Source organism: Chelonus insularis, unplaced genomic scaffold, assembly GCF_013357705.1.
Source record: "Chelonus insularis isolate UGA/USDA-ARS -01 unplaced genomic scaffold, ASM1335770v1 contig_320_pilon, whole genome shotgun sequence".
NCBI classification, from domain to species: domain Eukaryota; kingdom Metazoa; phylum Arthropoda; class Insecta; order Hymenoptera; family Braconidae; genus Chelonus; species Chelonus insularis.
Genome location: NW_023276491.1, coordinates 1 through 66326, shown reverse-complemented (window position 1 = coordinate 66326; position 66326 = coordinate 1). Strand labels below are relative to the sequence as shown.

Genomic DNA, 66326 nt, shown 5'->3' with positions numbered 1-66326 from the left:
GATGAACACCAAATATTCTTTAGAATTTCTGAAACAAAAAACGAAAGCTTTGTACTATCTGCTGACTACAACGCAACTGCCATAACGTAAATCGAGGCATTTGAATTGCTACTGCTACGTCGCCGCGTGAGATCAGTGCTCTGGTAGAGTGGCTCTAAATTTGAATGATGTGTTTTGATCATGTTGATCAAACAATGTATACATCATCATTGGTAATTGGTAAATAATAAATACTACAAATCACTTTTACAATAATCGACTTTGAAAATAAGTACATCATTATCTGATAGATGTATATAAAATGCAAGAAAAAAGTTAAAATTTTTTTAAATTTCGAATTCGTCGATAATTGGTAAGAACTTAGTTGTCTATGATTAGTTGTTTTTTAATAGTTGAAATTATTGACTTATTTTCAAATAAACATTTTCACAGTTTGAGAGAGACTATGACTAATTTCATATATCTACACGCAATAAAAATTTATAACGAATTAAACTTTTCGTAACCCATAAAACGTCAATTTCTTTTTCAATCGATAATTTTAAAACTTTATTTTATCTATAAAGCTCCGAAAAATCTATAAACATTGAAGTTAACAGACATATTTTCTATTATTTATAATAAATCCATTTCGATTTGGTTTTAAATTCCAGCACAAATGTATTTATCAACTATCTTTGGAGTCATGATTTCAAAATAATATTCTAATGTTACTAATATATGAACATGAGGTAATCCACGTTTTCGAAATTGAATCACATAAATACATGCTAACACTTTACCCAAATGGTGGTCCTTTAGTATGAAATCAAGAAGTTTATTGCTTTTCAATATTGAATACTTGTGTTACAATATCTGGCTTATCCGAAGAACTTTGCCCAGATAATAAATTTTCTTTAATATTACGCCAATTCTGAGTACATGTCATCGTTATGAAAAGATCTGGCCTACCAACTTTCCGGACCATAGCCATTACATCTTGGTAACGTTGTATCATATTGCAAGATGATCCTTCAAATAGAGATGATCGAATTTTACTCGAATTTCCGTTGTTCTGTTCAACACGATTATTCAAATAATCCATGAAGCCTTGATAAAATTCAGCTCGTATCTGATGTTGATTATTTCTCAATTTTTACATATGAATCAACCATCCATTGCTGAAATAGTCCATTACTTATCAATATAACATTAAACTCTGTTGAGAATTAATTAATTCTCAATTTGAATTTGCCAGCTGACAGGAACTTCGACGGCCATCTTGGGACTGGGTCGATAACCAATCGACCAAACAATCAATAATTCTTAATTTAGTCAATCATTTGACTAATTTTCAGTGTACCTTTTGACTAATGAAGTTCCTGTCACCATTCTTTCACTGTTCTCGTTCACGTGTACACGCCATTCTTATTCATTCTTCACAAATCTTACAAGTTTAAGTCAATCATCAGTACTAGTGCTATTGAAAATCATCAGAGCCATTCAAGTTTCATTCTAAAACTAGAATCAAAAAATATTTCAAGATTTTTCAGTGTAATTCAAGACATTTCATCAAGATTCATTTTGCATTGCATTGATAGGCTAACGCCACGTGCACAATCACATTCTTGCTCAACTTGAGAAGCGTGCTGAGCTCGTGTGGGAGGTCAATAATACCGAACACACCAAGTTGAGTAGTTTTTTGGATATTCAATTCAGATTCAAGAATTAAAATTAGACATTCAGTGATTTTGAGCGACATTCAGTCTTCCTAGTTAACAACTCAAGTTTGTTAGTATACTTAGTGTACCTGTTACTGCTTAAAATAAAGATACTTTACTTTTTATAAAACCTGACTTCCGTTTGCTCTGTTCCGGCACAATCATCCCTATCCTTAAACGGTTAGGTTAATTCACAAGTTGAGATTTTCTCAACAAACTCATTGCGAAAAGTGATTTGATATTTATAATAATTATACTAGGTTATCTGTTTAGTTCGTGATAGACAACGAATATTTGGATACTGACTTACAGTTCCGAAGGGAAAAAACAATGGGTCAATCCGAAATTCTACATTTAGATTTAGCAACGATACGCATTGCAGAACACTTGTATTTTCATTTATTATTGTAACATGAGATTCAGGTATTTTACCATCAGCAGTTGTTGAAAAACGACAGCTGTTTTATTTTCTCTTTACAGATTATAACACCTTCCATCAACACCAGATTTTAATGTTAATATTAAGAATATCTCTGGTTTTATATTTTCATTGTTTTCATCCTCAATTACGTCCTTGATCATAATATAAGATTTAGCAAGTATATTGTAATGTCTAATGAAAGTATTGAGTTCATATAGAATTTTAATATCACATTCTTTATTATTTTTAGATTGAAATTGTATTGTTTGATCTCTGTTGTAAATGAATAATTGGCCAAATGCAAAACAATTACTTGAACTTGGATATAATGACGTATTGATCTGATAACAGATTTGTTTTTTGTCGTTTTCGACGGCGATTTTCATCAGCTGAATTATTATGATCGGTATACTGCGCACGCTCGGTGCGCAAATAGCTCATTTCAAGTAAATACGTGAGCTTTGTCAATTAAAGTGATAACCATATCAATTGAATAATTGTAAGCATTATTCATATTTGTAAAAATTAATTATTAAATATTTTTCAATATTAATACTAATGAATATAGTGTTTGAGGTTTTTTAGTTCTTTAGTTTATATCGAACAAATTAAATTTTTATGAAAAAAAAGAAATTATTTTTATTTATGTTAGTAACTTTTTTTCAGTAAAGAAAAAAATTGTAACAACTAAAAATAATAGCGTAGATACCGTTTTAAATTATTTTTAACGCTTTCTATTATTAGTACCAAAAAATCGTATGTCTCTATTTATGCTGAATGGTAAGTGACTTTTTTTAGTAAGCGAAAGAAATTTCCGTTAGTAGAACTCTAATTGATAAGGTAGATCCCGCATAGAATTATTCATAACAAATTCAACTGTTATAAACACAAAAAAATTTTTTTAATCTATGTAGCATTGTTAGTTACACTTTTCCGGAAAAAAGAAAAATATCCCATTGAAAGCACTTGAATACGTTGCACAAATTTCATTTTCCTTTATTTATGGAGAATTCGATAATCATAAACGAATACAAAAAAAATTGCGCGTTAGATACTTTTTTGTAGATAATTATATTTTCTACAGAAAAATCCACGAGACCACCTGTATATCTAAAACCTACTCTGAATGCGCTCGAAAATCTTATCCCGTACTAAAAGTAGAAGGCTGCTACTTTGGCGAACCTCATGCTCATCCTTACTCATAAAGAGGGGATGAATTTATGTCAGCCAGAATGGTTTCATGAGGAGTGGGGGTGGCTGCCTACCCGTTGCTAAAGCTCACCACGAGTAAAAAGGAGTAATTCGGCTTCCTTTGAGCCACAAGCGATAAAATTCAGTACCTGAAACTGCATCAACCGTTTTCAAATTACTTTCACGAACTTTAATGAACTCTGCTCTTTTCAAAGTTTTCATCGTTCACTTTATCCTTATAACCTCTACATCAGCCAGTCTATTTAAAGACATGAAAATAAAAAATTGGCATTCCAGCTCCCGATAATTATTCCAAACCTTATCACGACAGCGTTTATGACAGTATACAACATTTACATAATGTTCACAAAGAATTGTGTCTATTGTGAATTATTATTTTTTATCATAGAATCCATAAATAAGAAGCTAATCCGATTGTAAATATGGGTAATACCAATAAATTGATTGGTAAATTTTTTTCAAAATTACAACAGGTAAAATCTTAATAGCCTGATTAGATTATTGTTCATAAAAGATCTTACATTTGTCACTACATCACTGACTGCTACTGCTTGCAATGCTCATTATATTACTTTTGTGTCTTTCACTGCTTGTTACACTGGATTCACTGCTTCCGTCACTCATTTCACTACCTGATAAATCATTTTCTATCGGATCATCATGTAATATAAATATATTATGTAAAATACATCAAGCCAAAAAAATTTTACGATGATATCAACTTTCAAATTATTAGAAGACCAAAAAAAAACCTGTTGTATTACGATGCGCATTAATAAGTGTCGGTAATTAAATTAACGTTGTCCGGGCGTGATATTGTCATTATTTCACTATTTTGGCGGACCCTTGCTAGATATTGCAAACTGTATTCTTTTCATTGCTTCGTATGTGCAGTCAACGCTGTCTGTCGTCATTACAAGGAAATACTTGATATTACCCATTTTAAAAACATCTATCTGCCATATTTTCATATGTGTAGTGTAAAGAATTGGAATAAAAAGCTTTGTTACTTCTATAATAGACATGTGTGTTTTTAAAAAGGTAATATCAAATATTCTCTTGTGATTACGCCAGATAGGATTAACTGTACGGAACAATAAAAGAAAATCCAGTTGGCAATATCTAGCAAGCGTCCGTCAGAAGTATGTTCCAAAGAAGTTTGGATCTGTGAGAGATTTTTCATATAAAGGTGATCGTCGGAATACTCGTGCGTCGTGCATAAATCCAGGATTTCAGACTATTATATATATTCTTCAGATAAAGAAATTAGTAAATCCAGTGACTATAGAAGAACTCTATAAGAGCCTGCTCGTTCAAAATGGAATAAATTCAAAAACTCACGAAGTGTTTCGATATTTTCTAGATACCGCACGGTTATTAGCAGAGTGCGTTCATGAGTAATCCCACCGATTGAAAGAATTTGATAAGAGTTAGTCTGCTCAAATTGTTCTGAAAAAATAACAATGAAATTGAAAATTCTTGAAACTTTCACAAATTTCATTTTTTATAAATCTTCTGGAAGCACCCACATTATACAAGAAATAGACGTTTTGATTACCGATTAATTGATACAATGTTGATTAACGAAGCCTGATGTGTTTCAACTCTGAAGACTCTGATAATGATAAATCAGAAGAGAACAGAATATGATGAATATCAGGAAACAGAGCATAAAGTATCCAATCCTTTAAATTAAAAAAGAATTAGAGTTAGGGCTTACTTAAGTTATTTCTAGTGATTATAAAAACGGAAGTGTTAAACAGTAGCTTTCTTATTTTGTGAGATTAGCACAGGAAATAAATAGGATTTTCTCTGTGTGATAAAAGAAATCGTATATATATATTGAAATTTTAATTTTAATTCTTAGAAAAAACAAGGTTTTTTTTTTACAATGGATAAATTATTATAATTCCACTAACAAGTCAAGTAAACCTTATTTGTCCTAAATTAGATAGTCAAACAATGAACAATTAATGAGTAAATTAATGTATGTATTATAATTGATTGTCATTAAACGTCATCGATCATTTGGCCCATTTTTGGAGTAATATCTGTTCAGAATCAATAATCTCGATAAATTTCACTTGAAAAAATATTCAAGAATAGAAACATAAAATGATTCTATGTAATGAATACGTAAGTATGTGTATAATATATAAGTAATATACATATATAGTATACACAAGTTATATGCTTATACATTGGACTTACGTGGTGTTAGAACTTCACTGACGATATAACATACATATACATATGATATCCGCGCATGTCAAGTAATTTTTTATCTGGGTGCATGTGTCAAAAATCACTTTGATCACGCAAAATCAGAAACGAATACGGTCAGTGAGGAAGTGGTAATCTATACTACTGTACTAGCAGATTCTTAAATCCAATTGCTATGTAATTAAGTCAATGAAAAAATATTATACACGTAAGTATTCAAGACAAAAGAAAATAATTTGAATTTTATCGTAAGATTTAATTTTTGCTCCTATACAAATAATTCGATTGTTATAACTTGGAGAAGTATGTTTTCATATATTTTATATGGTTTTTAATTTAATTTTAGCAAAAGAACAAATTCCGCGTTGAAAGAATTGAATATAAGAAATAGATTCTATGCTTCATTGTTTATAATTAATTCGATTGCTATAAAAAATTTACTTCAACGAAAAGTAGTCGATAAGCTTCTCGAGAAGGGCATTATGGATCTATAATGCCGCGCGAACACCAGAAATTCATATATTGTAAAATATATGAATGTCTCCATCTATGAATTGATTGACTAACGAGGGTGTCAGAAGTGATTCATCTCACGTGTCGAGATATTTTATTTGTGTGTTGTGATATTTTCGAAGTTTTGAAAAATGCCAAGAATACTAAACCGTCGTCAAACGAGGAGGGAAACAAGGAGAACTCGTTTCGAAGATTGCCTTAAAGAAGATATTCTTTGAATGGTGAATTATTGGCTTTGGAAATGCAGATAAGCAGATTGGAGGAACAATTATCACCGAACGAATTGAAAATAAATGGTTTATCTTGAAATTTCATGGGAGAGATAAGATCTTTATTTATCAATAATGATTTTAATTCTAATAATAATAGTCATAATAATCTATCACGAATACACAGCGCACGTGATAGTCCTGGTGATTGGTGACCTCAGAGGGATGAGGGACCGCTTTCTGACAGAGCTTCGAACCATACCAGTCTGCTGTAGTCAGGCTGAGATTCTCGCAGCTCATATGCACAAAGCGGTCATCCTCGGGTCTCGCCGAATCCTGAGACGTTTGAAATAATGACTGAACGGCTGCAGCCCCGGCTTACCCTCAAACCTGAGGGAGTCGGATGTCTGCAGGATAATCCCGTCTGGTCAGGCCTAAGGTGGGTCGGAGCCCGGGATTCCTGGCTAGATACATTTGACGAACCGAAAGGAGATAATAATAATCATCTAAATTTAAATAATAATAGTAATAATAATGATTCGATGAATGTTGAAACAATTCTAAATAATTTTTCAGGAATTGTTAATCCTAATGATTCTCAAAATTTAAATCCAAATTCAATTGAATCGGTCTTATCGTCTTCCGTTGAAAATTCGTTATCTTTCGCGGAACCGGCAAAATATGATGGTTCTCAGACGTGGAAATCTTATTCATGTCAATTCGAGATCATCGCTAGATTACATAATTGGTCAAATGAAGTTAAAGCTTCAACTTTAGTGTTCTGTTTGAAGTACAACGCTTAAGAAATTTTAGAAAACTTGAGCATAGATGATTTAAGAAATTTTAGTGTGTTATCGAAATCTTTAGAAAATCGTTTTGGTGAAGCTCAAGTTTCGAGAGCTTATTCAAGTCATTTCCAAGCTAGAAAACAAAATGCAAATGAAAGTTTAATTGATTTTTCCAATGATTTAGATAAATTAGTTGAATATGCATATTCAGGAATTTTAAGTGATTAAAGAGAACGAATGGTCGGATAACAATTCATTGCAAGATTGAATAATCCAAAATTGCAATATTTTTCACGGTCAGAAAAGTTAGAATCTCTTCAATCAGGCCCAATCTTCTAAAAATTCCGGGAATAAAATATGAAACATGATAACCGTATACTTTTTCACTGAAATATTTGTAAATTTTTTTAAATCATGAATACTCATGAAGTATTTTCAAAATAAAACATCATGAAAATGGGCCAAGTCATCAATTTTTTCACAAATAAATATTTTTTTCAGTTTATTTAAATCACTCCAAAGATCGCTGTTAATTCTTAAAATTTTATTCGAAGAATATTTTTGTAAATAAGATGAAAATGATTTTTAACAAGTCCTTAGATTTTGATTATCAATTGGAAGCAAAAAGAATCTATTCCATTCAATAAATGACTAATAGTTTTAAGTTTCACTTCTATTACCAGTCCTTATGATTGCCTGAAATTACTTCTTTAAACTTACTGTGAGATTGCTACGAAGATAACAATTTAATTTTATTTCAATTTATTTTTTATTTAAAATTTCTGAAAATCGAAATTTTTCACCTAGACACATTAATAAAAGAAGTTATACAATCATTACAAGCTTAGAATGCTGTTACTGAAATGACTATCATTCAAAGAAACAGTGGTTACCCTACGAATACATTTTTAAAAAAGACTAGTAACATTAATGGAAGATAGAAATGTACAAGTTATTCTCTGGATAAATTGGAATGTTATATGCATTCATAGAATTTTTCTGCAAGAAACATGTTTTTATAAAAACATAATTTATAGCTATTTCCTATGCTACATAGGTGTATTTTTTGCTTTCCTATTATTCTGCGAAGCCTTTTTTTTCTTCTTTCGAGACAGAAACCACTTCAACATGGAAATGTTTTATAAAAATAGTGAAAAATATGATACTTTAAGAAGACATTATTTAAAGCTAAAAAAATAATTTATAGCTATTCCAGCTATTTTCTGTGCTACATAGGTGTATTTTTTGCTTTTCTATTATTGTGCGGAGCCTTTTTGTTATTTCTTGGCGACAGAAAAAAGTTCAACATTGAAAAGTCAATTATACGAGTATTATATTGTTATAATCATTCAACAAACAATCATTTCTTCATTCAATTGTTGAAAACATTCTTTTATCAATAATTCCTAAAAAATCCGTTTAAATCGATATGCAACACGCGGGAAACATTCATCATTTTCTAGAACATAGATGTCTCTTTGTTAGGCAAGAGAGAAGAAAACATCACAAAGTTTAGGTAAAAGAGAGTGATAATAATACATAAGGCAAGAAAGAGGGCACTGTAGGAACTCTAACGTGAAAGTAAGTGACAGAAGACACATTCAGTAAGAGATAACACATGATAGAACGCTCGATGAAGTAGAGTGAAAAAGTAAGCGAAAAAATCTTGAATAGCAGAAACATCGCTGTTAGGGGCGTGACTTATTTATAACTCCGTCAATAATTAACGAAAAAAGCTCGTTTAACGTTTGATCGGAAGCTTATGATATAAGATAACTACCTATTAAATATGAAAGCATCATATGTAGTAATTATAAAGATATTTGCATATAAAGAAGCGTTGATTACTCCACACAAAATTTTTCGTTGTAGAGTAGTCGGTTGCTTCGGCGCTCATGGGGGAAAGAGCGCACTAGTAAAAAACGGAGAGAGAGAGAGAAAGAAGGTAAATGTGCACTTGGCGCCGAGTATCTACTGCTAATCTAGACCTATGTACGATTACCAACTTAAAAAATTTGAAAATGTAAATTTCTGGCTGTAGACAAAATATAACATGGCGGATAGAATATTTTTCTCATATGTAATCTATTGATGTAGAGTTGCCAACTCAAGAAATCTGAGAATCTTGACTTTTGTTGAATATTTTTCAGAAAAGTTCAGACTTTCAATCTTTACGGATGAATATCTTTTCAATAAATAGATTAGAAATTATGATTAATGCTGCAAATAAAAGCTCATAGATGATTTGCATGGCAAATCTATTGATGAAATATGCGTATGTGCTGTACTTCAAAAGTTAATAGAAAAAATAGAATTGAGAGGAAAGGGGGAGGGTAAAATTTCTTGTATAGTGTGTCTGCTGTTGTACGCTGTCATGAGGAAGTACGAGAGAGAGAGATAATGTGAAAAGGAGTAAGGAACAGAAAGTGGGACGTGGACTTGGCGCGAGTGACAAGCAGATCACTCTTGATAATACTTATTATGATTCTGATAAAGAAAATGGAAAGTCATGTAAGAATCAAAATTCTTCTCATGGATTTAGATGTTGGGTTTGTGGAATAGGAGGTCATTTGAAAAAGAATTGTGAGATTCTTCAAACTGTTAAAGCAAGTTTAACAGAAAATAATTAGATCTAGACTCGCTCCTTATAATGTTGATGATTGATTGATTATTGACTCTTTCTGGATTCGTAATCTCTGTTGAACTCAGGGTTTTTGTAACTTCCAGTCTGAGAACGTTAGCTCTCATTGATCATTTGATTGTTGATTTAAACTCACAATGACTGTCCTGGAGCGTTCTTGTAGAGTTACTATAAGATATACACGATTGGAGCGTTTGTGTTGTTGACCTCTTCTGTATTAATGGCCAAAATGAAGTTAAGTTAGGCACTAAATGTCCATGGTAGCCTATAAAGTTCTAATAGTTAGTTTAAACTATTGAACTTATGTTTTTGGAAATTCCTTGTAAAGTGGATAACTTGTGATTATTATTTTAGTGATTTTTAGAGTCTGATTTGATGGATAGGATGCGTAATTGGTTATTAATTTGGAAAAATGTTCTCCAAGAGGTGAGACCATTCAATTAAATAAACAAAAGGAATTTAAATTCAAATTAAGAATTTATTATTAACTTTGATGCTGCAGTGATTTCTGAGATCTGTTTAGATCTCCCTTGTCTTGACCTCCCAGATTCTTGGCATTTCCAGCTCTTGTGGATTTTCATTTTTTACTTCCCGGATTATTTTCTATGGAAACGGAGGAGGGAATGATGAATTTTTAAAGTTTTAAATTTTGATTGATGAACTCTTAGAGTTAAAGATTTTTTTTTGAATTGTGTAGAGTCACGTTATTAGTTAATTTAGGTCGTTTTGGCTTATTTTAAAGGTTTTTACCCACCGCAAGATTTTTCTCCTCCAGAATAATTTGTTTTATTTATTTTCTAGCAGGCAAAGTTGGGAAGCGGCAATTTTGGAATCTAGGCGAAATGATTATTAACTTCCCAGTGGGAAGTTATAGTAATAGGTCCGATGTTCTTCTAAAGCGTTTTTTTCGGGAGTGTCTGTTAGAATTGCAGCTTTCCTCTTTCTTCTGTTATTTTAACTGCTTTTCTAGGGCCAGCCTTTGAGTATAGTCGTACAATTTCCGGGAAAAATACTTGTATTGGTCAAACGTTGAACATCTCATTTTCTTTGTTGCTTGGGCCAGGTTCGGGTTCAGCTTGGCTGGTAGAGGCAGAAGGATTGGGATTAGGTTCAGTGCTGGACATCATAGCTTGCTTTGGATGATCTTTTTCCGGCTCGATAGTGTCTGGTTCAGGTCGATCGGTTACAAATGACGGTGAAAACTCATCCTCACCAAAAATGTTTGCATTATACGGGAAGATGCCTGTCTTTCGGAAACCGTTAACAATATTTATACTTGCAGTTACTACTGTAAGGTTAGTCCCTCGTTTTCCAGAAGCCATTGCGCCGACGTTGCCCTTACCTTGGGCTGCTACAATTTTATTTGGCTTCAGCACAGTGGATCCACCTGTCTCATCTACATTCCAAATGTCTGCCGCAGTAAATCCATATCTATCCATTACTTCCGCTAATTTCTCAAAAAAAACTTCAACATTCTGCGCATTAAATGATGTTGCCCTACCAAGGCTAGTGGGTTTCGGTTTTCGTATGGACATCTCGGAGTTACGTTTTAAAAACATCGTAAGCCATTCTTTTCCGGCCATCTTATCTGCAGCCCAGCTGGGTGAAATTTTAATGCCAAATTTAGCAGCACATTCATAGGCAAGGCGACGGACGTCTTTTGGAGAATATCCATAGAAGACTGATGCCATTTGTAGCAAGTATTTCTTCAGTGAGTCTTCCTATGTAGGAGAAAATACTTGCCTCGGTGTTGCATAGCCCATGGATGAATCACTGCCTTCATTTAATTTCTTCAAAAATTTTGTCAAAGTCATCCGTTTGATACCGAATTGGTTAGCAGCGGCATTAACACTTTTTCCTTCATCGTTGACAGCCCTTGCAGCATTTTTTAAATCTTCAGTAGTATAAGAAGATCTTGTAGTCGTACTCTTGTAAGTCCGCATCCTAACAAAAAATAAAACATTAATTACTTTAGTTGTTTGAATCGTGGGGTAAGTTGAGCAACTATACCTCAACTAACTCCAACCCGGAATTTTAAAACAAAAGCGAGGTTAAAAAAAAATCATAAGACTTATACCCAAAACAATTCCACATATCAAAACTACAATAGTTTTCTGAAAGAATAACACTTACCTCGTTGAAAACAAATAACAATAGACTGATTCAGATGAAATCTGGCGATAAGCGACGTGTTTACTTTTTGGTCACAAAATAAACAAAACGCACAGGCGCTTCACTCGCTCATCCAGCCGCCACTAGCGATGGCTTGATGACTACCCCTCCCACGACTCCTTCTTTCCGCAATAAGATGTTTATGCATACGGTAATAGTTTAAGAGATATTTTGATTGCGCAACTTGTCCCTATGCTGGACTAGCCCCTCCCTACCCTACGCATTTTTCGCCTTGATTATCTCGAGAACAAAAAATGATATCGACGTGGAATCAACTGCATTCGACATGTTATTGCGCAACTTAGAACTGATTCGGTTTTTCAGGGAAATCGGTCTAGTAGTTTCTTATGTAGAACCAGAAAACCAGCAGAAATAGAAAACGACCTGAATTTTGCAATTTATAAATTATACCATTTTTTAGACAAAATTCCAAAATCTTAAAAAAAAATATAAATATTAAATGATTATAAGACCTGTATAAAAATATGATGACAATATTTCACCGAAGAAAAAATTTTAAAAAACAAAATCAGCAATAAAAGAATTTTATACTCGTGTCAGGATTGAGAAAACAGCATTGAAGACGCTGTAATAGTCAATAATAATTGTTAATAATATGGAATTGTGTCCATAACAATTGAACATTGTTACTAACAAATGATTATTGATCATGGTAATATTTAAATGAAAAGTTTTTAATTGTTATAAACAATAAAAATAGGGATCCATGCTATATATATGAGTACTTCTAACGCACTATTTTTTCTTTTACTGAAATGAAGTAACTAACCATATTAAGTGAATAAAAACACACTCATTTCGTTCATAACAATTCCATATGTTATAAAGAATGGAAAACAAGATCTGTGCAACATATTTGTGTTCTATTAACGTGTAATTTTTGATTTTACTAAAAAAAATTACCAACTGTATGACATAAATAAAAACATGCTTTTTTTTTATAACAATTAAATTTGTTATAAATAATGAAAAAAGAGATCCATGCGATGTATTTGAATTCTTCCGACGCGAAATTTTTTCTTTTACTAAAAAAATGTTACCAACCGTATAACATAAATAGAAACTCACTCTCTTTGTTTATAATAATTAAATCTGTTATAAACAATTAGAAACGGGTTCTATTCGAGGTGTTTTTTCATTTTTTCCACTGGGAAGTTGGTCGTGTGGACCTTTCGGGTCCCACCCAGATCACTGCAGATCACTGATATTTTAATTTGTTTTCATAATTTCACATCAGAAGTTTAATTTTTAATTTTACGTGTTAATTTATTTCAGCTTAATCCAATTTTTTATCTAACTATTAGTCTAGAAACCGTTGGTTAAAGAATGAGAATAAAAATTTTGTGGTTTTATATTCATTCAGCCTAGATTTCAATATCGCCGCTTTCCAAAAAATACTTAAAAATAAATAAAATAAATTTTTTCTGTGGAGAACAATCCTGCGTCGGGTAAAAACCTCCAAAACATACCAAAATAATCTTGATTAACTAATAACGTGACTCTACATAATTCAAAAAAAAATCTTAGACTAAGAGTTCGTCGATCAAAATTTAAAACTTAAAAAACTCTTCTTCTCTTTATGGGCACATTCTATAGCCAATTTAGGAGCAGATAGGATTTTTCCTGCTCTATAAAATGGCTATCTCAGTTTTTAGAAGAAATTTTTTTTTAATACTGAAAAAAATCTAAATGTTGGTTTTGGATTCTTTCACCCTTATGTCGGGGGTGAAGTAAATCTTTAGTATGAAAATTGTTTTCAGCAAAGTTTCATATTTTCATGTGAAGAGTATGAAACAATTTTTTAAACATTTTCTTTAGCATTTGTTATACATAAATTTTATGAACAAATGCGAAATTTTTTAAAAATTAATTCATAGGTTTTTCATCAAGAATTACCAACAGAATGTTGGATTTATTAAAAATTTACAAGTAGTAAGTTAATTTTCAATTGTTTATAAAAAAAATAGTTCCAATAACAATTATGGTTATTGGAAAATGGATTTTCAATAATGAGTGCTGCTTTTTCTAATGATGCATCTGGAAAAATTATAATATTTTTGTTTAATTGTTTTTAAAAAAATTTTTTTATTATTAACAATTTTTTTCACTTCGTATTTTTTTCCAGTTACCTTATGATTATTAAAAACTAGCTGTAACTTATTTATGTTTCCTAAAGATTTTTTATGATTACTTATTAGTAATGATAAAATATTTTTTTACATTTCTTTCATTTTTTCGAATTTGCAGATGAAGTTTATATTTTTTTATAAAAAAATGCATTCTACGTACTATTCTCGTGCAATTTGGTATATTGTACGTCTTTTTTGAACAATTTTTACTTAATCTAGTATTTTTCAGTTTTTCAACTATTTTATTCTACACGTTTCAATTGTAAAAGGGCGGGGCCTTCTAGTGCGGGAGGTCACGGGAGCGATGACTGTTGCAACGTGTATGCTATGGGCTACTTTTTGTCCTAATTAATTGTTTATGACTATTTAATTTGTTATAACTTGCTATTCCTTTCGTTTGTAATAATTAAATTTGTTATGTTAACAATAGAAGACAAGGTCTAATCGACATGTTATAGTTTTTTCAACATGTAATTTTTTCTTTTGCTAAAAAAATTTTACTAACCGTGTGACATAAATTGGACGCATACTCCTTTTGTATATATCAATCAAGTTCATTGTCACAGTAGGAAACGTGATCTATTTGATAAATCTGAGTTCTTTCAACGTGATTATGTACATTACGTGGACGAAGTCACGGGTATCTGCGAGTTTATAACTAGCAAATAGCCGTCATCATCTTAATAGTATTTGTTTGTTCTAGTATCTAAATCTTCTTGTTTATCTAAATTGTCATTCGCTGACAAATGACTTACGACTGAAACAAGCTTGTTTAATGTATGTGCTGAGCTACTATGATCTTCTTCATTCAACTGAATAGGCTTTTTACTTTGAAGAATCATAGATGCTTTAGTCACGTAAGAAGCTTGAGGATAAACGGTTGGGGTATTATTCGCTGAATCAATACCTGGTACATTCGTGGACCAAATATAGAAATCTTCTTTGCGTTTCGGTTTACGCCATATTGTCAGTGTACTATACCTTTTTGCTTTGATTTCTGGTTTATGTCGAGTAAGCATTGTACAGCAACTGCTACAAATTATGTAAGGAGCTCAGTCAGATGCTTTAATTTTATATGAAGTTCCAAAATATTGTTTGTAAAATTTCTGGATGTCTTTTAAAAACTTTTATCCGTAGTCAATACGTACGAAAACTGATTGGAACATGTTTGTCAATACCAGAAAACTATTATTTAATACGTTAAAAAACTTTTATTAAAATTGTGCACATTTCATTGAGAAAATGAAGAAGATAAGAGCTCCTTTCTGCAAGTTTAAAGGAAATTATGGTGGAAATAAAAATATATGTTCTCCATCTGTCTAAACTAAAGAAACTGACGGGTTTTTCCAGCCGTTAAAAACTTTCCCCATAAGCTGTTCCATATATTGGTGACCAAACCATTACCCTCATATGAAGCTCACCTAAGATGTAGAAGAATTTTCGACGATTTTCCAACACAATAAAAAAAAACCTATCAATAATTGGCAGCTTATGGCGGGTAATTCTTCAGCGTCATCTTAGAACACGTGGGACGGCTCTCTCACTCACCATCTTGTTCAATCAATCTCTACTTCATCTTGGGGTCTTGCCGCTTTTTTTAAGTCCAGTTCTTCTTGGGCCTAGCTTCGGGTCGTCCTTTTTAGGTCGTCTTTGCGATCTTCCCGAGTTTTGTATGCAGTTATGTGAGTGTTCAACCAGTTCTGTTGATCATTTTTTTTTAGATAGATCACCTACGCTGGCGAAGAAGTAAAAATCATCCGAACTGATGAATAGTTTATCCCAACCTTGCCGATGGTTGTTAGTGATTTTGAATTTCAGTGACCTCAACTCTCTTCTGGACCTGATGGAGCCACTAGCCGGATAAAAGTCATTATAATAATAGTACTTTATGTTTGTGATTAAATAAATTTGTGAGAATTACTTTCAACTTTAATTACAGTTCATTGTTTGTTAATTTCACCCCTCTCGAACACCATCCTATTTTTCGAGCCAACATAACTAGTAAAGTTAGTTGTAGCTGTAACCGCGTCAAACTAGCAGCTATCACCCAACTTAATAGGTCACGAACATGGCACACCCGATTATCAAAGAAAAAATTTTTATATTTTTTAATTAATAATTAATATAGCTTGGGTGCCAGAAAGTCTTACCAGTTTTCTTGCTAGAGCCATAGATGTTAGTAGCATAAAACATTCAGTCGACTTGAAATTATAATAATAATAATTTGATATAATAAGGATTACATTCATTCCAGAACATTCTATTAAACAATTGTACGGAAAAATCCAAAACTCGATTTCCAAGTATCAGCTCATTAGAAGTTTATTTTTGATTCTAAAAAAATCTAGTGATATAATCGCAAAAAAATTTGTAGATAGTAACTCTGCGAAAATTTTCTTTTTTTCCATAGTAAATAGCAGTAATTTTCCGAACGAAAAATATCATGCTTATAACGACTGAGTACCTATTAATGAATTAACAATTTGTTTGATGATTATAGGGATAAGGAAAATGCCGGATTAACTCGATTGAAGATAAAATATATTGATTAACAAAAATACATCTTTATTAATCAATTAGCAGAATGAAGAAAATATGATTGCTTTTACGACTGCTACAACCTAACGTCAACCGAGTGATGAGTGATTTGATTGGTTACCAAAAAGAGTTACTCACTACGTTATATCGATGAAAATTTACTCTATTTGTTTATAACAACTGAATTTGTTATAAATAATTAAAAACGGAATCTGTGCGATTAATTCGAATTCTTTCAACGTAATTGTTTCCTTCACTAAAAAAAAGTTACCATGTCACATGGATGGAAATTGACTGAATGATATGAAATCAATTTGATTTTTTTAACGGGATTTTTTTCTTTTTTTATATAATAAAAAGTTATTATTCATGTGACATAAATGTAATCAAACATGTTATTGATTACGATTGTTATCGCTTTAAATGAGCATCTATCAAATCTTACATTAAAATTTGAATTTTTACTGTTTCCATTTATACACACAAATTCATTACTTTTTATTTCATGTTATCACAAAGTACTACGTATCTAGAATTGGGACATTTAAGCGTCGAAATTCTTTTTTAAAACTCCACTCAATCAATCAATTTTTAAGAACCGTGTCGGGATATTACCTACCACCAAAAACAGATATCGTTCGATATCTGAAAAAAAAACGGCGCCACGTCACTGCTGTTTGGAGATCCGATATTTTCAAATTGTTCTACATGCAAAAAATGTTTGAAATCATAAAATTGCGCCAAGTTTGACTTGTCATAATCACAAAACTATAAAATTGTTTTTATTAATTGTTTAATAAAACAATCACGCATGTGTGCGTAAGAAATTGTAGATTGAATGTTTGATCAAAATATTCATAAACATTTGATAGCGTAAATCTTTTTCAGAATTTTCCTTCAAGTGTTTGGAATAAAATTCACCAAAATTGCCATCATCAGATGAAAGTGAAACTTTGCACCATGTACACGTTTCAAATGACTCTGCGAAAAAACTAATTCCCATATTTTAATAATTATTTGAAAAAGTTTTGAAACACCAAAAAAGTTCGAAATCAAATGGAGTGATAGCCGATGATGCCACTTGCTGGTTGATAGTTGTCTCCGTAGGTATTGTCTTGACCACTTAGCCCGAAAGAATTGTACTTTTTGTTGAATGAATTTCCACCATGACAGCCTGGATTGATCAGTTTCTATGTATGATGGTTCTGGTACTGTCGTAAGTGGTTCTCCAATGAGGAAGTGAGCTGGTGTCAAGACTGATAGGTCCTCTGGATCTTCGGTCAAGGGTTGTAATGGTCTCGAGTTTGAAATTGCTTCGATCTGGATGAGAAGGGTGCTTAGTTCTTCAAAGGTAAGCGCAGTCTCTCCGATTGTTCCATTCAGATGATACTTGGCTGATTTTACTGCTGCTCCCCACTTGCGTTCCATGTGAGGGGCAGCTGGAAGATTGAATCTCTAGGCTGTGCCATCTGTTGATAAGGTTTTTGCTATTGCTTGGTACTCTCTTGTTGCTTGACTGAATAAACTCTTCAAGGAAGAATCTGCATCCTGAAATGTAGTGCCGCAATCACTATACAGTGTGTGGCAGATTCCTCTTCGTCCAGTGAACCTTCTGAACGCAGCAAGAAATGAATCTGTGGAATAGTCAGTTACAGCTTCAAGATGCACGGCTGAACTAACAAAGCACACAAAGACACATAGCCATCCCTTCTGTCTTTTGGCGCCACGTCCCTTCCATGATTTCAAGATGACTGGCCCTGCGTAGTCCACACCTAAGACGTAAAACGGACGAGATGGCGTTGTTCTTGATGAAGGCAGTTGACCCATTAGTTGCTCGGCTCGCCTTCCACGTAGACGAGCACATCTCTGGCAGCGTAGAATATGTGATCGTACTGGAATTCTACCACCAAGAATCCAATACCTCTGTCTGATGTTCTCTCGTTCCAACTGTGAATGTTCTAGTCTTCTTCCAACTCGAACGATACCATGAGTGTCAATGAATGCTGTTAATCGAGAAAAGGTGTATGACGGTGGTAGTTGATTTGCTCATAACTGCTTGATTTCTTTCTCAAAGTAAACTGCTTGTGTTGATTTAACCCAATAGATGATCGTTTTCTCTAAGTCTTGTAGATTGATTGAGTACTCTAACGATGACTGTGGGACTCTCTTGATGATCTGATATACTCTAAAACAAATAGCGGTTATTCTGAGTAATGTGCTTAATAATGAGTACCTCTTAATGATCTCTCATTGATTGTTCTTGTGTTTTGTCACCACAGTGAATGATTGACCTGGTCTTTCTCCGAGCTCTAGTCTCGGTATGGACAGTCTCTTGAGGGGGGCAACTTTTGATTTTGCACATGCTAAGGTCACCTTTATTGATTTCTCTGGACTCTGATATAGACCACAGCTGCCATCGCCAGTTGCGACGCATTTGAAAATCCATGTAGTTCAACAATTGATTCTGATGTCGTGGTGATCCAGCGTGGGATTGATATCTCAGATACTTTTCCTAACTCTTCTCTGATCGAGTTCCATTTGCTCTGGACTTGATTGGACACTGGATCGTCTCAATTGAGCTTTTCTAACCACAGCTCTTGAAGAATGATTTTTGCTCTGACAATAAATGGTGAGAGAAAGCCTAAGGGTTCATAAAGTTGAGCAGTCTCTGATAAAATGACTCTCTTTGACGATCTGGAGCTTGAGCACGTTGCTTTTGATGAGAACTTGAATTGATCAGGACTCGGTAACCATGACAAGTCCAGTAGCTTAGTACTACTCTCTTCAAATGAATGGATTTGTGCTGCTATTGAGTTTGGTGCAATGTTCTTGATAAACTCTAGATTATTGCTGTGCCACTTTGCCAATGGAAATCGGCTCTATCGCTAGTGGAAACTTATGTCCTTCATCCTCAACTTACTGGATGACTGCTCTGATTGCTAAGAGTGGTGCTGACCTGGTCCCGTATGTCACTGGAGTTAGTTGATAAGGCACTATGTTGTTTGATTCATCGATCCATAATATTCTCTGTAGATTTCAATCTTCTTCATGCACATCGGTTTGTCGAGACATCTTTGAGATGTCTGTAGTGTACAAGAATCGATGCTGTCTTATCCACAGCAAAACATCAGATATATCTCTTTGAACTTTTGCTCCCACATGTTGAAAATCATTCACTGATAATTTTGATGATGATGGACTTGATCCATTGAAGACCACTCTCAATTTAGTGGTGATACTTTCCTCTTCAAGCACTCCATGATGTGGAAGATAGTATGGTTGATAGCTCTCTGATGAGTTTGAAGACTGATTGTGTGCTAACTGATCTCCTTCAAGGACCCTTAACCCTCCTGAGGCCGAAGCCTCATGTGCTAAGGTCATTCTGTCAGTTAAACCGTCAACAACACCCCCAGATCTCTCTACTCTGGTCTCTGATGATGATTGTACTCTTCGCATGTGCTTTAACTCTTCATACTTTTCTATGAACTTGGTATATAGAGTGCTCAGGTCTTCGATTCTTGATAGTTTACTCAACGTTCGTTTTAGGCAGTAGTATGCTCTTTTATATGAGTCTCCTAGGAGAGTAGGTGATGATTTTAATGGGATTCTCACTACATACCTTTCTGTTGAGTCTCGTGATTTGAAGTGGTCTTCACACTCTTGCTCTTCTGGACTCAAAAGTTGATCGGTCTCTTCTCTGATTTCTTCCTGAAGCCAAAACATAGTTAGGAGCTCTTGAATATCTTGATTTGATGGATCTATGGCTGTATGATAAGATTGAACTCTTGTTGATGTGTTCTCTGTGATTGGCCCTATGATGATCCATCGAAAGATTGTTAGTTGAGCGATAGGAGCATCAAGTGATAATGGTCTGATATCTGGTCTAATGATTTGACCGTAGAAATCAGCTCCTATGATCATGTCGATGGCTCTGGGCTTTAGGAACTCTGAATCTGCTAACTGTAGGGATGATAGATGTGGCCAATGCTGTGGTGTGGCCGAGAACGAAGGCAGCATGCATGTTAACTTGTTTAAGATATGAGCTGAGATCGTGATTTGGTCTGATGAGTGTAATGACTTGATTAGAACTTGGACAACTCCCCGAGTTGATGCTGCTTCTGCTCCACCAATCCCTGTGATGAAGATTGATGATTTTTCTCTCTTTAGATGATTCGTTCTCACAATGTCATTTGAGATGAATGACAACTCTGAACCTGGATCGATTATTGCTCTGATAATGGACTCACTAAATTTGTTAATGAGTTGGACTCTGCATGTTGCTAGAAGGACTGATGTCCTCGATGATCTGGTCTCTGATTGGCTAAGTGGCACTGGTTCTCTTTATTTTGATTGGGTCAGGTCTGCCTTTGACGTTGATGCTCTGGGCTCTCGCAGGTCTCGGTTCACCGATACATCATGGATGGTAGTATTGTGAAACCCATTGCAGGTTTTGCACCGATGCTCAGAGATGCAGTTTCTGATGTTGTAATGCCCGAAGCAATTGAAGCAAAGCCCCTGAGCTCTCACAACTTCACGGCGATCAGCTGGTGATAGTGCTCTGAACTTTGGGCACTCAAATAAATAATTTCCACCCCTGCAGTGGTCACAGGGGTACTGGACTTTCTTCACTGCACCTTGACTTCCTTGATGGGCTGATTTGGTCTATCTAGGTTGAATAGGCCTGGACGATTGTTGCTCTCAATGCTGATTAGGTCTTTTTCTATCACCTTCCTGCGATGTGGTCTCTCGTACTGAGTCAAGGGCTCGTGCTCGATTCTGGAGAAACTTGATCAGGGTGTCAAACTTGGTTTTACCCGGTTGAGCGCTTCTCTTCAACTCCCATGCTTCTCTCACTTTGTGGTCGAGTTTGTGGGTGATGACAAAGATTAGTGCAAACTTCTACAACTCTTCTGCACAGGCTCATGCCTCAAGAGAGTCAACCGGATGCTGAGTATTGGTCACCAGCGTGTCGATCGTCTCTGATGATTTGGCCTCTGGAGCGATGTTTGAGAATAGCTTCTCGATGTATGATGAAATTAATCTCTCCTTATCGTTGATCCTCTTTAGCACCATTTTCCACGCTGGTTCGAATGCCTCATTGGTGGTTGGTACTGTCTTCAGCATCTTGGCAGGCAATCCTGTGACGTTGAGCTTCAAATAGTTTAGCCTCTTAACATCCTGAAGATGAAGCTGGTTAATCACCGATGACTCGAAAAGGTCTCTGAACGATGGCCACTCTTCAAAATTTCCATCAAATGTTGGCAATTTGATCTCTGGGAGCTTTGCTCTGCTCTCTCTCTCTCTCTAACAGTCCACGCAAGCTGAGAGGTTGATTGGTGCTCTGGTCTCTGGCGTCCTTCTCTAATTCAGTTCGAAGTCTATTCAAAACTGCCACCTACTCGGAGTAGGTAGTCAGCATCCTCTCGTAGGCTCCTGTGGTAATATAGGGATGACTCAAAAAAGATGGCTCATAATTCTCACCGATGACTTGGTGATAGGATAAGAATTTCCCCCACAACTCCCTGACCATAAGCAATTGCTGACCAATCATATCCAGATCACAGTTCTCCTTGGTGTAGGTTTTAAATTGCACCAGAAGTCTTTCAAACCCTGTAACTCGTGCCATCTGGGTAACTAACATGTACTGATATGTGGAGTTAGCGTTCGAGTTGGGTAATGGTGATCTGTCTCTCGATTTTTCGGGCTCTGATAACGTCTGACCTCAAGATTTATGCTCTGCTGATGACTTCTTGGATGTCTTCGAGGTATCTGAGTTGCTCTCTGAAGATGTGCCTGTTTGAGGGACTTATAGTGACTCGGCAAGGGCTCTCTGATCTGGACTACCATCTGATATATCGACTTGAAACTCGAAATCCGAGTCTGCTGGTGTGTTCACCTTCTTCCCTTTTTTATCTTCAGAAGACATGATCGCTTCTATTCACTCAACTGCACACCACAAAGCTAATTAAATGTTGACAATGATAGTCACTGTCCTCTAGCTGCAATGAGCACCATTTAATTAGTTCTTACCACTGTGTATTTGTTGGAGTCTCTGCAGTAGTCTGGGTGCGACCCGAAAGGTCCACACGACCAACGACCCAGTGAAAATTTAGAATTTATCATGAGGTTAAATTTCTGTTCATTTACACCAATTTAATTGTCAGAGAAAAAAAAACGCTGTCAATCATTTTCCAGTAACAATGTTCAATCATTAAGAACACAATTCCATATTATTAGCAATTATTATTGACTATTATAGCGTCTTCACTGCTATTCTCTCATTCCTAACATGAGTTTGAAGTTCTTTTTTTGCTGATTTTGTTATTCGAAAAATTTTTTTTTTGATGAAATATTGTCATCATATTGTAAAATATTTGTATGTCACCATCTCTCACTGGGTTACTTTATTTCAAAAATCCTCAAGATCAAGTAGCTCGTTGATTTGAAATCTTATTCCAATATAGTTTCGAAGTTCAACATTGACCTGGTCATAAACATGGCAATGCTGATGGTCTATCTCGGTGTCCATGTGATTGTAAAAAATGTCTCAAAATAGATGCTGATGAAAAATGTCATAGTAGGCATATTTTCCGTATCATTTGTGAAATTTACAATGATTCTGATTGGATAAAATTTCAAAATGACGATAAGATTTTGAATTTAATAATTAAATTCAAAAAAGGAAAATAAAATTCCCCAGTTTTATGATGTTTCACATTTGGATTCTACTTTTAAAATTTATTTACTTCATTGGAATTCTTTAGAATTGAAAAATGGTGTTTTAGTTGAACGTTGGGAAGCTTTAAATCTTTCTCATATTATTTTTCAGGTTGTCATTCTTCGAGCTAAAGTGAATGAAATAATTTATGAGACTCATAATTCTCCTTCTGGTGGTCATTTTGGTATTAAAAAAACAATTCCGAAAATTCGTCAACGATTTTTCTGGGCAACTCTCAAACAAGGTGTTGAGATTTGGTGTAAAAAGTGCAAAGTTTGTTCCGCTAAAAAGGGTCCTCATGAGAAATTTTGTGGTCAACTATTCTTTAATATTTGTACAAATATATCAATAAGAATCAAAAAGATTGGGATAAGTGGATTTCTTTATTAACTTCCCATTAGGAAGTTATTGAAATTGGGTCGATTGGTGAAATTTGAATTTTCATAGTATCTCCACGTTTCATGGTGTTTGCAAGCATACTGACCAACTTTTAGAATGATGTGTGTGTAAATACATACGTATGTATGTATGTATGTATGTGTGTATGTATGTATGTATGTATGTATGTATGTATGTATGTATGTATGTATGTATGTATGTATGGACGTCAGCATTTTTTTCGTTTTCGATATCTCAAGAACGAATTAAGATGTCGACTTTAACCAAACTGGATTCGAAAGATATTATCATAAAAAAGATCTGATTGAAATTTGAACAAATTCGGTAGAGCCGTTGTTTTTTCATTACAAAATAACTAATAAAAAAATACTTTTAAGTCAAACAATAACATTTCATTTGAAAATTGAGTCGACACTGACTAGACATTATTGTTCATAACCAAATATGACTTTCAACAATTACACATTGTTTATAACAATACGAATTTGTTATGAACAATAAAAAATTGTATCTATTGATTAAGTAATGTGTATATCACATGGATTTGGATCCTTTAAAAAAAAATATTTAACCGATCTTTAATGTCAATTTTACCTTTTCTTTTCGTTGAATAGGGGTAGTTAAACTTTAAGAATTTTGTCAACAAACTCATTTTTTGAACACATGAAACCATTATTATTAATTAGAAATTTGAGAGCAAGATTATTGGAAAATATTAGTTTGAATGAACATTTCCATCATCTCAATAAGGCATTCTAAAACATTAAGCAAAAAGTTCATTTAGATGGACGAACTCAACACTTTTAGATAATTCACCACAAAAATATACTTCAACATAGTGTGATTCAATTCCATCAAGAAATTTATAAAAATTATCCATATAACTGAGTTTTTGTGAAGTTAAAACATAGCTGTCAATGTCAAAATTTTTGATGATATGAACAACTTTATAAATTTGTTTTAAATCAAATAGGATACAATCTTGATGATCATTTTTTAACATCAATCGAAAATATTCGAAGTGAAGACCCTTACATAGAACTAAAATTCTGCAAATGTTTCTCTATCATCTGTATTATTAGAGTTATTACAATTACTTGATGATAAGTCTTTATCAGCATAATATTCATTAGTATCATTAAAATCATCATCACTTTCAGTATTTGCTTCTTTATCAAGAAGTTGAAAAAGTGAGTGAAACATAATCTTATTATCTGTATGACTATAAAGAACATTGACATTAGTTACCGATCCATCGAAAGTATTAGGCCGACAATTATTTTTACTAATTAAAACGGAAGTGGCTAAAGTACTAAGTTGGAAATTACTTTCACTGATTACATTTAAAGATGATGAGGCACTCAATTGATGATCATTAACGTTAATTGAAATGGAAGTTATAGCAGGTCGAGAACCATTTCTTGAATGAAAAAATTTTCCATGATTTTCCATGTATGTTTACTTCTTTTTTTCCTGTAAGTAATGGTGATGTATCGTAGCTGCACAAAGTAACTTTTTTTGGATTTCAATTCTATCGAGATCAAATTATTAAATAGTTGAATAATATAAAAAAATGATGAGAATTATTTTGAACATCTTTTTCCTAAAAAACACAGTACGTTTGAACAGCCGATAATTTTTCATTCAGGTTGTTATAATACACATAGAAATGGATATATTTATGAAACAATTTAATTTTAATTCTTTTAAAATAGGAAAAACAATAATGATCCGCGATATTTCAATCGGAAAATGTTTCAGAATATCATGTAAATATTAACAAACTTGATAAAACGCACTGATAGCTATTGTTAAAATAGTTTAGAATAAATAAATGAACTTATCAAAATTTTGTAAAATATATTCTGGAACAATGTCATTAAAGCACTTATCACTCTAAATTATTTAACGAATTCCTTATGACACGTAAAAAAAAAGTCAATCCTTCAAGCTGTTAACAGAAGTAACTGCCATCTTGTAAAAAATTCTAATCGGTACGAAAACATTCGATCATCTGAAAAATTTTAGGGACAACGTACCTATCAAGTTTAGCGTACATTTTCTTCCAAAATTACATAAACTTTACAGCATAAAATGCATCCATTATTCTATTAGAATTTACTATTATGTTTACATTGCTCAGAAGCAATGTAATCAACGTAAAAGAAAGACCAAATACTTCGATTCAGGATGTGAATGATGATGAATATCAACTTAATTTCGCATCGCTGATATGCGAATTTTTCATTTTCAACACATTTCTATGTACTTGTGCAACTTTGCGCATCTGCATTCTTAAAAAATCCTAGGAAATTTTATGGCCATTTCAGAAGTGGATGGGATTTTTTCCGATTTCGGTAGAGAAAATTCCAGAGAATTCTATTTTCATAATTACAATTTTATTAATTGATAACAAAAAATACAGAAAATAAATGAATAACATGTTTTTAAAGGTACAAAATTTGTCAGGAAAAATTACCAAGGGATAACGATTACTTAATGTGTTAACCTCTTTAAAACAAAATGTATCCTCTAAATCATATTGTTTATAACAAAAAAATGTTTAAAAAACTTTAAATAAAAAGTTGCAGAGTAAGGAAAATCCTATCCACTTCTAAAGTGGCAATAAAATTTCTGAAGATTGTCAAAAAATACAGATGTACAAATTTAACGAAAAGAAAGAAGAAAAAAAACGTTCACAGTCGTGTAAAAAATCGAAAAAAATTGTTTTTTTTTTTAAATTCCAACGAGAAAATATTCAGAAATGGATTCTGAACATTCCATAATTTTTTCTTATTTTAGTTATAATAGTTAACAGTTGTTTTCGAATAAAAGGCTGCGCCTTTTTACCTGTGAACGGTAAATATATGCTCTTGTGGACTATTTTGTAGAGCATTCGATTCTCTACGAAAAAGGTATTTACATTTCTTTCGAAAAAGTAACGGTTCTCGCTGCGTAAACAGTGAATGGTCAGAAAATGCACTTTGCCAAATTTCAATTGTTGATAAACAATAGTAAAAATCCTTCCCAAACAATGACATTCAGCACCAATGCTCTACGAGAAACCGTGATCGAAAAATTTTTTTAACTCTTTTTTTTAATTAATGCATACCAGCATAGGGGCTTTTATATTGCTTTTGGAGTACTGTGCTACACCGGATTACAATTTTTTTTTGATAAACAGTTGAATTATATGTATATCATTTGAAATATTACCAATAATGAATTATTATTGTCACGGACTTTTCAATTCAAGAAAAATAACAAAATAAAAATAACAATTATTCATTACTCGGAAAAAACTGAACTCGAAATTAAATCAATTACTTATTGAAATCAAACAAAAATTCGTAGGCTTCTAGTAATCTGGAAACAGTTTAAGTTTTTATCAAAAATTTCAAGAAACTAAATTACGATTGAGTGAAGATTATCTTTTGAAATCAACATTTAATTTTTTTACAAAATAGATATTAATATGATGCAATTAATACACTCAATCAATACAGATTTGGGAAAATTGTCTAAAAAACATCATTTTTTTATAACTTGACTTATAATATAAGTATATACACTTTATCTTTACCAACAGTTATAGGTAAAAGCTTATCAATTGAACAATTTCTATCAATCATTTCAGAACTACTGGTCAAATTTTCTTTCATGAGTTCTAAAAAAAAATCAAATTTATCGAACACAATAGTAGTACGTTTGTTATTTACATACTTATTTGATGATTGTCGTCAACTTCGGAATTCGCTGAATGAGTATTCATGAGTTCTGTCTTAATTTCTACTTCTTGTACAGGTATCCAGAATCGAATATATAAACACTAAATTTGAGCCTCGATTGCCTTAAATCATTTGATCATTCGCTGACCATTTTGTTTATCCATTCATTCCAAACCTCAACTTCTTTAACTGAAGATATTGAGGATCAAACATTGGTTATTTACGTGATATATAAACTTCAATATCCTTAAAACAATTTTTAAGTCTTTTTTTAACGTCAAAGTCCTCATTGAAGATATTGACGTTTAAATCCCGCGTATATTTCTGACTCAGGGTTAGCTTTGTTCGAACTTTCCTGAATGTTTCCGATGTTAAATCTATTCGTACATGAAAATGCAAAATGTATTGGTGCATGATTAACTGTTACCATATAAGAACATAAAATATTATATACCTGGCAATCGTTTGTATGATAAAGACATATTTATTAAAAAGTTATTGTAATAATATATTGAAAATTAAAATTCTGAGGTAAAAAACCAAATCGTTCTAATAACATTATTTTTATTTTATTGATAATTTTCAGATACATATATAGCACACGGTATTTATGTCACAATCAGTCATAATGTACTTAAAAACATTTTGTTAAATGATATAAGGAATTATCATTCATTTTCTTTTGTATTTACAGGTATCACGATAGATATTAATCCATTTATATCTACACGCAGAGAAATGTATAGTAAAAATTACCCTGAATTTTATAGTAATTTGGTGACACTGCAGGGTGAGGGTAAAAATTACTACACATATTATAAAAATTACTGTGCACATTGTAAAAATTACTAAACTGCATAGTAATTTTTAAGATAAAATTAGAGTAATGACACCAAGAGTGTTGGTGTAATTTTCACAAACATACAGCTCATCAACTTTTAATAAACAATAATATTTTTTAACATTTCTAATTGGTAAGAGTGAACGAACTGCTTTTTGAACAATTGTTGGAACATCATCAAAAAATTGGTATCGTCCTACTTGATAGCAGCTGTTAAATAATCATTTACCAATCAGTACTCGAGTACTGTCCTGGTGGCAGCTGATCTACATATTCTTGTAATTTCAATAATTGATTATAAGCTTTAGTTACTTGAGTGTCTATACGGCCTATACCATGTATCAACTTTAAAAACTGACTATTGAAATTTTTATAAGCATAACAATAACACCTCCATAATGGCCCAATATTCCCGAGAACATTAGGTAAATGTAATAGCATATATATGTTAACAGAACAATAGTGCAGACCATATAGCAATTCAAAATCTTGTACAAATTTCTTTAAAAAATTATCTGCTGTGTCAATCATTCTATCAGAAATATCATCAGTATTTAAAGCAACTATTCCAGTCACTATTAATAAATAATATTGAAAAAATTGATTTTCCATTATACCATACAAAACTGGCAGGATCTAATAAAAAACCACATCTTCATTTCTGAAGTTTTCCAATGTAATAAGTTCTGAATAACTTCAGGCATGCGATTAACATACTTTGGCGGTTTAATATTTTTTAAACGTTCATCTATTACTTTAACTACACGAAATAATGAAAATGGTGCACCTGTATACTCTGTAATGAACCATAATGATAACTTTTCAACAACACCATCATCTACCTAATGCGTCCTATCTATAGCTGCACCATCAATAAAATCAGACATGATGTAAGATAGAATCGAAGGTCCTTTGACACACATGTACGGTGTTTGTCTTCTGTTTGCTTTTTCAACATACGTTCTTGTTTGTTCAGTTGATCGCCGAATAATATTTTCAAGGTACCTGAACACATGTGTTGAATCTCCATTAGTAGAAGGCACCCTCTCTCCAGTGTGTAGGCAATTTATACAGCTATAGTAGAAGTTATACTGCATCATATTTAAAAATTGTTCTTTAGCAGGTGTATCACACGTAACAAATCGTAAAACTGCTGGAACAGTTGTAATATATCCATCAGCAAGAGTAAAATTTTTACCATCTCTAAGTTGTTCAAATTGAGAATAAAGCTTCTGCATGAACATAGTTGCTTTCGGTTTTTGTCTTCCGAACCAGAGTCCAGCTAATAAAATATTTTTACGTTTGATACCTTCTTTAAATGGCAGCTCATTAATAGTGAAACAATATATCATTTTCATGACAAAGTAGTCCATTATTAAAGCAAAACAGTCGATATCAATAACCATCATATACATCACTAATAATATTATCTCCTCTTTTCCCTCTACGATTGCGATGTTGTAAATTTTGGTGGAAGTTTGATCGTTTATACAATTCCGCCAATTGATTACATAATGATAACATGATAAAATAAGAACGTTTAGTTAAAGTACATTTTTAACAAGTATCGTTTACTGATCTCAAGCTTGCTAAACACGAAGAGCAATAATAGTGTCTTATAATATCAACAGAATTTTCTTTGCCTATTGCAAAAAATTTCTTGAATTTGTGCAAGCTGTTTGGACGTAACCTACTGGATAAATAATGCAAGTTAAATGCGGATATCATATCTGCTATACATGTCCATGTCAAATTTTGAGGGGTGAATAAATTCGCTATTGAAATCATACTCTCCGAAACTGTTATATTAGCTTCTTCATATAATGGTATATCACCGTCATCGAATTCAACAACTTCATCCTCTTCTCCTAATCTATATTCAATTAAATCTCCTTTATTTTCTTCATACACATAGATTTCCTTATCTTGTTGTCTTCCATCTACTCTATTTTGTACGATTTCTTGATTTTCTTCCTCTCTTAAACCTTCAACTTCAAATCTCAAGTCTACATGAATTTCACCTTCAGCATCAACATCATAGGGAATTTAAATTTCTAGCAATTATAACTTTATTTAAAGTGTTAATATCAAACAAGTTGTTGCGTAAACTTAACCGCAACCTGTCAGCTGGACTCGCTCTCATCTCAGCTCGTGCTCAGTCGAGCTCATCAGACCTCCTCGCCTTATTCTAGCTCTTGTTTGAGCGTTCGACGAATCTTAGCTCTTCTTCTCCAACCTAGCTAATGACAATTGTCCTACCATTGTGTAAGGTCTATCGACGCATTAACGCTCACGCGACGCTCAAGTACACGTGCTCTGTTACCGCTCCTTCTGTTTTCTCATTAAATAATTATTCTAAGCTCTATCCAAGTTCAAAAAGGTTCATAACCGCTCTGTTAAGCTCTACTAGTGTTTATCATTCATTATTAACGTGATGAATAGTTTATTTTTCTACTAAAAATTATACTTAAGCTCAATCAAGGTGTCTTTTGTGTTAGTTCTCTCGCCTGACCACATCCTACAGCGTAGCTCATTTACTATTATTACTTGGCTCTAATTAAACATTCTAAAACAACTAGCAATTTATTTGCGTTAAAAATACAAATTACGATTAACATTTATGAGTGAACATAAATTTAAACACTGTAAAAAATATAAACAAATTCATCTCTCACCTGATTTTCATTCTCTATTTGTTCAGCAACATCATCAGTACCATTATTACTTACTACATCATGTTTATTTCCATCAACTTTATCTCTGATAAATATGCTCCTTAAATATTATCTCCTTTGTCGACTTGATAAGTCTCCAAATTGTTTATTTGACATTACTGAAGTTATTAAATATCAGTCTAGAAAATCAATCACTTATTATACAAGCAATACATCTTCCAGTATTACTTAAAACGCGAATACATGAATTTTTTGGCTGTTGAACGAATTAGTATGCCTAAACAAGTCAACTATAAATGTTCAACTCCAATTAGAAATATATACTATCAGTATAGTATGTTTACTGAAATTGATGTTGAGGCCAGAGAAAAGTTCAATGCTGTATTAGATTTGGAAAACACTTCAGATCATCCCAACCTTTTCTTCTGGTTGGAGGTTCAAATTTTCAATTGCATGTAGAAAAAATTAACCTCAAAGCGAGAACTAACTTTTTACTTTCTCTGTTCTTTTGATGATTTTAGAATAATGTACAATGAAAATAATGCATTCCATTAAGAATTTTTTTTTTCTTGGCTATTTAATAAAAAATAAATAAATTCACTAATATAGAATGAATTGTACGTTCATTTATTTTTAACTAAATAATGTTTAGTTTTTCCGTTGAGGTCACTAGCGGCATCCGGACCTCTGATCGCGTTTATGTACTTACACTTTATCAGCCATTTTCTGGAGACATTTAATAAGAAATGTCTGCACCCAAAATAGTGAATTATTTTATCAGTTTCTCATGCTTCCAAAGACTAAGATTATAGAAAAGGCTCTTGCCTTAATCTTTTAGGTTCAAACTTGTAATAAAACAATAATTGAATTATCTTTACTGCCAAAGAGTAAACGCAAATGTGGAAACATAGTTCAACTTTTATGGGATCAGCGAAAAGGAATAAGAGAAAAATGAGCAGCTAAAAGTGTGAAATTTGGTGGTAGGTAGTTATTCATATCATATTTTTGAATTTGATAGTGTTGCCATAGAAAAATATTGTTAAGTACTTGAAAATATATGCATTCTCTTATTACAAATATAATATTTTTGTTGGATGCAGATGATGAAGCTTACTTAGATTGGATGATGCTGGTAATATTATTTGTAATGATACTCAGATGTTTTTACAAAACATGTTAAATAGAAAGAGTACCTTGGAAGAATCAAATAAGCAAGCTGCTTGTGCCCAAAAACAACATCAGAAAGAACTTGAAACGACGATGCTTGTCGATAAACAACTATTGTTTTCGATTGATAATATCCTTACGAATAATGTAACTTTATCAATAACAAGCCATACAACTGATGAAGAATGCAATCCAAATAATTACCCAGGTACTCCTGTAGAGGAGTACAATACACATAGTTATAACCGACAACAGTAGTTTCGATCACGAAATTTAGGTTATGTAGAGAATGAAGGTAAAGAGAATTTATCACCGAATGAACTCATATCCCTAGATGAACATCAAATACAGAAATGTGAAATTGGTGTTCTCCATACTTTTTTCCATTTGAAAGGTGTGCATTAATCATTCGTGTGTGTTTTGCGAAGAAAAGCCAACAATGTCTAATGACAAAATAAATTCTTTATAGTCTCTGAAGAAAACTTAATGTTTCTTTGTCAATTAAGATCAGCGTTAGAGAGAGCATTCCGTTATCAAAAAAAATTTACCCCGAGTCAACAGTAGATATATCGGAATATAGTCAGATTTTACTACTTTAAAGTTGTTGTTTAGCTCAATTGTATTGTAGAAAGATCTCACTCTTTTTGTGAGTCTTTATAATTTAGAAAATTTTTTACGTCAGAAAATGAACTCTTATGTAATGCAAATAGTTTGTTATCTTACCATAGAATAATGTACATATTTTAATTCTTCACTCAGATTATCAACGAATATAAAACTGCAGGTATTGGAAAGGTAACAGTTGAAATTTTCAAAATATTCCTTTATATTTATATACGTTTTATTCAATCAATTCTTAATTACTTATATTTCTGATATGTATATATTTCCAGAGAGAAATTGTCCAGAAGAGTGATATTTAATTACCCATAGAAGTTATAGATTCAATTGAAAAAAAATTCAGTGACTAATAATGATGATGATGAGACTTGAAAGAAATTATTACAATCAGCATTGGTTGAGGTTTATGGTAATGCTATTGGTTATTATTGTGCAGCTGGGAAAGAGAAACAGCATCGTAAAATTGATTCAGCACTTTTCTGCCGAATGTACAGTAAGTAATTATAATGATATTTGAAAAATAGTATATAATTGTATTTTTATAAATTATAGATAGCAAAGTACTTGAATTTTTTTCATCCATAATTGCTATGTAATATTTTCGATAATTCAAATGTCAGCTATATTTTACAGATACCATACATATTAATGAAATAATTTATATTTTCAACAACTTTCTTTTGAGCAGTGTTCTACTATTACCATTGTAGGTGTCGAAGTTAATTATAAAAAATTATTTTCCAAATATTTAATATTTTATGGTTCATGGTTGCAAGTTCTAAGCTTGCTTCATTCAAAAAATTTTCTATCAAAGTTTTCTTGTCAAATTTTCTTTATATTTAATACGTAATAACGTTAATGTTTTCAGAGTGGATTTACAACAAATGTTCAGAAGTAACTTTTTCGCAAAAGACAATCATTGATTCAAAATGGGGTTAAAATTCAAGAAATTCCTGACTTAGGTATCTTAATATTTAGTATTTTATTTTTTATATGTTTTAAATTTTCTTATAAATTATTGATATGTTCAGAATATAATTCATACATAATTGTAAGCATTGAACTTATTATTCTATAATTACTAACAAGAAATTATTTAACTCTGTTAGTTACAGATGCTTCGCGTCATTTTTTTGACATAATTATTAAGGCAGCATATACTAAAAATAAATGGCACTAACAATCAGTGGCTATAGAAAAACTACTCAACTTGGTAAAATTATTTACTAAAATGTTTGTCATTCATTTATAAGTGATGTTCAATTAATAGAAGATTATGAATTGAGGGTTTTGATTGTCTCAGTAGCTACAATTATCATGATTTGTTTTAGATGAATGGTCATTTTCTTCAACCCGGACCCGATGAAATCCGAATTTCTCCAATTCACAACATTTTTTTTCCACGATCTATATGGACCTACATAGAAAAACCTACTCAATAAAAAAATCTAAACTTGTGTTCTTGGACGCAGCTAGTAAAAGAAGCATGAACAGAAGTACATGGAGACAGCTTACAATAATACTATGCTACAGGTGTTCGAACATCTCAACCACCCTTAGATCCACAACTATCCAGAGCAATCAATGGTGATTTATTGATATTATAAGAGAAACAAAGTACAGAACTTGATGATATTATAATGATTTCCAAAACTTTCTTTGTAGATTGGGCAAAATCAAGATCAGAGGATAAATTTGATTTCAGCCATTATTCAACTCACCGTGGTAGAATAAGTTGGAATAAAAGAAGAAAAAAAATCCCATCAATATCATCGAAGATTCAAAAAACGACTTCATCAGCCACAACATCCGCTTCGTTAACTAAAATATCAAATACTACAGAAGATAGTTCATGCACTGCAACAGTAACTCCTACTGCTATATCACCATCAACGAACGAACCTTCAGTTACGCCATACTTTCTTTTACCAACAATTACTACACCTCTTCCAGTACATATTAACTTTGCATGTAAAACGAATATATCTTCAGTTTGTAGGAGCCTTCTTTCAAAAAAAAAAAAGACAACTCCAGTTACAAAAAATTTTTCATTAGCTACACCTCCAGTTTACACGCACTTCCCCTGGCGAACAATGTTTTTCCAGCTTCAATAAATCCTATATTATCTTGAATAAATACACCTCTACTTACGACAAGTCAGTATGATCTGTATCATAAATATTATTTAGGACAGAACAATTAAGCTTTCGATAAAAATGGATCTGATAGATTGTACGGTACTATCAATAAGAATTATAGTGATATTGATCATTTTGATAATGGTTATAATAAAAAATAAGTCTTGGAAATTATTGGCTTTCAATTCATTTTATCCAAATTTTATAGATAGTTTTTAAAAATGAATTATTTTTAACATAATTTTGAAAATAACAAATTATTATAATTTATATATTAAATTATTAACTTGATAAATTTATTAACCAAATAGTTTTAACCAAAATTTTATGTGTTATCAGCGAAATTTGGTGTGACAACTCTTATCGTGGCAGAAAAGTCTGTCACATTAACTTTTAATATCTAAAACTCATAAAATTTTTCCCTTATCGCGGAATTATTTTTTTTTCATTCAACCTCTTCCTTTTCAGTTCCTTTCAAAATATCTCGATGTGACAGCTAAAAACTTGACCAAAATATCTGTCACACCACTTCATATTACAGCTTCAACCCTTTATCATTATGAGAATGGAGCATATTTAAATTTTTTTCTATTCTGTTTATAATTTTCGGCACAAAATATAGTCTTTGTCATCTATAATTCTTTCTTTTTTGTATTTAACTTTCGAATTATGTATTACCCTTATTATGTATACTATATTATACCTGAGTTACCCTAAAAGCCTCGAAAATGTTTATCTCATCTTTGTCCCTTTAGTTTCGATTTGGAGCCCTGTTGAACGATACAACATTTTGATCAGTTTGCTTGTTAATTTTTTTTTTTTTAAATGTCTGTCACACCAGTTAGATTTAGGTGACTTCAGAAATATGATATTCTATTTTTGTTTCTTTATTTATAATTTATTTATTAAAAAAATTCATCAATCAATATCTGGAAGGCAAGTAAAGGTCATTTAATTGATAAAAATGTATTGCTGGAAAACATTGTTTATTTATAAAATTGAGCATTCTATCTATTTATAATTCTGTTAAATTTTACACATTAAAGGAAATAGAAAATAAAGGTCATACGTTCAAGCTATATACAAACATCATTTACTATTAAAATTAGACAAGAATTTACTCAGAATTATTCATATCATCACATTCAAAACATTTATTTATATGGGATTCTGTATCTTTCTTTTCGTTTTCCTCTTGATCCTGATAATTTTGAACAATTTCATCAATGGTAAGAAGAGCTGCCTGGCCAATATACCATAATGGTTCTAATTTATTTTTTTTACTAAGTTGCCAACCACACACTGTCGGGTCTGATGTAATGGACGATTGTTCGGTTACATTTTGCCACATTACATTCATAAATATCGTTCTTAAAATTTTTTGTAACAATGATTTCTAACAGGTAGGAACATTGCTGGAATTGAAGTGTATTATGCTCTCATAAAATCTATTATTGTTGCTGGTACTAGCAAAAAATTTTAAGAATAATTTGAATCTCGCCGTATTAACACTATTACTATTGATTTTATAAAGTTCATGAGTGAATTTTTAAAGTATATCAGTTTTTTCTTTATTCTAAATATCGTCTGGATCTGTGAGATGTTGAAAAGCATGTTAATATTTTTCACTTTAAGTTGAAAGATTATACGCTTTTATTTTACCTTTACGTACGAATGCTGCAGTGTAATCACTCCTTGTAAAGGCATGAAAACCTGGCAAAGCTCGGTAAAGTGCAGAACCTAATTTTTCTGCAAGTACTGTACAATTAATGTATCCATGTAAATTATTATTTTTAGTGGTAATCCATATTTTAAGACTATTATATTTTTGAATGTTGCCAAGACAAATAACCAAGACGTCGGTATCGATTGATTTAGTCATGATGTTAGAGTTTTTTAGGCATTTCATTAAATGAAAACATCCTCTTTATGATAACAGGCATGATTTTCATTCTGTTCTCTGTGTTATGTCCCACATATCATTATATTTTTCTCTAATTCTCTTGGACTTCAATAAATTAATTGCTTTACTTAATTTAATGAATAGTGACCTAATAAATAAATTTTTATAAATCATGAATGTTTTGCTGACGATTCAATGTCGAAACGGAGTATTAACTTTCGCCTTAACGAGTCTTCTTGACGAAACGTTGATCCTCTTGCAAAACATCGAAGTTTTCCACCCTGGCGACGTGGATGACGTTCGGGCCTTATTTAAAGGAGTAGAAGCTCCTATCGAGGCTTTTCGTCAATGACCGTAGACTCGTCGAGACGGCCCGCGTACCGAGCATCGCGTAATAATCTCCTTGTTAATGGAAAATATTTCTGAATCTCTACGTTTCTCTGGAAGGCAAGCTTAACCTCGAGCGTACCGAGAGTCGTAGCTCAATGAGCAAGAAATATGGAAAATCGTGGTGTCGAAATTAACTAATAATTAAATATCAATAATAAATTCCTTATCGAGTCCAAGTGCAAAGTATCACATTGTAAACTCAATATAATTAAACTAAGTAAAGTGAATTGTTTATCCAGGTTCTTACGAACAGTTAAATTGAAAACTGTCGTTACTTTATAATAATCAAATCTCGAACTCTAGTTATAAATTAAAATTTATACATCAAATAAAAGAATATCTTACATAAAAATAAATAAGTGTCTTCGAACCTAACTATCAGTGGCTCTTGATATTTGTCTTCAATATTTCTGACCCTTCTGGCCCTTATTGAGAACCATCAAGGAAGGAGAGTAAGCATGGTAGTTTCTGTTTTTGGTCCCCTTTTCATGGTAAGTATAAATTTTCTGAATTGAAGTCAGATCTTAATTATTTGCCTTTTTTTTCTCCTTCCATACTCAACTCCTCGCAAGATAAACTACATAGAACCGCCACACCCAGTTAAGATCACAACGAATCCCTAAATCAAAATCAAATAAAGGGAACGATCTTTCGTACCTTGAAATTTACTGTTAGTCCGAGCGCCCCTTTCACGAAAGCGTGCTACCCTTCATCTTAAATTTTGGCTTTTTAAGTAGTTATTAATTTGAATTATTGAATTAAATAAACTCGGACATAACATCTGGACATCGTCCAATTATTATTCATATAAAATTTGAATATGCTCCATTCTCATAATGATAAAGGGTTGAAGCTGTAATATGAAGTGGTGTGACAGATATTTTGGTCAAGTTTTTAGCTGTCACATCGAGATATTTTGAAAGGAACTGAAAAGGAAGAGGTTGAATGAAAAAAAAAATAATTCCGCGATAAGGGAAAAATTTTATGAGTTTTAGATATTAAAAGTCAATGTGACAGACTTTTCTGCCACGATGAGAGTTGTCACACCAAATTTCGCTGATAATACATAAAATTTTATATAAAATGGTATTTTAAAATTAATTTCCATAAAAGTGCAAATTACTTAGAATTATTAGAAAAATAAAAAATTTATCAAAAATATTTCTGCCAGGATAAACTCTGGCACACCAGGCCTATGTTGTACCTATGATCGAATAATATCAAGAGTAACTGCTCGTTACTCTTGCCATTTCACGCCCTACTTTTGCCCCCTCCCTCTTTTTGGCACTCTCTCTCTGTCTGTCATGTCGCGCGACGAGCGGAAACTCTTACCCACAAATCTTTGTATTTCTCTTCTCCGCAATCTTATTTTCTTTATTTACTCGGAAATTATGCGATATACCAACGAATTATGCTTACATTCGCCATTTAAATCATCTACGAGCTTTCATTTACTGCATAGATAATAATTTCTCATTTCTTCTTTAAAAAGATATTTAACTCTAAAGATAAAAAGTTGGAAGTTTTCTGAAAAACGTTCAGCTATTTTTCTTCTATGGGTGGTTCACCGGGTGACGCTGAGGCATCGAAACGAAATGCAGAAAATATCTAAAAGATTCAAATGAGAAAGTGACAATAAAATAAATTGTAACAATAGATTCGAGTTCTGATTGCAGTGTTCTAATTGATGGCTCAAGTTGACTAATAGTAAAAATTTTTTTATGTAAATTAGTTATAAAAATTGAATTTGTTATGAAAAAATGGAAATGGAGTTTATGCAACATATCCGATTTCTTTCAACGATAAATACTTTCGCTTATTAAGAAAAAGTTACTAACCGTATAACTCAAATAGAAACGAACTCTCTTTGTTTATAACAATAAAATTTGTTGGAAGAAACTAAAAAATAGGTCTATGCTATGAATGTGATTTTTTTCAACATGAAATGTTTTCTTTTAATGAAAAAGAGTTACTGACAACGTGAAATAGAGATAAACAATCTCGATTTGTTTATAATAATTGAATGAGAGACCTATGCTATCAATTTGAGTTTTTTCGATGAGAAATTGTTTCTCTTCCTGGAAACGGGTTACTAACTCTATTACATGGGTATAAAAAAACACTCTTTGTTTTTAACAAATATAATTGTTATTAACAATTGAAAACGAGATCGATTCAATGATGGTAGTTTTGATGGGATCTTACATTACCGGATAAATTAAGGTAGTTGTCTCTCGAGAGCTCATACTAAAATTCATTTTGCTTCAGTCAAATAGAATTAATTGTGTATAAAAAAATATTTAATAATTGTACAAAGTTACATAAAATTATATATGTAGAAATTAATTTTAATACGATAAAAGTAGTACATTTAATAATTTCTAGAAAGTATTCTTAATAATTCTTTTTTGTATAATTTGAAACCAAACTTTGTACGGACCTGTACCAATACATCAACGTTATTTATATATGTGTACCACCACATTACTATTCTTCAATTTGTTGTCAGAAAATGAACGTGAACAATTTTTTGTTCAACGACTGAACGTCAAAATTGTCCCTGCTTAAACATTTCTATTGAAAAAGACTAAATCTTACAGGCTGTTTCAGAATTTAAATAAGAAACATCATATTTGAATGGGAAAAGATGAGAAATTTTCACCACCTGAAAAAACTCTAATAGGATTATACAAATCTGAATAGGTATGAAAATAATGATCGTAAATCCCATAGGACTTCAAACTTTCTTATTCACACAACTAAATAGGATTATGATGATTCTAAAAGGTAGTTAGCAGTTCTATAAGAAACGGAGCGTTTCTATGGGAAATAATAAAAGATATTTGAATAAGAAACTAACTAATTGAATAGGATCATGCGATTTAGAAATTGTTCATTATTATCTATCGAACCTCGATAAGATTCTGCATTCTTTAATGGGTTTGACTTCTCCAACATACTATTAAGATTTACTGATGATGAAAAAAATTTATTAAGTCGTATTTCCCTATTAAGATCTATTCATCTCCTATTGGATATTAGAGTAGTCAAACCTATTATAACGTGCGAAATCCTATGGAGGTTTAATTAGTTATCGAAATTATTTCTAAGTCGTATTTCCCTATTGAGTAGATATACCAGGAGTGTTCACCCGCCCAATAAAACAGATCGAGGTTTGTGTCTGTGCTAAGTTGGTTCGTGCCCGTGCTACATTACCGACGACTGGCTGTTCTGTTTTACCGACAGAGCACTTGCAAACTGGTGGTCAGTATTCTCTATGGATCGAGTAATTGGCGGTCAGTGATTGTATGATTTTTTGTAGATTGACTCGATTTTTGTAGTTCTGTACCGACCGACAGCGCAGATAATTTGCCGTATTTCCGATATTACGCACTTACGTTATAAAAATAATGTAACTGCGCAATTTCAGGACATTACAAGCAAGTAAGGACTTGTTAATGCAAGTTCAAACTTGTTCACGCAAATAGAGAGAAGATCAGTTTTTCAAATTCAACCCCTCTCTGAACAGTTATGATGGAATAATTCTGTTTCCGAGTAAAAATTTTTGGGGGCATAGCCATTCTATGCCTTGGGATTTTGGTAATATTGAGTATAAACACCTCAAAATCCTGCTTACTGAACTTTTACAAGATGCAACTTACATTTATGTGTTAGGGGCCGAAAAGGTAGAGTGGTTAAGAAATTTTGTCAATATACTTATTATTGATGTAGCTAAAATGCGATACATAAATTATCTGGAAAATAATGAATGAAAACAAAAAAATTCGGATGTACACATAAAAATGTACGGCACATGAAAGAGGGGTTCAAGTGTCATTGGAATCCATCAGGAAAAAAATCATTACAGCTGTTTTATTAACTGCAGAGTTTGAGGAAAATGTCACCAAGTGACATTTCCCATTTCGACGATAATTCCATATTATAATTTGCAAATTCTAAAATTCGCGGAATTTAGTCGAAATTACTAACACAACTACAAGATCAAAGATTCATCAATTATTTACGATGTTAAGAACATTATACATCATTGTCAGATCATGTTGTAAGAAATTCATTCCTTCATAAGAAAAATTGTGTAAGGTGTCAAAAAAATTTAATAAAATTTTCATGTAAAAACATTTATTTCTTTTTAATTACATTGATTAATCTGGGATTAAGTTATTTAATATAAATCACTTTCTCAAGCAGCTCCTCCTCAAGGTCGGGCAGCTCTGAATGGTCTTCATTACATCAATTTCCGTACTTGTCCACTTAATGACTTATATTCTATGATACGATCATGAATAATTAGACAATAAGCTGATGTATTAGCAAGAAATTGTTTTGTTGATTTAAATTCTAGTCGAACATCAACAGGTCCAGATTTGAAAGATCCGTTTTGCTCCGAGCAATCAATTACTATTAAAAGTGATGTATCCAAAAATTGCTTCTTTGAGAGTAATGGCTTAGCTTCTTTGCCATAGTATGATACTTGAAAATCTTTATACATGTCGTATAACAGTGCATACTGATTGTGAGTTATGTCGAGATTTATGTTGCCGTATGGGTATGACTGTGAATTGAGAAACAATTTAACATCTCTCAAATTGCAGTGAACAAATTTACTTGTATCTTTTGTAGCATCATTTTTACGTGCAGTTTGGAATGCAAGTATTACATATCTACGTTTTTTGAGTTGTGTTGATGTCTTTACAACCCACACATGTTTCATTGTTCTTAGAAGGAATGGATATTCATACAATTCCCAAGATCTAAAACTCAGTGTTATTACCGGATCTTTTGCAATGTAATTCAATAGATTTACTTCTTTCATATCTGAGACCGTGATGGAAGGAATTATCCATTCAATTTTTATAAGGGCAATTTTTACATTTGTATCAGCTGGCGCTTGTATAATGGCATTTAGATCCGTATTTGCACGTGTCAATACTAATTCATGTTTTGCATTGACAAAAATCCACTGATAATCTTCAGCAAATCCCAATAACATCTTCAATGGAATAAAAATGTCAAAATTTCCCTCATTGTTATATAATTGTTATCCATCATCTAACCAGCCGGCATTATAGAAGTAATTTTTCTGTCCAGGATGGAAAGATAAGTTGCCTTTTATGAGACTTGTGAGGCCGACATTTTTGTTGCGATCAATTTCAATGCCATTGAGTTCGTATCGAATTTCTCCGAATAAGCAGCATATAGCTATGTTTCCGAGTCTTGATGTATCTGCGACGGCCTGGCCATTGAGCTTGGAAAATTTCCCAGTTATATGTAGAGAACTTTTACTCGGAAGTAAACACAAATCTTAATATTGGACTGAGATGCGTATTTCGTCATTGTTGTTGAATGTTGCAGAAGCATATGGCTGATGAGCGTGCACTTCATAATGTGAAATGGACTCATCAAATATTACGCCTCTATTGATAGCTAAGATTTCTTCTTCCGCAACCATGGTAGTAGACATGCAAAACAGCACACTTTCACTTGATTTGTTTGCGTAGTTTCAGGCTTAAGCTTTTGACTGACGATATTCTGACATGGTAACTCAGTATTATAGCTCCTTCCAATGATTGGCTTATAAATAATTCCCATTATTTTACAGATTTTACATGTAATCGTATTATTATTGTTTCTTCTCGAAAACTGACTGATTCTTCGTCTTGATCAACAATTTTTAATTGTATGTGATGTATTGCTTGCACGGCGATTGGCAGATAGATGACGTTGGATGGCACTTAAATGATTTTATATCCTGGAAGAACTGAGGGAAAGAATTCATGAATTGTATGCACTAGTCTATTATTCATGTAGGCTCCTGTTGTAATGTTACACTCGATTTTCAGTGCATTTATTTTTAAGATGGACATCGGAGAATTAGATGTCTGATTTGACTTTGGAGAAACAAATCGTGAACTAAACCCCAACAAACGACCATTCGAATCGTCGGGTTCAAAATTTATGAGTGCGTTTTCACCAAAAATTTTACTGTGTAACTCATTGCTGTTTGGCTTAATAGTAATTGATAATTTAGGATCAGCTTTCTACAAATAATTTCCAATGTCTTCAATTTCGTAGCTCCCCGTTAGTATTTCAATAATTTTCTCATTATTATTTATTGTATAATAAAATTTATTATCTCCTTGGTCAAAAGTTGGGATAGAATTGAATGTTGATAATTTAACAAGTCCCAATACATAATTTTTGGACTTTGTTAATTCAATCTATGGGAAATAATAAGCCTCCAATATGGAGGACTGTCCAGACAATGTTATTGTGAATGAATTGTCCATTACTGGAGTATTTTTATTATTTCACTATTCTTTCATGCTTTTTCTTAAAGAAATTCCAAACATAAATGTCCACAATTTGTCGTTGAATAATCTGGATGCTTTGTATGATTGTAAAGTATGCTACCAACATCAAAATATTTTTCAAGTTTTGGCGGTGGTTTTAAATTGCCAAAACTGTGAAAGTACAAGATTTTATTTTCTCGTTTTTCATATGCCACCCAGTGAGCTCTAGATCCATCTTTATCATCAAGATTAATTATAGCTGATTCATTTTTCCTGGGTTTCGATTTCGATAAATCATTTCTCATAAAAACCCCACGAAAATATGGAATTTTCATGATTTTTGCATATTTTAAAATATCGATGTTACTCAATGCTCGATGTGGTAGCTCTATGCGTTTTTTTGCCGGTTTCAAGTATAAACCATATCTTCGTTTTCAGCGTAGACCTCTACCCAATAACGTTTTGCTTCATCCAATTTTTTCTTCCGACCTTTTCCAACTTTTTTCTTTTTTCCCAATTTTATCTTCAAGCCCATTCCGAATTTCGATTTAATTATCACACTATTTGGAACTACTAATGCAGCAGCACTTTCACCGGAATTTGCGTCTTGAGCAAAAAACTCTTCGCCAAGCTTTTTCAACAAGCACTCCATCAGCAGCGTTTCTTGCTTTTACGTTTCCTCGATTTTTCGAGTACGCAATATCGTGCTCTTTACAAGCCGCATCTAATGGATTGATACCAGGATCTCCACGTGCCAGTCTCTCTTGTAATTTCGTACCAGTAAGTTGGTGATAAAGTTCGCATAAGTAAATATAAGCACATTTTTGAGAAAGGTTATACTCCCATCTTTACTGTAAGCAAAGTAGAGTATATCCGCCCTGTGATACATCAATTAACGGATTATCAAAATCAATCGACAGAAGGTGGATTTTACAAGGAAGAATTAACTCGAGTCCAATATCCTGATGTATATTTGGTGGAAAAAATACTACAAAAACGCGGCAATCAAGTTTATGTAAAGTGGTTCGGATTTGGCAAGGAACAGAATAGTTAGATTAATGAATCAGATTTATAATGGCTCAACGTAAGATGAAAACAATGGCTGAAGAATTCGAATATGTGGAACAAATGGCAAAGAAAATGTACTTTGATGCTAAAAAATTGCCATGCTATACAGATGATGAAGCTACGAATGTCGAATGGACACCATTATCTAACAAAGAACGACAACAAATTGATGAAGGAAAAAAATTAATTGAACGTCTTGATAAAAAAAATAATCGAATGCTAATACAAAAATAATACGGAAAAAATGAAGAATTATAACATAATTTATAAAAAAAAATTTATTTTATAGAAGTACAAAATTGTTTTAACATTTATTAATGAAAAATTGATAAATAAATTGTTTTTTTTCTATTTTTTTACCCCAAGGGGAGAGTATCTGTTGAATTATCGATCAATTGACGTTTATCGTCATCCCAGCTTAAGGCTAATTTTTGTTGTACAATAGTTTGGACATTATGTTTTACACTTTTTATTAAGTACTGCTTTTTAACGATATCAGCATGATCATTTGAACATCGTTTGAAATCATCAAACGTGATGGTTCGCAATGTTGAATTTTTGATTCCTTTAGCCTTTTTTATCTCTTTCTTATCTCCTTCTTCTTCTTCTTCTGTCTCATTATCTAAAAGTTTAAACAAATATAGCTTGGCGTGAAGCCCAACAAATTCTGTCATGATTTCTCTATTGTTCTCGTCTTTCATAAGACCGATGACTTTTATTGATTAAAGGGATTCCATAGATGTTGTTAGGTGGATAGTCGGATATGTCGAATTTGCGAATATCATGTTTGATGATTTCATAAACACCAGGTACTGTGAAATGATATATAAGACTCTCCGTGTCGGTACACAGAAGTTTGGACGCATCATTTGAAAAATTTTTTTTAACACAATTATAATGAAAATCATATAGGAATAGTTTCGATAGATCTAAAATTGTAAAGCCTATGTAAATTGGCTTATTAAAATTAACTTCAAGTCGTCTCATCTCTATTATAGCCATGTCTTCATCAAAAATCGTAACTCTATGGAAATCCGGTTTTGGAATAAGAGCTCCAGCACTACATCAGCCATTCCATTTAGTGATTAGTTCGACATCTTTGCACTTTCTTACGTTTTCTATAGTCTTACCAAATACGACGTTATTTATAAGTTTATCAAAAATTTTTTAAAAATCATTTCTTGCATTTTTACGACATTCTGTATTTTTATCTATATACGGTTTGAGCCATTGAGACTGTTTGAATTCTAATACTCTATGGATTTTTGTACATATTGAACCTAACTCTAAATACTGCTTAAGATTTTGATAATGGATTACATATCTGGTTTTCGGATAAAGAGTTGTTGCCAATTTGGATTGTTTGTGGTTCTGAGTGACATTCTATTTCTCTACCGGAGGCTTTCGATCTCTCTATAAAAGATTTTTAGTCTCTCTATGAGAGATTTTCAATCTTTTTACGAAAAACTAGTTTTTAAAATTATATTGTCAGTAAGTGTTTAAAAGAGATCAATTTGTTGATATAAAAAAAATCAATATTCATGATGCGGATATATTTTTTGCGTTTATAAAGAAATTTTACAAAATATTATAACATTTATTAATGGAGAATGATGTTTTATAAATTTGTTAAATTGTAATTATCACGATAGTTAAAATCATTATTAGTATTATTATCAACATTATAATAGTAAGTATCATTTGTTATGTTACTACTAACATAACCAGCGTTGTTTACATTCAAATAATCATTATTTTTATAATTACTTAGACAACTATGATAATTCTGTGGGTCATACAAATGCATTGGATAACTGTTCGATTGCATAAGATGAGGATTTGAAAACTGATGATGTAGCTAAGGTATGTGGTTATGTGGAAAAAATAATTGAGAAAATGGTGGCTCTTGTTTTTGCGAAGTTCAAGTAGGTAAGGACCAATCAAGTCTGTTATTGTTTTTCACAGTGCAATCATAGTGGAGTAAAACACTTTCATGATGATCATCTGATTCACTGTGTAACTCGGTACTTGACTCATCGTTTCGTAATTTTGTCATCCGACGATTGTAACAATTTTTTTTTTTACTGTTTTTCTCTTCATCACAATTATCTACTTTTGGATGATGTTTGGAATTTTCATTAGCTCGATGTTTTTCCTTTTTTTATGCTTTTTTTTCGGTATGAATATCTTCTTCTATTCTTTTTTCTGATTCCTCGGATGATTATTTTTCGTAATGATTACCATTTTCCGTTCCGGCTTCTTTTGCAATTGTATCATCGATGATTTTTTTATCACGATTATTCACTTTTACATCATCTCCTGAATGTTTATTGGTTTGATGTTCTTTCTTCACTCCATATTTTCTGCCCAATGATGAACACATTAAATTGATGACTCGGTAATATGCTGCAGATTTCATTTTATTTTTGGTCTTCTTTTCTACGTATTCTGAAAATAAATACAATCAACATTTTTTTTGTCCTACATTGTACACATTATCTATAACTTAGAATCTATTTAATTTTTTGTATAAACCTTTGATAGCATTTTTGATTTGGGGTTCAATACCAGCTCGCAACTGATCTCTATTTCCTACTGCACATGATTTTAAAAGCGTTTCCTTTCCGATGAAATATTTTAATAGCTTCCGAATCATCTCATTTGCATCATTTTTTGTCACTTCTGTGATAAATTCTAAATCTGGTTGAGGGATCCAAACTCCTAACCCTTTTGCAAGTTTAACCTAGAAATAAAATGCCAAATTAAAGCGGTATTAAATAACAAATTCCATATGAATTACGAAGATTATATTTTTCTATTCTTCCAAAAAGATGAGTTTACTGACCTTTCCAGCGTTGTAAATTCTCCATGATGAAAGATTAGATGATGACACCTTCATTTTTCCATTTACCTCGCTTGCTTTCAACTTTGCTGATGATGTACTATGCTCATACTTTCTCTTGAGGAAATTGAGCATTTTCTCAAAAAAAAAAAAAATCATTTCTGCAGTTACTACAACAAAAAAAATGGGATAACTATCTATAATACATTTTTTAAAAAATGAATATATGAATGAAGTGTTGACATACTTTCAGGAAATAAGCTATAGTTTTCACAGTAAAATTTGCTGTTTGTTTCAAAATTAGACGTTTCGATACGATCTTGTTTGTTGTTTTCACTACTGCTCTTGACTTGTATTTCATTTGCCAATTTATTATTGTAATGATTTTCCACCATTAATCGGCGCTTTTCGCGGCTTTTATTATCTGAAGGCTTATTTTCTGTCTTTTCCTCTGCTGAAACTGGTGGCGCATGTAAAATTTTACCGTCTGTCGACACTTTCAATTTTTCCAAATACTCTTTCGAAACTAGAAAAGAAAATCATTTTTAAATACAAAAGAAATTTTGCTGTCATACATATTCATTTTTTCCAATCAACTGTTTCATTTTTAGTTTATTAATAAAGACAACCACGATTAAATAAATATTTGTACTAGTAAATATAAATAATGAAGTAGAATAAATTTTTTTGCCCAACGCACTTTTGCAGTATCACCTACTTCTGGCAGGGAATTTCCACTTAAAACACAAATTTCATCCACAGAAACAACAGAAGTATCTTTCGTTTTCCAAAAGATCAAAACAAATTTCTTAGCACTCACTGTCGATACGTTTTACTCGAAGATTCAAACTGAATTCAACATTGCACAATTGCAGTACAGATGGGGGAAATAGGAACGCACCGATACTAGTGAAGATTTTATAATTGGAAATTCCCCGTTCTTAGACACTTTTCATACAAAAAAAAAGAGAACACGTCTCCGAAGAGACCAAATATTAATCCTTCACAAGGCTAAACGGACCGGCCTTTAAGTATTTTAAACAAAGGCCCCTATCCTACAGAGGCCCTCTCATTCTCTTCCAAAAAGTTTCAATAAAAAAGAGGAAGAAAGAAAGAAAAGTGTAGATCTTGTATATAGATTTAGCAGAACAATGTTAATTCTACTTTGATATAACACAATTACTTTTTTAATATATTAAGAAACTATTTTGTAAATTACTCATAATCTTGGAACCTTATATGCCAAGTACCACTAGTTCGAAATAGGCCTTAGTATTTTAACGAAATCATGGCAAATTGGAACTCAGTTATACTCTTGAAAAATTTTATTTATTAAAAATATAAAAATTCTGTCTCCATTTGTAGGTTGCAATAATAACACAGACGATTATTTATCTTTCTATGCGGGAAAAAATACATCACTTTGCTACCTGAAAACGGAACAGAACTTTTCTTTTCGATCGGGGCATGATGAAAAAACGTTTTTTAATTGATGAAATTATTTTGGAGTGTTAATGAATATTTCATGAAGACTTAAACTTCTGAATTAAAAACATGGTTGTTTTACTATTCTCTACCAATCTTATATTCAATAATGGATGAAGTGCATTTGACCATTACAAATTATTAGTTCACGGAATTTATTTTTTGAATCAGAAAAGTATTTCTGGCGAACAAGTTGATGAGGCAGAGAATTTGTTCTCAGAATTTTCAGCACGTTTCGCAGATCTATACCGCGCTCGACACATGACTGCTAATATTCACAATTTGTTACATTTACCCGAGACCGTACGAGATTTTGGACTTTTGTGGACAAGTTCTTGCTTTTCTTATGAGAATGCAAACGGCGAATTAAGAACATTAGTGACTGGTACAAGGTTCGCTGAGTTACAATTTGTTCAGGAACTGCACTTTTCATGAATCTCCCTAATTTAAAAAATAAAATACTTACTCCAAATACACCTATATATGATTTTTGTGAATATCTGAGTACCAAAAGAGCTAAGTATAGACTGGATCAAATTGTTGAAAAAATATATATAGTCGGTGTTTTTAAAGAAATACATTTGTTTCCAGAAGTGATTACTCTGATGCGAGAACAAAACATAATTTATACTGAGCTGAAAATATTTTTAAGATTAATCAAAAATGGATTTTTATATACATCTGAGTTACATTGTCAATCAACAAAAACTGATTCTAGATATGTGAAGTTTTATTACAACAGAGCAACTTGTTATGAAAAAATTTATTGTTTTGTAAGAATATTAAATTGTGAGTGTAGATCCAAAATTTGTATGAATAATTGTAATTTAAGATGTTATGCCATTTTAAATGTTTGCGATATGAATTCATCATTTCAACATATGACTGATATCAATTTCACATATTTGTATGAATGCTACGATACCCAAAGAATGTTAGCTATTGATGTAAACGATCTTATTTCTGTCTGTATCCATATTAATATGATTTCAAATGATGTTAAATATTTAATAGAGCCTGTAAATTTGATTAAAGTAGAATAAAAATAATCATTACCGAATTGATATCTATTATAATGTAAACAGCATGCTTTTTTTCTCATAAAAAAATATAAATATCAGTGCTCTGCAGTGGTCTAGGTGCGACCCGAAAGGTCCACACGACCAACTTCCCAGTGGAAAAAATGAAAAAACAAGTCGAAAAGAACCCGTTTCCATTCTTTATAACGAATAGAATTGTTATAAACGAAATGAATGTGTTTTTATTCATTTGATATGCTTAGTTACTTCATTTCAATAATAGAAAGAATTGTGCGTTAGAAGAATTCGAATATACCTCATAGATCCTTTTTTTCATTATTTTCAAAAAATTTCATTGTTATACACGAAAAAAGTATGTTTCCATTTATCTGCTACGGTTGGTAATATTTTTTTGGTAAAAGAAAAAATTATGCGTTAAAAGTACTCATATATATATAAGGGTCCCTATTTTTATTGTTTATAACAATTTAAAACTTATTATTTAAATATTACTATGATCAATAATCACTTGTTAGTAACAATGTTCAATTGTTATGGACACAATTCCATGTTATTGACAATTATTATAGACTATTATAGCATCTTTAATGCTGTTTTCTCAATCCTGACACGAGTTTAAAATACTTTCATTGCTGATTTTGTTTTATAAAAATATTGTCATCATATTTTTATACAAGTATTCTAATCATTTAATATTCATATTTTTTAAAAGATTTCGAAATTTTGTCTAAAAAATGGTATAATTTATGAATTGAGAAATTCAGGTCATTTTCCATTTTTGCTAGTTTTTTGGTTCTGAAATAAAATGGCTGGGCCGATTTTGTTGAAAACCGAATCAGTTCTAAGTTGCGCAATTACGTGTCGAATGCAGTTGGTTCCACGTCGATATCATTTTTCGTTCTCGAGATAATCGAGGTGAAAAATAATTCCGAACGCACATACGTGCATATGTACATACGCATTTACGTACACACGAATAAACGTACATACACACCCACAGACGTCCACTGGAAAACGATCGTATTCGACTCTGGGGACCTTAAAACGTGGAGATATGTCAAAATTCGCAAAATCGAACCCATTACTATAACTTCCCACTGGGAAGTTAAAATGTAGTTGTTGCATTTATAGAGTAACAACATGGAAGAACGTAAGTATATATTATTGGCAATTAAATAAAAAAAACAAATATTTAAAGAAATTGATAAAGATAATATGATTTCAATATGGCAATAACAGGATATTTGCTACTCTGTCTTGGATAGTAATATGAAAAATATTTTTCTAAATTCCGGTCTTTTATTGGAAGACTGTTCGTCTCTCTATAAGAGATAATAGTATGGAAACAAATATTTCCAAGCTCCAATCTTTTTGTCCCAGATCGACTGTCTTTCTATGAGAGACTAAAAATACTCAGTAACAATGGAATCTCTCAAGCTGGGAGACGAGAGTATCTTTATAAGAGATTATATGAGACGAAAAATTAAATATAAGGATGTCGAGAGACTGCGAGAAACGCTAAGAGACTATCAGAGACTCGTAGAGACTAATATTTGGAAATTATTTAGTTTAACCTTCACCGACCCAATGACCTTGACCTTCAAATATGTGGTGCAGCTCGTTGTGCTGAACAATTATATGCATATATGTTGGGCGCGGAAAGCATAAAAAAACATAGTTTGTCTGCCAGGAGTTTTGTAGGATAATATTGGAGTTAGTAGCATGCCCCAAACTGTGTATGAGGGCACAACAAATTGTTAATATCAATCAGGAGTTTTGAACGATAATATTCGAGTTAGTAGCACCTTATGGACTTGTAAAAAATGGAAAATAAATTTGAAAAAAAACAACAAAAAAATTTATTTTGATACACATTTATTTTATATGTAATAAATCATTAAGCTGAAGTGGGTAAAATTGAGCGACCGCTTCAAAAAAACTCTCAAAAGAATTCTGCTATGTATAGCCGGTAATTACGGCGTCTGACACGATATGTCTGGATGTTATCATGTAAATCGAATTATTTATGTTGTTATTTTTGTTTTCTATATTTCGAGAGTTTTTTAATATTAACAATTGAGTAACTGAGTATGATTAGTTATGATGATTATTAACGACATTCATTATCTACATCTACTATCTCTTAAACAAGAGATTTCCATACCTAATGTTGGGGGTTCTGCCAGAGCAGCTCCCTGTAGTTGTTATTGATGATGATGAATTACTTGCATCACTACTACCATCACCACAACTATTGCCACCACCACCACCATCTCCTTCTCAATTGTTGCTGGAGAATATCCAGCAACAATTGAATCAACTACAGTTCGATAGCCAACGAATACATGAATTTGAACAACAGCAACTTCATCATCAACCACAGATGCATCAAATAGAGCAGGATTAACAGAATCTCCAATGGCATGTAAACAACATCATCGATGTAATAGAAGAAAATAGACAAGAGATTGAAGAATATAGACAACTCCAACAAATGATAATCCGACGACAACAATTATCGCCTGAACACCATTGAAATAGTTTTTTAATTTTATCTTTAACTGTATATATGTAAATAGATTCAAGATGAAGTGTTTTTTGTTTCCTTTATTTTATACACATTTTTTATATTATAATATATATTTGACATAGTAGTTTTAAGTGCGAAAAATGTGTTTTAATAGTTTTTAAAATTATTTTTTCATATACATGTAAAGAGATCTAAGAATTATAAATTTTTTAATATTATTTATGAACATTTTGCCAAAAATTGAATAATAAATTCAATATTATAGTTCATGTGCTTCTTTATTTATTTATGAAACATGGTGATGAATTACAAATTACAATTACAAGTGTTTTTAAATAAGTTTTTCTTTTTCTTTTACTATAAAATATACTTCAAGTTTAAGGAATTAGATAAATATAAAAAAGAATTTATGATGAAAATAAATATTTTTCTAAAGTGATACTGTGCATCGACATGGACATGGATATATATCAAATAAAAATTGTAGTTTTTTCATAAAATTGGACCACCATAATATTTAAAAAAAAGTCCCTTGTTGATTGCCAAACCAATCAAGTATAATCTATAATCATTCTTTTGAAATATCTACGTCATAGTTGATGGTAAAAACACATTAAAACTCTCTGCTGTATCGTCAATAGCATCTTTCACTGCTGCTATGACTCCGTATGTTCGTAACTTTATAAGCCATGAATTATTTACGATATAAAATTTTTTTATTGTTAATTCGTTTCTGCTAAGTCCGTTCAAACACATTTTCAAATTGTCACACACAAACTTTTACTTTTAGGGTAATTGATTGATAGTTAAATCATCTAAAATTTGAAATAAACATTAAAAAATCAAAAAATATTAGTAAAAACTTTTTCACGATAAAAAATGCACTCACTTGCTATTGAAACTTTTCACTTCTCAATTCGAATAATAACTTTACACATAAACTTCATCTGTAACATTTTTGACTAATAAAAATCATTTCCGGGGCTTAGATTTATATAATCTTACTCCTACTCTTAGTCTAAAATTACATTGCAATAGTTGTTACACATGTGCAACGAGATTAAGCATGTTTGTGACGTCAAGGAACTCCGCGTTAACTATCTACACATGCGCGAACGAGATTAAACACGTTTGTGATGTCAGGAAATTACGCGTTAATTTTCCACACATGCGCGAATGAGATTAAACACGCTAGGAAATTACGCAGTACAGGAAAAATCAATTTATCAAATGCTGAAAAATATGATTTTACATTATTTATTGAAATTATTTTTTATACATTTATTGAATAATGTTAAATTATCAACTGTAGAAAATTCGAATTTCTTATATTAGCCTTCGAAATATTTCAAAAATAGCTGACACTTTGTAGCTAATTCATTCGAATGATCGGCATGATTGTCTTTTTTAAACAGTTTGCTTATACGTGATGGTAAAAAAACGTGAACATTCTGGACTGCATCTCCCTCATTTTTCTCCAATACTGCAAGAACAGCATATCCATACTTTTTTGTTTTTACCCGTTTCAATTGATCAACTTTATAGACTGTATCAAGAGCGAGTTCGTTTATTTTAATAGCAGGTATGAAATCTTCAAAAATAGCAGATCGGTTCACGTGAGATAAATCCAGTTTTAAAATAATTCCTGAAATAAGAAAATGATTTTCAAAAATTTATTCATCATTTTATTATTAAGCATTAAAAGTTTTTATTATGAAACGTACAATTGTAGAACACTTTGAATTGTCTCTCCTTGATAAACTCCACTTAAGACCTGCTTTTTCATCTGTTTCTTCTTCACGTAGTTGTTAAGCACTTTTTCACAGAAATTTTTTGATAGATGAAAAAAAAAATTTGGATGCTGATTTATATATCCAAATTCCCCACTCTAATCTCATATTTGATACGCAAAAAGTAATGATGCAAAATTTTTTTTATACGTGTCCAAACATGATAAAACCTGCATGTATTAAATGTCAGCATGCTGATGAAATTATAGCAAGTCAGAACTTGAAATAATGAATGTTGACACAAGTCTGAACATCAATTGCAAGTCTAAACATGCATTGTTCAAACTACGCAGTCTAATTAAGTAAGACGCAATATCTCATTAATGATGCGCAGTACTAAAAAACCAGTTTGTGATGTTATACTGTCACATAATGACTTAGAGAAATAGCATCATTTAATTGTGTAGTATCAAAGATGGCGGCAAATTGTCTGCGCTCTCAGTCGGTAGAGAACTACGAAAATCGAAACAATCTACAAAAAATCATACAATTACCGACCGCCAGTAACTTGATCCGTAGAGAATACCGACCGCCAGTTTACAGGTGCTCTGTCAGTAAAACAGAACAGTTAGCAATCGGTAATGTAGCAGGGACAGGAAAAAACTTAGCACAGACACAAACCCCGATCTGTTTTATCGGGCGGGTGAACACTCCTGGTATATCTACTCTTTTGAATCTATTAATTGGCTAAAGAAATTGTTTTAATATTCTCCTTTTAAATATTGTAACATCCTGTCATGGGACATTGCGATAAATATGTCATTTCTGAATTGCATTCTACCTGTCATGTCTTCACAAATGACAATTATTCTTTTTCTGCTTTAAAATATTTGCTAAAATGCAAACTTTATTAACGTTCAAATTAATTTAAATTTTTAACCCAAATAGATTAGGCGAAAGTCATGTTTCCATGTTTCAGAATAGCGCAGTTGGCAGCGTACTGGACTGTGGACCCGAGAATGCCAGGATCGAATGTCACCATAATCAGGATTTTTTTGGACAAAGTTTCTTATAAATTTCATTCCAAATGTATATTTAATAAACAAATTCGTATAAACAAAAAACCTCCACAGCGAATTAATGTTTCCTTTCGTTTAAAAGATTTTTTCTTTGTAGTTAAGGGTAGATCCTATTAAAACGTTCAATAGGTTCACACTTAATTTTATAGGAAATTCTAAGACATCGATATTCCCATTAAATCATATCAAATCCTATTAATGCATTAAAAAGGAATTGCCTCTTTTCAAGGAGGAAATTAAAATCTCACAAATCCCATTAAATTCACTAAAATCCTATGGAAGAATCTAATAGGATTCTGCATTATTCTATCGGAAATTCTGAGACAACAATAGTCCTATTGAATAATATCAAATCCTATTGGAAGTTTTGCTATATACACGTCCTAATTGACTCTGCAAAAATTTTTGTTATGTTCTCTCTTAATAGATAATCTCTGCAAAAGATTCTAGGACGTGTACATGGCGCGGAATTTTACTGACATCCGAAAATCGCAGTTTTGGTCGGATTTCAATTTTTTTTGTAATTTTATTCATTATTAGGTTTTATTTATAACTTTGTCTACGTTAGTGTTCGATATTCAATTTAAAAAGGAGTTAGTTTAAAAAAATTCACAAGACTTCGCCCAATTGTCTAAAAATTTTTGCAGAAATTATCTATTAAGAGAGTACATCACGAAAATTGAGTGAAAATAGATTGCAAAAAAAATTTTTGGTAAATTTTTATCAACAAAATAACTTTCTAAATTATTTAAAAATGATTCAAAAAGTATTTTCTTACAGTATCTATAAAAATAAAAAAAAATCACTCAATTTTATAGATGACATAGTATTTCATTTGATTTCAAATTTTTTTGCTGTTTTAAAATACTTTTATCTAATTATTTAATGATGAGAATTCTCGAGTCCATATAAGTGCACTTTTAGTGTCACCGATGCGTTCTTATATAGAGGAGCATATCAGGCAGCGCAGAACCTCGGCTGAATTTTCGACCTTAGCAGCCCGGACAGTCTAAGGCTTTTGCAATTGACCAGAGGGCAGCGAAAGGTCGATATAAAAACAACCGAGCAGTTAAAACCGCGCGACGAACATGTGGCGAAGTCTTTAGATGGTGTGTTTTATCGTCATCTCGAAACACAGGACTTGTCACACCAGCTGACTTTTCAATATCTTGAGTGAGCCGGCTTGTTCTTTGAGACCGAAGGATTCATTATAGCCTGCCAAGATAGTATATTTTCCATCCTCGACACAAGGTGCCGAGTTTGCGACGGTGATGTAGATGAGACGCTATTTTATGTGCTATCGGCTTGTCCACATTCACCGGCATTACGACGCCCTAAGAGTGTTGTATTACCACCTTCGACACTCTCATCGGAACGGGAAAGCAAAAAATTCTTTGGAATTACCCGCTTTCTACGCCTCAACGCGTGGAACACAATAAGCCAGATATTACTCTCTTCAACCATACCACCAAGCACGTATATTACATTGAGTTCTCAGCCTCAGCTGAAACAAATATACGCTCGGAAGAAGAGAGTAAACAGGAAGGCAACAGAGAGCTCATGGAGGTCATGAGAAATGTCTATTACGAATACACAGCGCACGTGATAGTCCTAGTGATTAGCGATGAGAGATGAGGGACCGCTTGTGAGTCGGGGCCCTGGGATCCCTGGCCAGACACCTTTAACGAACCGAAAGGTGATAATAATCATGAAATAATTTCAATTATTAAATTATTAATACTATTATTTAAATTATTTAAAACCTATAAGATATAATTATTGTTAAGAATAATTTCCATCCGTATCGTTAACACTAATTTTAAACCTTAATATACTCAATGATATTAATGCAAATAAATTGCCTAAGATGATTTCAGTTTTTAGTTGATGTTTTTTGAGCTACGAATAATGATAGCAGATGAGCTACGCCGTAGGATGTGGTCAGGAGAGGTGCACACACACAAAAGACACTTTTCTTGAGCTTTATGATTATTTTATTATCAAAATAGATCATTTTTCACGATAACAATAGCTTACTAACAATGTTAAAGCTTAACAATTATTCTATGCGAAAATAGTAAGAGCGGTAACAGGACACGTGTACTTGAGCGTCGCGTGAGCGTTAATAGCTGCAAACACGTTGTAGCCGGCGTCGATAGACCTAGCACAATAATAGGACACCTATCATTGGCTAGGTTAAAGAAGACGAGCTGTGATTAGTTGAGCGCTAAAAAAAGAGCTAGGATCGGGTGAGCTCGACTGAGCACGAGCTGGGACGAGAGCGAGTCCAGCTGACAGGTTGCAATTAACCTCTCGCAACACTTATTTATTATTGATACCTAGAAATAAGTGAGGACATTGAGGTTCATACATCGTGTAAATAGCTGAGATTTGAGCCTCAAACTTGTAGAAACCGCGTAAACCACAGTATTGAGGTTTAAATCTAGTGTATGTATCCGACTCGGGATTACATCTAAACTTTTATTATTAACAGGGAGTAACTAGTCAATAAGCTGGAGTTCATTCAAGTCTGCACAAGTAGACTGCATTAGTCGCTATTAGTTGATGATTCTTAAAGGTTCACTTGAGCAGATTTACATATGATCTCAAAAATATGTCCGTTATCAATATAATCAGTTTAGCCAGAGTTCACGCCATTGTCCATGATTATGACGGAGTGCAATATATCTTCACCATTCATAAGACTACTTGTCTTAATCTTAATAGATCATTTCTCATCATTAATACAGAGATAAGTCCTCGAAGAATGGGTATCTGAATCAATATCGTTTTATAAGCACAGTTGACTAGTGTTTAAGTTATGTTTGAAGGTACGTTGAATATGAAGATTATTAATATATTAAATACTTTCATTGACTGGTTTCTGTTTCGAAGGAATGCCTATTTATGAGAATATGTAAATAGATGTTAAAAAATTTATAGCATAAATTAAGCCAATTGAAACGAACTGAAAAAATTAATTTATACTGTAAATAATAAATAACTACAGAAATTGGTCATCCTCGAATTTGATCTGAGATATGGGACATCGTAAAAATCGTATAAAACAATTTGGTACAAAGAAAATTTCCAAGCAAAAAAGTTGCAAGCATCAATTGTACTTAGGTCAATAATTCTAAATTTAAACGACATAATAGTTTATTTTAAATACCCAATAAAATGTTGAAAATTCTAAACCAATAATCTAATAATACTTTCTTCTTTAAGTTTCTGTTGCATGATTTACATTTTGCAGCTTCTTTAAATTCACTAAATGCATCTTCTGGTAACTTTTTTGAATTTTCGAAAGAATTGCTGTTTTTCTTCAATTATTTCTGAAGTATTCACTTGAACACTAGGTTGTTTGGATGAAAGTGAATTTAAGTGCTTGTGGAAAGTCTTCTTTCTTAATTTATTCAACACCATATTTATTTTCCATTTTGGAACACATTTTCTCCACGTCTCTTTAAAGGGATAGAAAAATAAAATATCTATGGTTGCACAATGTAGATCATATTAGGAGATTGCATGACAAATTCAATTTGTTTTTCTCTGTAAAAAGTCACTAAGGGTAAATGAAGATGAGATGAATGGTTATCCATGTATAAAATGACTGGAAATTCTGTCTTCCCTTCAATAAGCAATGGATAGAACACATTCATAACGTATTCTACATTTATTGATTATCAATTTTAGGCCGTAAGAGGGACGGCGAAGGCAGTACAGAAATAGTTAACTATCGTGTGACACCATTGTGACGAATTGTGTAAGATCTAGCGTAAAGAGTAAGTGACTAGAGAGTACCTTACTTAAATAGTCTCTAGTACTTATTCCAGATATGAGTTTCTACAATTATTGATCTAGAGTAGCGGTAGATATTTATCGCCACAATATTTAATTGTAACTATCTCGATAACTATTCAACATTGAGGAATAATTTTCAATACACAATTAATATTGACTGTGAGCTTTCATTTAAATCTAAAATGAGATTTTTTCATTAAGTATTTATCGAGATATAGATTAGGCCATGCTTCTGATTCCGTTTTTCGCACATTTCAACACGATTTCTAGCCTTTTCTTTGTCAGTCTTACCTAAATGCCATCTTACGCTGACTTCCCTCTCGTGGCCACAATTTATCTACGATATATATAGGTATACTCTCAATGTATAAATATATAGAATAAATGATTTACGTATTTCTTACGTTAATGTGGATAAAAAATGCAAATAATATTAGTTATTTATAGATTATATTAAAATATAAATGATGTAAAACGGAAGTTTATTCAATTTTTGGATATGGATACTAATGTTTATTCATAACCAACTGAAAAAGATAAGCATATGACAACTGAATTTGTTATAAATAATTAAAGACTGAATCTATGCTATTAATTTGAATTCTTTTAACGTTATTTTTTTCTTTCACACATAATGTGCTGATTTACAGCTAAAGATAAACCGGTATTATTGCTACTTCTAAAAAGCACACGGCCAGAAAACATACATGCATCTATCCCGTGTAGCTTATTTGTTTACACGGATATTTGTGAAAATTATTTAACAGGTACAAACGCCAGTATCACGCATTGTGCCCCTTGACATGGATAACTATACACATGGCTCCATGCGAATAAAATCATTTTCAACAATGCGTTACATCCTTCTTTTAATGTCAGATATTCGTACAATAGAAATAAATAGAAGAGATGAAAATGGCCAGGCTATATCATTTGAACACGGTACGTTGACTATAACGTTACATTTCAAAAAATTAAGATAAACATGTATCAAGAAATTGACTATTTTATTCTCCAAAGAGGCTTTGACCATGGTGGATACAGTACTATTAGTCAAATTTACATTAGAACATCTAATCAGTGTCATCATGGCATCGGCAGTTTTTTAAGGGGTTCATTTAGGTTGGTATTCCCTTTTCTGAAAAGTGGTGCAAAAATTATAAGTAAAGAAGCCTTGAAATCAGGTTTGAATATTGCCGATGATATCCTTGATAGTGGTATCATTTAAAGAATCTGCTCGAGTTTGCTTACGAGAGTCTGGTCGAAATTTAAAATAGAAAGCCGCTGAAAACATTTATAGTTTGATGAGCGGCTCGGGCTATATACCATTAGGTTCATCACCAAATCAACAGTTGCCCCTTGACAGTCGCTGAGAGAACATCAGTTCTCAGAAGAGAAGGAAACGCTCTGTAAGAAAAGTCAAAAAGTTAAAAAAACAGGCGCGTAAAGGAAAAAGAAAAAAGCGTAAAACTATCAAGGTTAAAAGAAATAAGGCAAAGAAGACGAAAAAGACCAAGAAACAAACTTGTTAGAAATCACGATCTGTAACAGACACATTTGAATAATCATAATGGTTTTTCTCCATGTTTATGCTTGTGATCCAAAATTAAATACTTTTAATTTTCATCATTATAAACTTAATTATCTGTCCTTATATGTTGTTGGGAGTCAAATTTCTTCAAAACCTCTACAACCAGATTTTACTAAGAATTCTTTGTATGTTGATTGTTATCACGCGTTGTTTTTAGAAACAGGTATACACTTTTTTAATGAAGGAAATGACATTAATCGCACGGACAATCCAAATGGCTACTGCTTATTTGCTATTGATTTAACACCGAGTCTTTCTGCAAATAGCAATACATATTGGAATTTGATCAGACATGGCCGTGTACACGCCTAGAAGTACGTTTCGATGACGCTTTAGCTTCAACTGTAAATTGTATTGTTTATGCTGAATATGAGAATATACTTGGAATTGATTTAGCTCGGCAAATTATCGTGGATTTTGCTGGCTCAATATGTTTTTAATAAAGTCGATCCATATCGTTCAACGAAGAGGCTAGTATCGAGCTAACCGTCTGCCGTGTAATATGTTTCATGTGGTAAGCACTGTTTTTACTCGAGATGACATTTTTTGGTTGATATACAGGACTTTTCAATAACAACGCCGACTTTCTACCAAAAGAAATTTCTCTGATCGGATTAGAAGCTAATATTATTAGCCATTGGATAATTTCTCCTAAATTTTCTTATTCATTATTGTCGGAATCAAAACAACATGCAAATACCTTATTGCTATCACAAGATGGTGTTCCATAGTACGAAGGCTCGTCATCGATCAAGTCGGTATATTGCAATTAACGGGTTTTAAAATTTAATATTCTAATGAATAATTTTAATGCATTATTCAAAGCAAAATGTACAATTCATGGCAACTTCAAATATTTTCAAAATTCACGATGGGATATTAGTTATATTACATACAATAATTACTATTTTATAATTCTAGATGTACGTTTATTGTCAAAAAAAAATCAAGAAATTTATGAACATTTAGGTTCTACAATCAAATTTTATCTTAAGAACAGTAAAGTAAGCGAGTGACAACTAGTAAGTTATATACATAATTTTTAAATATATTTTGTCGAAAAATTAAAGTATCTTGAGTAATCTTGTCTTAGAGATATTTTTTCTGCATATCAAAAAGCACGTTACCTTTTTTCAAGCTTTTTCTAACTCTTTTCTAGCAAACGAAAGAATTTCATGTTAAAAAAAATCGAATTGCTACCATAGGTCTGTTTTTCAATTTTTTTCAAAAAAAGGTTACTGTTATAAACAAAGAAAGTTTATTTCTACTTATGCTACGTAGTAAGTAACTATTGTTTTAAAAAAAAGAAAAAATTCTTTTAAAAATTTTCAAATACATTCTATAGATTCGGGTTCTAATTATTAACAACAAATGTAAATGTTGTGAACGAAAAGAGTTCGTTTATAATCATGGTACGTTGCTAGTAATTGTTTTTCAGCGAAAGAAGAAGTTTCGCATTAGAAGAACTCGAAGATGTTGCATAGATTCCGTTTCGGATTTTCAATAATACATTCAATTGTTATTTTCGAAAAGAGTTCGTTTTAATTTATTTCACGTTGTTAGTTACTCTTCATTTAGCAAAAGAAAACATTTTTTATTGAAAGAATTCTAATTGATAGCATCGATTTCTTTTCTTGTTATCACAAATAATATAATTATAAACAAAAAGCATTCGTTTCTATTTATGTTACATGGTTAGTAACTTTTATTAGTATGCAAAAATATTTACCGTTAGTAGAAATCGAATATGCTGCATAAACCCCGTTTTCATTCGTTTATAACAAATTCAATTCTTATAACTAATTTACATAAACAAAAAGTAATTATCATGTTACTATTTAAGAATTTCGATTGACTTGGTGTTATGCAACATAATTTTGCACATTACGCGGACGAAATTACGGTCAGCTAGTTATAGAATAAGCGAATTGTACAAATGATTAATAAAAAAGTTAAAAAATAAATTTTTAGAGTAGATTAAGATATACTTTTTTTATTTCATTATATTTTATTCTTTTCTGAAGATTATGAGCAGAAAATAATTCTTATGTTAAGCAATGCCAATAATTATAATTGCAATTTTCTTTTTCTTTGTTATATAGCTTGAATTTTATTTTTATTGTAGTACGATGATGGAATAAGTCTGTACGACTATTTTTTCCTCATTCATTAAACATTACTACCCCTGCAAGGGATTTAAACCGACACAGACTTACTAGGACCGTCCCTTCAGCGTCTTCAGTAGACAGAGGAACTGAGGACGGATTTGATACAGTGTTAAGAAAGATGGGAGCCACGGACCTATACTAGGTTCATGTATACGCTATAGTGCGAAATTCATCCAGAGCTAAACTAATCAACGCAAGTACACAAGATACATAGATTCCTGACTGGCGGGCTCGTGGAAGGACACACTACGTTTATCCCCAAAAGTGGTGATCTATTTAATCCTAAAACCTACAGACTAATTACATGTCTCAATACTTTTTACAAAACGTTCGATAAGATCTTAAACGAGAGGATTCGGACTGCAATAGATCCTGCATGGAGACAGACATACGAACAATATGACAGCGCACGTGGCTTGACACGTTTTGAGGAGAACATGCCAGTTGGCTGGTGCATCATACTGGATGCATACTACTATAAGGTCAACTTATCAATAGCCCGGATAAAATACCGAAATGCATTTGATACATTATCTCACGAACTTTTCCTCCACTTGTTCGAAAAGTCAGACACATCGAATATCTGATGCCGCTATAGTGAACACGTTTTACCGTAACATCTAGTAAAACGAGAGTGTCCTCTGGAGCAGTATTATTTAGAAGTATTTATCAGAAAGATACTTTGAGTCCTTATTTATTTGTATTTCACTGCTGCTATTATATATCATTTTATGCTGAAGACCCAGATCTAAAGCCGACAAATCTCCAACTACGGTACACCATCTTACAAATCTGTTTTATATAGATTATTTGAAAGTGTACGCGACAAATCCTGAGAAACTCCAGTGGTATCAGTGGAGCATCATGGAGTTTGGGTTATATAAATGCGAAATGGCCTACTTAGTAGAAGGAAGATCACTGAACTAAAGTGATAATGTCGAGCTCACAGACGGGAGCATCATAAAACGGATTTACCACGGTTTTTTCTCTGGGCCCCTCGAAATTCTGAGACGATTGTAAAACTCGACTGAACGGCTGCAGCCCTGGCTCATCTTCAAACCTGAGGGAGCCGGATGTTTGCAGGATAATCGTGATAAGTCAGACCTCAGGTGGGTGAGAGCCCTGAAATCCTTGACCAATTATTCTTCGATGAATTGCAGGATGAAATGATCATAATAATGTGCTCACATAAACATCTTCCTAAAAACCATGTCTAAAAATTTCTAATGTGCAAAATTGTAACTATTACAATACCTTTCTACTCTAAAAATAAAACTATTGGAAGATATTTCATCATAATATGTGTGCAGTTGTAAGATAATCGTGCATTTATTGTATCTCGCATAATAGATGGTTGTAGTTTTTAGATTCAAAAGACGATTATGAATATTACTACTTATGTGTAAATTTTCTATTGTTTTACCTTATCATGATTTTTTTAAAACAATTATTCTTGATTAGTTTAAACATCGATTTGGATATATTTCTGTAAAGTGAACACTTATAATTTGGATAAAAAATTTATTGCATATTTACCTTCATCAGGGATAAAATAGCACAAAAGAAATTTTTGAGAATAGACCGATTCTCTTGGTTTTTTTGGGTTGATCAACTTAACCACAAATGATAAGAACTAAAAAGATTTTATACTTTCTTGTGACATGTAATTAATATTCATTTTAAGTTCCGTGGAATATTTTTTTTCGTTATTAGCATTATTGAATTATATTCTACATTGTTTTATATAAACTACTATTACGAATATTTAATCATCTTCACATGAACTGATCTTCGATGGTCTGAGTGCGACCCCAAAGGTCCACACAACTAATATCCCAGTAAAAAGAATGATAAGATTTAGCGTTTTTTCAGTTTTTTGGTTCTCCAAAAAACGGCTGGACTGATTCTTGATCAGCTCTTAATTGTATTATTTTTCGCCGAATGCAATTGGTCCTACGTTGATATTATTTTTGGTTTTCAAGATAATCGAGCAGAAAAATAATTCCGAACGCACATACGAACATATGTACATACATACACACAGGCATTCACTGGAAAAAGGTTGTATTCAACTCTGAAGATCTTAAAACGTAGAGATATATCAAAATTAGGGATTTACAAAATTGGACTCGTTACTGTAACTTCTCATGTGGGAGTTAATAAATATTAAATCATGTTTACATAAACCGTCTTTGTAATTATGTCTCTCTGCCGTACAATAAATCATAAGTTCGTTATATATATATACATATATATATAGCAATTGAAATCATTAAATTTATGCGAATGACTGAGAAGGTTAAAGCGTCGGTTTTGTTGCGTGCGTTAAGGTATTTCGATTGATATTAATGTTTTCTTAAAATTTTTCTTTTACTACATTAGAATTAGAAATTATTAGCGAATATAACGTTAGTTTTAGATAAAAAATCGATTTACAGTTTAAGACCCCAGTTATTCGAAATCAAAGTTCACGTTTCTCGCCATTCGAATGAAAGGTAATTAGTTAATTAACCCCCTTACCATCATGTACTTCACTAAAGCTGTATCAATTTTTTCCTTAATATTTAGACTGCTCATACCTGATATTGGTGTTAAAAAGCCATAAAATATAAGTAGAAACACAAGATTAATTTTGGACTAATCTGTAATACCGACAAAGTCAAATGGTAAAGTCCAATCCCCCGCTAAATTTTACTGATTGCGATAAGGTTGATTACTAATAGCGATAATGGTTCTGTTTTACCGGCCGCGGTAAGTTTTATCAACATCTGTCGGTAATCGTTATTTATTAATCGTTTTATTATTAGTCAGTATTACCTTTTCATGATTTAAGGAGCCATTCAGCGATTAATTGTTACACTATTATATTATACAATATTTGTATAGCGCCATCTAATGACCATTAGACTAACGACAGTTTGTTAGTTAACGAGGATTGCTTGACGATTAGATTGTTTATAGCAACGAGGGGAGAGTTTGATTATCTCCAGTTTTTGACTGAGACTTTAGTTGACCGCACGGATTCTTTCTTTCTAATCAATTGCTGTCAATCTTTAATAAACTTTTTCATTATTATTTAATTTCCCGAAGTTGTTATTCGGTTTTATTTTACAATATATTATCCATAAACTTTTCGTATTATCTATTTTTTTTTTATTATCGAATAACAACAATGATTTTACATGCACAATTTATTTGTTAAAAAAATTAAATTTACATACAACAAGTCCTGATTTCAAAGATTCATTTTGTTTAGAACAATCGATTACAAGTGGTATCGTAGCCAAAAATTTACTTTTCGTAAGTAGAGGTTGTACCTTTATATCATAATATGATGTTTGAAAATCTTCATACATATAATATAACAACGAAAATTGATTGTGAATTATCTTAAGATTCATATTGCCATAAGGATAAAACTGTGAATTGAGAAAAAGTTTGACATCCCTCAAATTACAATGATCACAACAACTTGCATCTATTATAGCATTATTTCTGTGTACAATTTGAAAACCTAATATAACATAGCAG

The 66326-nt window shown here is 32.0% G+C and overlaps 1 protein-coding gene and 1 long non-coding RNA gene across 2 annotated transcripts; one reads left to right on the top strand and one right to left on the bottom strand.

Moving 5' to 3' along the window:
- Positions 1-33589: 33589 nt before the first annotated feature.
- On the top strand, positions 33590-34757 carry LOC118065685 (uncharacterized). The gene is made up of 4 exons (XR_004690183.1): positions 33590-33678; positions 33826-33929; positions 34048-34303; positions 34382-34757. It is a non-coding gene; the product is annotated as an uncharacterized lncRNA (long non-coding RNA).
- A 6636-nt stretch (positions 34758-41393) lies between these two features.
- LOC118065684 (uncharacterized) lies at positions 41394-42158 on the bottom strand. Its single transcript, XM_035081120.1, has one exon. The coding sequence runs from the start codon at positions 42156-42158 to the stop codon at positions 41394-41396; it is 765 nt and encodes a 254-aa protein (XP_034937011.1).
- Positions 42159-66326: the final 24168 nt, after the last annotated feature.

Coding starts and splice junctions, on each gene's coding strand:
- LOC118065684 (XM_035081120.1), bottom strand. CDS start 42,158: ATGTTATTGGGATTTGCTGAAGATTATCAGTGGATTTTTGTCAATGCA.